A 72,089-nucleotide genomic window follows, 5' to 3' on the forward strand; every position below is an offset into this window, starting at 1 on the left:
GTCTAAAAAATTACCCTCTGCCCCCAAGTCTATCAGAGCTTCACAGTCAACGCTCTGAGCAGAAAGTCTTAAACTGACAGTGAGATGAGTGGCAGAAAAAGGGGATTTAGTCAAAATAGATCCACCCGTCAGTAACCTTTTACCTACTGGCAGGCGCTGGCTTTTACTGGACATTGGAGAGCAATGTGGCCAGCGGCTCCACAATATAAGCACAGTCCTCTCTCTCTCCTTCTCTGCTTCTCCCTTTGCGATAGGCGAGATCTGCCCATCTGCATCGGCTCAGGACCTGAAAAAGAGTCTGCAGTCTCCACCGCAGGAAAAGATACGTTAGACTGAGCAGTAACCGGCCAACCTCGCTGTGTTCGTGGTCCCCGTCGTCGTAGTCGCGAGTCCACCAGAATGGCTAGGTCGATGAGTTTATCCACCCCCGTGGGTAAATCCAAGGCATAAATCTCGTCCTTGATGTGCTCAGAGAGTCCGTGTAAGAACATGTCCCATTGAGCCTCCGAATTCCAGCCACACTCCGCAGCCAAGGTGCGGAACTCAATGGAATAGTCCGTGACTGGACGATCTCCTTGACGCAACTCCGCGAGAATGCGCGCTGCATCTCTACCGGAGGCTGCGCGATCAAAGACCTTTCTGAGCTCGTGTGAAAAACTATCAAACGAGTCACAACAAGGAAGTCGCTGTTCCCACACAGTAGTTCCCCAAGTCGCGGCTCTCCCCGATAAAAGTGTGATAACAAAAGCCACCTTAGATTCCTCAGTGGGGAAAGAAGAGGGTTGAAGAGAGATGTGTAGTGAACACTTCAGCCAGAAAGGAGCGACATAATTGAGGCTCACCAGAATAAAACGCTGGAGGAGGAAGACGTGGTTCACTGGCTCGAATGGTCTGCGCGACCGAGGCAGGTGGAGGAGTAGTTGCTTGACCTCGCACTGAAGTCGACTCGGTTCTCAGCTGTTGCAACTGAGCAGTTAACTCGGAGACCTGGGTTACCAGCGCCTGTATAGCGCGACCCGTGGCTACCGCCTGTTCCTCCTGTTGTTGCATACGAGCCTCACTCCTAGACAGAATCTCTGTCAATTCGGTCACACTTGCTGGATTCATTCCGGGTCGGTTCGTTCTGTCACAATGATGAGTCACAAATCCAAGTGCAAGTGAACAGTTTATTAAGGACTGACAGCACAGGGAAATACTACAACGGCCGCGAGCAGGCGGGCACTCTAGAAGTGACAGTCTCGAGAAAAGGTAAGCAGGCTGGAATATAGCGCGAACACAGGTCAGCGTCAGGAACCAAACTCTTAGAGGAGTCCTCAGTAGACTGGAGGTAAAGGGGAAATCGGGTTGCACCCGTAAGGAACTAGGACACAAGACTGGGTAACAAAGCACAAACATGAATAACGAACCGACACCATGCATGACAATTACCAGCTAGATAAAGTTAGCTAACAAGCAGTAGTGATTAGTAGCAGCTGACGGCAGTGGAGTAATCAGCTGGTGCTAAGCAACAAACGAGCACTACACACACACCCACACACCTATAAACACACCAACAGATGACGGAATGAACACATGGATCGATGAACCGTGACAAAAACAAACTTATGCTGATATTCACTACCCATGTGAGACATCATGTAAAATCTTTTTAATCATATGACTGGTGCTTACAGGAATTCATTGTGTCTGAATCTGTGTGAATTGTGACTGATTTCTTTTGATTTTCCCATGATGTCAAGCAAAGAGGCACTGAGTTTGAAGGTAGGCCTTAAAATACATCCATAGATACACCTCCAAATCAGTACACCTCCTATCAGAAGCTAATTGGCTAATTGTCTAAAGGCTTGACATTATTTTCTGGAATTTTCCAAGCTGCTTAAAGGCACAGTTAACTTAGTGTATGTAAAGTTCTGACCCACTGGAATTGTGATATAGTCAATTAAAAGTGAAACGATCTGTCTGTAAACAATTGATGGAATAATTAATCATGTCATGCACAAAGTAGATGTCCTATATGACTTGCCAAAACTATAGTTTGCTAATATGAAATCTGTGGAGTGGTTAAAAATGATGTGTTTTAATGACTTCAACCTTAGTGTATGTAAACTTCTGACTTCAACTGTGTATTCTATTTGAAATCAACTTGCCATAATCCAAGTTTTCCATAAAGAAAATATTCTGACATTGTCATCTATATAATTATTAGCAGCTGCAGTGAAGGACTATTCATGAGTAAGATCTGACGATTCATAAACCTTTATGAGTTCAACACACCCAAACACTGCTGTAATCATATCAAGCCCATGTGTTTAATTCAGACAATCCCTGAATGCTGTCTATTCATCTGTCTGTCTAAAGGGCACACACTGTACACATACGACAGTCCAGACCATTCTGTTTTCCTCTCTCAATGTTGACTCAAGGCACTCAACGGTTGAAGTAACGTGTTCAATGAGTAAAACACTGACGGGGTGGGGAACATGAGAGAAAGGAAAAAAAAGGTGCTTTAAAGCCATCAGGTGTACTTATTCACATGTAACTAGAGTTTGTTTGTAATTTGATGAAGCAACTCATTCAGTTGCTTAAAAATAAATCCAACAATGACCTGAATGATTGTGGAGCTTCACTGATAAACCCTCAGACTGAATCTGACTGTTGAAGAGATTTAATAACAGCCATCAATGTCATAAATACTGCAAAACACCCTTTAGAGAAAGAATGATTAGATGAGTCTTTCCATAAATCTGTGTAATCATGTATGTGCTTTATAAAGTACAGGAGTTTGAGTATGTAATGAAGTACGTGATGCAGGGGTCACAATATCACGATTAAGATATATATCACAATATAGTTATTGTTTTAAAAAACACATAAAACTTTGTTTATATATTAAATAACCATATTGTAATGCCTATTTTTGACAAATCCATTGACAAGATTGAGAGAAGCGGGCTGAGTAGCGTAAGTGTCTGCAGAGATATCGTGCGTGAAAATCACGTGAAACACAGCTCTGTTTGTACCTGTTTCTTCAATTCTCTCAGTCTCAAGCCACTCCGCCTTCCTCCTCCATTTTTCTGACAGAATGTGTACCGCGTATGTATAGCTATGTATTTGCTAATACATAGATGAAGTTAATACAATTTAATGAAAAGTTTGGTACTTCTCATTTCTGAAATTATGCATCCTCGTTTCCTTGCTCCACCATCTAAGGAAACAAGGAAAGGAAACGAGGACATGGGATTCAAAGCAAGACAGAATTAAAAAATGAAATGTCCTGCTCACTCAAGCGTGACTTCAGAGTCTCATCTCTGCGCTGCTGCATTACATCGACTTGCTTGCTGTTATGTTGTTGAAACTTTATTGATATATTCATAATAAAACCTAATAATGCAAGATGCACAGTTAAAGTATGTGACAAATATGGTTTATTTAAACCGCAAATGTGAAACACAAAGTGTTGTGTCAGATGTTGGCCCATTACCCCCATGTGAATGAGGAGAATTTAAAAGTGCGTCAGGTGCTTTGACCAATAACTGTTGCACATAGGATGCTCCGGTGTTTCCTCGCTCAAGCATCCTCAGTGAGCTTCCTCCGTCCTCGGTCTTCACCTCCTCATGGTGCATTTAGCAAATGTATACATCCTTAATGATGCCAGACTTTGATTGGTTTCTTAGTCACAGACTCGAGGACGGAGGAGCGAGAAAACATGGAAGCACAATTTAGGAAATGAGAAGCACATATAGTGTATGTTTACTGTATCATCATGATTTTATGACGATGGTTTAACTTGTATTGTAGCCTACATTTATTTTTTACACAACTTTTTTGTCAGGGAAGTACATTATTAACTAATTAAAACTCAAAATGTATTAATATATTCTCATACTGTATACCAGGGGTATTCAATTGAAGTCCCAATAGGGCCGGTCTTGATATATCTGTCCTACCAAATAGCCTTTCTAACAAATGACAATGTGTAAGAAATGCACAATTTTTGGAATAGTTACTGGCAGCAATAGTACTAAAAAAGTATCATAAATACTAGACAAGAATGACGATTTTGGGGGCCCAAAGACAACCAAAGTAGTGGCCTATGGCCAGGGGATAGAGGCAACTTGTGCGGTGCACAAAAGTCTGAAGACTGTTCAGTGATAGAGAAAAACATTAAAGGATATAGTGCTGAAAGATCAATGCTATCTACACCCTGGAGTGCTTGCGGTGTACACAGCTCTGTTGTTTTTTTGCTCTGCTATCCTAAAGTGTAGAAACAGTGAGATGGGGCAACCGTTTTCATGTTGTCTCGCAGTCAGGATGGAACAAATCCAGTGTCCATACCAGGGGCGTGTCTAGGGGGAGGCTGGGGGAGGCAGTGCCTCCCCTAGGATAAGCTCTGTCTCCCCTGAGAATTTGAGAAATAATCTGTCCATCTGTTGTTTTGAGTGTAGCCCCGAATGTATTTTGAATAGTTGACTGACAAATATGAAACCGGACAAAAGCCTATGTAAACCCCTGAAATCATAAGTTGCCTTATTTCATTGTGCTTTGGCTTTGCACATACTGCATACAGCCTGTAAAAATAGACATAGGCATAATCTAGCCTACAGAATAAGTTCCTTTGCTGTCGGTAGCCTATGGGCGACTTCGTTTCTTCCTCTCTGTTGAATATGCAGCAGGTAGAGGAGGAGCTTGCACAGTCGTTGACATCAACTAACGTTACTTAGTGGCGAGTTAATGGCAATTAGCAGGAAAGACAGCAAAAATTAAGCAAATGAGGCTTTGGGGATTTGTCCGAAAGAAGTCAGTGGGTAAGAATTCACATTTGTTTTTGTCCTTAAAGTCTTAAGATCATCATCTAGCAGGCTTTCACCCACAGTTTAGATTGACGCAGCTTGGTAGCTCCGAGTTAACGCAGTCACTTCTCACGCCGGAGACCGCGGTTCGAGCACCGTTCGAAGTGTACTTTTCTTGTTTATCAGGTGTTGTTTTCGCTAAGGATAACCAATAAGCATTAACATAAAATGTATGTGTGACTTGTTTTGTGATATTAGTTTGTAGGAAATATACACCTTGATTTGATTAAATGGTTTTGTAGAGTGTAGCAAAGATGAGCAACAGACTGAGGAGCTGCAGCAGCTGTGCCAGAATCAGGCATGGAAACTGGTAACAATTAATAAGTCACTTTACTTTAGAGAAAGTTAAAAGTGAAACATTGTTTATCTCAATGATCCTAATGAAAGGATTTTGACAGATGAATTATTCTCATAGAGATGATGAGAATTATATACAGTTCGATGCCATAGTGTGTCAATGAACTTAGACTAAATTCATTCATGTATTGCTTTAACTTAGGATCTTATACATCATTTGACTATTTATGTCAAAAAATATAAATTATTTATAGTCAATATTTTTTTTTACCTCACTTTACTCACTATAATATAACTCTTTTGTGATGACTTTATGTTAATGTACATGAAAATTCAAGAATCATGATAGATCTAAGGGCAATCCCACTGATCTGCTCTTCCCAATACATTTTCTTCAATGGTATTGGTCCACAATTTGACATATGTAGCACTTGATGAATTAGTTGTGTGAAGCTGATTTGCAATACGTTATGTGCTGTATCTGTTCTTTTGCATCACAGATGATTCAGGGCAGGCCCGCCGACAGGGGGGGACAAACGGGTCTGTTGTCCCGGGCCCAGGGTAGGGGGGGGGGCCCAGAACTGGGCCCTCATTAAATTATGGAATAATTGTTAAAAAATAAATAAAATAGGCATATTTGTGGAAAAAATATCTAATATTTAAGTTACATGAAAGCTTTTTATTTGTTTTCTTCCTAATTGTCCTTGAAATAGTGGTCAAGAACCCCCACCACCCCCAAAACAAAAATGGTTTGGCCACTGATCAAAATTTGATGTTGTCATTTGATTTGAAGTTCAGTAGGCTAACGTTACGATCAAAATGTCCGGTCAGCACAAGTCTGGTGCTCAGAAAAGAAAAGAAAAGAGAAGAAGGGAAGAAGAAAATAGAGGCCTTCGAGATGTCCTAAACAAATATTTTAAAAAAGGTGGTGACGGAGAAGCTGGAACTAACGTTAGTAAAGTCAACGTAGAGCAAGGTAAGAAACAGCGCAGCCAACGTTTATGAGTGTTGTCAAAGACCCGGTACCAAGTCGGTACTAATTTTGTTTTAAACGTCACGTCACGGTACCAGGTTTTCTCAAACCCGGTACTTGATGCGCGTGCATGCCCGAAGCGCGTGCAGTTGCGTCCTCTTCATAAAAGTGCTGAGACATTGCGACCGGCGGTGCTGCTGATGTGGTGGCTGTAAATCCACTTGTTGATAAGAAAGGAGGAAAGAGACACATATGGAAATATTTTGGATATTAGCTCATAATAGCGACGCGGCGCGCTCGTTTTACAGGCGCGCAAGTTCATTGTTGCATAGCAACGACAGACGCCACGGGAGAGCACGCGCTTGTGGAAAGGAGAAAGCGGTGCGAACTGCGCTCTCCATGATGACGAGGAAGTATTAGCAAAGAATTCATTGATTTCTAGCCCTTGCATTAGCTTTACTACTAGATATATTTATGGAGATGAGAAATAAAAAGCCGGCTGAAATGCGTCACTGTTGGCATCGGTGAACAGATAATGGGCCAGATCCGAGTCTATTTTTGCTGCGCTGCTCATGCTTAATTAAAAGTGAAAGCACACTTTTGATGGACAAAAAATAAATATGATTTCACACAAAAAGTGCCCAAAATGCACAGATTTTGCATGTCTAGTATGTTTTAACAAGAACTGCAGTAGGCTATGTCAGAAAAAAAATGAAAACATTTATAGAAAATGTACCCATTTAAACGTGTTTTTATTATTCAATTTGGGTAAAAGTATATGGTGTTTTATAAAAAAAAAAAAAAAAAATGGAAGTCTGCTGTAAAGTGGTTAGAACAACGGAATCGGCTAAAATCAGAATTGGCCTAGAAAATTGTAATTGGTGCATCTCTAGTATAAGAGCCTGACACAACACGTTATCTTTGACAGAAACAGTTGAGTTTGGTAGCTCCGTCAGAGAGGATGAGACAGAGAGGAGAGAGATCCAGCTGCAGTCAGGTGACAGAGAGAGTGATGCGTTATCTTTGACAGAAACAGTTGAGTTTGGTAGCTCCGTCAGAGAGGAAGAACAGAGGAGGGGAGAGGAACAGGAGAGGAATAGCAGAGGAGGGGAACAGGAGAGGAAGAGCAGAGGAGGGGAGAAGAACAAGAGAGGAAGAGCAGAGGAGGGGAACAGGAGAGGAAGAGCAGAGGAGGAGAACAGGAGAGGAAGAGCAGAGGAGGGGAGAAGAACAAGAGAGGAAGAGCAGAGGAGGGGAACAGGAGATTAAGAGCAGAGGAGGGGAACAGGAGAGGAAGAGCAGAGGAGGGGAGAAGAACAAGAGAGGAAGAGCAGAGGAGGGGAACAGGAGATTAAGAGCAGAGGAGGGGAACAGGAGAGGAAGAGCAGAGGAGGGGAGAAGAACAAGAGAGGAAGAGCAGAGGAGGGGAACAGGAGAGGAAGAGCAGAGGGAGGAGAACAGGAGAGGAAGAGCAGAGGAGGGGAGAAGAACAAGAGAGGAAGAGCAGAGGAGGGGAACAGGAGAGGAAGAGCAGAGGAGGAGAACAGGAGAGGAAGAGCAGAGGAGGGGAGAAGAACAAGAGAGGAAGAGCAGAGGAGGGGAACAGGAGATTAAGAGCAGAGGAGGGGAACAGGAGAGGAAGAGCAGAGGAGGGGAGAAGAACAAGAGAGGAAGAGCAGAGGAGGGGAACAGGAGAGGAAGAGCAGAGGAGGAGAACAGGAGAGGAAGAGCAGAGGAGGGGAGAAGAACAAGAGAGGAAGAGCAGAGGAGGGGAACAGGAGAGGAAGAGCAGAGGAGGGGAACAGGAGAGGAAGAGCAGAGGAGGGGAGAAGAACAAGAGAGGAAGAGGAGAGGAAGGGAACAGGAGAGGAAGAGCAGAGGAGGGGAACAGGAGAGGAAGAGCAGAGGAGGGGAACAGGAGAGGAAGGGCAGAGGAGTTGAACAGGAGAGGAAGAGCAGAGGAGAGGAAGAGCGGAGGAGGGGAACAGGAGAGGAAGAGCAAGGGAAAAGGAGAGATCTGGGCATGGGGGGGCCCATCTAAGATTATCTTGTCCCGGGCCCAGGCAAGACTGTCAGCTGGCCTGATTCAGGGAGGAGAGAGGATGTTGAGGATAGTTCTAGAGTGGAAGATTTAGGAACTGTAGAAACAGGCCCAGCCAGAGCAAAACTCAAAGAATACCCTCTCACCAGCTTTGGACTACAGGGAAGTGGTTGCTAGTGTGACAATAAAATTGTCTGGGCTAAGCCCCGGATGTCCTTCAATGCTGGAAACACCTCTGCATCTGATGATAAATTACAATTTAAAAGTGGATTGTTTTGTGCATATTTTTCCATCGCTAGCAGATGAATGAGGTCTGACACAACAAAAATCCAGTTTAAGCCCTATAGTCTAATAGGGGCCCTGTGCCTATCTCTGGGTTCCTGGCTTAGAAAAAGATATGCACTAAAACAGATTGTGTGTAGTATAGCTTAATTTTGCGGCGATTTTTTCAATTGTTTATGTTGCCCCCCCAAACAAGCCAAATGCCCCCCCAAACATGATATCCTGGTAACCCCTCTGGTCCATACCCGGATCCTGGTCCGCTAATTAGTGATCGCTGCTGTATACTGTTTTCATATAATACTTATATAATATTTCGTCAATAAATATCCTTTTTAGCTAGTCTGGGAATGTTTTACTTTGTAACCATGTCCGGTTCACTTACTCCAATGTTTACCTCTCATGCCATCACCAAAAGACAGATCTGTTTCATACGTGCTACTGATTTCACCACGCTACAGTGGAAAAAGAAAGCATTACCATGCCAACTGGCCCAGATTGTCACGGAACGGTTTTGCAATGAGAACTGTTCGGTCTGATGGTGGAAAAGGGGGTATTGTTATACTTACATTGCGCTTTTCTGAAACTACACTCAAAGCGCTTTACACAGTGATCAGGGGACGCTCCTCAACCTCCAGCAGTGTGCAGCATCCACCTGGATGATGTGACAGCAGCCATAGTGCGTCAGTACACTCACCAGCTATTGGTGGAGAGAGTAGAGTGATACAGCCAATTAATGGATGGGCATTATTAGGAGGCTATGATTGAGAAGGGCCAATGGGGGGAATTTGGCCAGGTCAACGGGGTTACACCTCTACTCATTATGAGAAGTGCTCTAGGATTTTTAATGACCACAGAGAGTCAGGACCCCGCTTTAACGTCTCATCTGAAGGACGGTGCCTTTTTACAGTATAGTGTCCCTATCTCTATCCTGGGGCATTAGGACCCACACAGACTGTAGGGTGAGCACCCCCTGCTGGCCTCACTAAATATAGTTTTATTAACAAGGTTCGGTAGGAGCAAGTTCATTTGTGTTGGGTCACTCAAGCAAACAGAGGAAAGTTTTTAAAGCATCACAGAGTCACAGGGTGAACTCACTATGAATGAACAGACCCTTGGCTAAGCCCCACCTTAAAACCAATAAAAACAGGATAAGATCAAATTGACCTAGTACAATTTATAATGCAATTAATTAAAAGCTAGGGAAAATAAATACGTTTTTAAGGCCCCCTGGAAAGAGAATAGAGACGGAGATGATTTTATGACCAATGGAAGCTCATTCCAAAGTCTAGAGTTCCCCGTCTGTCGCTCTCTCGACGTTGTGTCGAAGAAGCGACACTAGGGGTCTCTATTGAGCGCCGAATATGCCTCTGATCTATGAAAAAAGGCAGACAGTAATTGCATACCCCGCCCCCGGACATATGGGTATAAAGGCGAGGAAATTCTATGAGTTCATTCAGAAATTTTCTTCAGAGCCGATGGTTGTGCATGCTGTTTGCTACGAGTCACACCAGTTCCTGTATTCCTCTGACCCTCTGCATGCTGTTGGATTGACGGCTCATTACAGCGGCTATTTCTCCTTCTTTGCACGGCAGTGCAATTTGCCCCTGGGCGCTTCGGCAGCGCAGAAAACAAACTCTAAAGAGTTATTTAAAAGAGTGATTTCTCTAAAAGAGTACATTTTCACTAAAAGAGCAATGCACAGCGGCGTTGAAACTCCTTTTCAGGACGTGTCTTTTTAAAGATGCCTTTCCGCCCATGTGTAGTTCCTGGATGCGGTAGAGTGCTCTCCGCTTCAGACGGCCACAGCCGTTGTCTCGTGTGTCTGGGCAGCGATCACACTGAGGCTGCGTTTGTGGATGGTTCATACTCTCACTGCGAGGGCATGACCATGGCAACGCTGCGGTCGTGGCTCGCTTTCAATAGAAAGCAAGCCACTCCAGCCGCCCCTGCATTGCTCCTTCTTCCCTTGGGATTGAGGACGATGCGGCTGATGCTGGAGGCGATCTGGGGATGGCAGTGGGTGCAGCTCCGGCAGTTACGCCCCCTCGGACCACCCGCCCCCCAGCACGCTCGTTGACTCCCGTCCGTGCTCGAGGCAACAGCGGCTCGCCTTACAGCCAGCCTGCCTATCCTCTAGAGCTCGAGGTGGATGAGCTCGCCACTGCATTGGAGAGCGCGGTATCTGACGCGGATGACTCCCCTGGGCTGCCGCCTTCTGGCCAGCATGCCCAGGCTGAGGCTGACTCTCAGATGACCGACATGCTTTCCCGGGCCACCGCCAGCGTTGTCTTGGACTGGAACCCTCCGTCCTCCCCAGAGCCATCGCGGTCGGATGACTGGTTCCTGGGGTCTGGGTGCCGCTCACAGCCACGCCCCGGTCCCGTTTTTCCCGGAGGTGCATGATGTGCTGACGTCATATTGGAGAGCACCCCTCTCCACTCGTCACAATGCCACTCGCTCCGCTCTGACTACCCTTGACGGCGGAGCGGCCCACAGGTACACAGAGATTCCCCCGGTGGATAGGGCTGTTGCACTCCACCTGTGTCCCGGAAACCCTACCACCTGGAGGGGTCGCCCTGTGCTCCCTTCCAAGGCCTGTAGGACAACATCCTTGCTGACCGCGAAGGCCTACTGTGCCGCTGGACATACCGCATCTGCCCTGCATGCCATGGCCCTCCTGCAAGTCCACCAGGCCAAGGCGCTCAAAGAGCTGCACGTTGGTAGCCCTGATCCCGATGTGCTGCAGGAACTGCGCTCAGTGACCGAGCTCACCCCTATAGCCACGAAGGTCACAGCGCAGTCACTCGGGCAGGCGATGGCCACGCTCGTGGTCCAGGAACGTCATCTGTGGCTGAACTTGGTCGAGATGCGTGAGACCGACAAGACTCGCTTTCTCGATGCTCCAGTCTCCCAGTTCAGCCTCTTCGGTGACACCATCGAGGACTTCGCTCAGCAGTTCTCCGCGGTGAAGAAACAGATGGAGGCAATCTCTCACATCCAGCCCCGCCGCAAGTCTGCCGCCATGGGCCATGCCCCGCCTGCTCACCGAGGGCATCCCCCTGCGAAGAAACACCAGGCTGCTCTGCCTCAACCTGGGCCCAGCTCTCAGCCCACGCGTTGAGCATCCCGCAGAAAGCAGACGCCCCCCCGTCTCACGGACCCCCTCGAGGACCCGGAAGACGTTCGACTCAGAGACCGAGATGTTAGCTCCGGAGATGGTAAGACCACTCCGTCCCCCAGTTGAGGAGAATCTTTTGTTGAATTCATTTCATTTGCCGCCCCCCCTAGACGGGGCTGCGTTACCCAAATTCTCAATAATAGAGCTATTTCCTTTGTCTCTGGGTCACCTGGCCTGCAAATGCCATTCTCTGCCACCAGATCTCAACAGTCCCGGCATGCTGGACGCTGACCCCCCGCCTTCAGCCCCATGACTGTTCCCCGGCCAGCCAGTTCCGACGAGTTCAGAGGACGCCTACACCGAACCTCCTCCTCAGTTGCTAACCCACCCCCTGCCGTGTGTGGAGCGAGGTAAGTGCTTTGAGTCTTTTCTCAGCACTAGAGCCTCGGGACGCACCCTTGCCTCCCGACGCCATACTACCTGCTCCACCCCGCTGCGAAGCCCTGCCGGGTACGTCAAAAATTCCTGTCCCTTTGGTGCCCCTAGCATGGAGATTGGATGCGTGGCTTTCACTTCACAACCCGTCACGCTGGCTGGCCCGGACCATCCGACTCGGTTACGCAGTTCAGTTTTCCAGGCCCCCACCCCCCTTTGCGGGCGTCCGCTTTACTGCAGTACACGGCGAACATGCCAAACCCCTGCGTGCGGAAATCGCTACTTTTTTACTCAAAGACGCGATAGAGCCTGTCCCTCCAACCGAAATGAAGAAGGGTTTCTACAGCCCTTACTTCATTGTACCCAAGAAAGGCGTCAGCTTACGATCGATCTTGAACTTGCGAGTTTTGAACCGGGCTTTGCCCAAACTCTCGTTCAAAATGCTCACGCAAAAACACATCTTAACTTGCGTCCGGCATCTAGATTTGTTTGCAGCGGTAGACCTGAAGGACGCGTACTTCCACATCTCAATTCTGCCTCGACACCAACCCTTTCTACGGTTCGCGTTCGACGGCCAGGCATATCAGTACAAAGTCCTCCCCTTCTGCATGTCTCTGTCCCCTCGCGTCTTCCTGAAAGTCACAGAGGGTCTAAATTTTGGTCTAAGCACCTGATGCGCATATATATTCTCCTCGCTTCACATCAGATGCAACAGTTTTAATTTATGTTTCACATTTGCAGTTTAAATAAAACATAATTGAAGTACATAATTGTACTTCAACAGAGCATCTTGAATTATTAGGTATTATAATGAAAATAAAAATGAATTTCAACAACACAACGGCAAGCGTTCCGAGGTACTGCAGGCACTTGGAAGTGAAGCGTGAGTGAGCAGGACATTTCATTTCATAAATTCGTCTTGCTTTGATTCCTCTTTCTTTGTTTCCTTAGAGGGAGACGTAAGGGAGCAAGGAAACAAAAGGACAATTTACCTAATGAGAAGCACCCAAATAGTCCAGTCTCTCACAGCGGTCATAGGGCACATGTGCCAACCATCTGTGTATGTATGCTCACAATGTCAAATGGAGTATTCTTTCAAGGGCTGTGCATTCAACAATACGCTTACACAAAGCGTTTGCATCAAAACTAAAGTATATATTAGGCTTCATGCAGCCATCATGAGAGTGTGAATGGGACACACTTCTGATACACTTGTCTATCCATTACTGTGAGAAACTGAGACTGTCTCAATCACGGCTCAGTGTGTCTCACTGGTGACCTGTGGACACTTTCCCAAGTGGATCTGGTTTCTGCTGGCAGAGGAATCATGTTACTCTCGATCTTATTCATTGAAAGAATCACAGGGTGTGTGTGTTCAGGGTTTGCCTTCATTGTATGTGAGAAAATGTCCCCACAATGATAGTAAAAGATGAAATCCTTCACATTGCGTGGAGCAGCCAGCGGTCCCCACGAGGAATAAACGGCTTCATTAAATAATGTCTTGTTAATAATTATGCAGAAATGTTTGTGTGAGAATACAATAAAAATATAATTAGCTCAGTATAAAACAATAGAAATAAATGCCGGTGAAATTTGTTTCTATTTATGAATCTCGAAGAAGTGATACTGCTGTTTACTTACCAGAGCCAAAATTGTATTTTTCTTTCAATAAATGCATGTCTTTTAAGTAACATGGCTTTCTTTGCCAAAGTCAAGCAGATATGAAAGGGGAGAGCAGGAAAAACTAGTTTGCTCATTCATTCAGACAGGTCAGTTATTTGTACACGTGTCAGTAGTAAGTATAATATATGTTGTGACAAAAATGATTTATGGCCTATGATTTATGACCTAATTGGTGTACATTTGACCTTTTGATTCCTGTCCCCCCTTCCCCTCCCCTCCCTCTGGCAGTTGTACAGACGTAATGACGTGTTTGGTCAGCTGTTCTGATATCTCAGCGCTGTAGCCGAGACCATCTGTGTATTTAAAAGAGTAGAAAAATGATTAAGCTTTAATGATGTGCAATATTTAATGGAAAACTGAGATGACAAAATAATGTATGGTATAAGACTTATTTTCTCTCAACTCAGACTAAAAAATAGTGATTGATTAAACATTTCATTGATGTAATCATGGAGATGTTTTTTCAAAAACATAATAAAGTGATGTGTGTGGGTCATTTTATTTTTTTATTATAATTGTAAGACATAAAAAGTAGTATTACGTTTAAAATGTGTTTAAATGATGTGTCTTTAATAGGGTGTAATACTTGGTGAAAAAACTGGGGGTGTTAAGATTCTTTTACTTTTTGACAAAGAGAAGAAAATGTGTTTTTAAACATTAGGTTATCTAACACATCTCTAGCATTGTCACTTTAAAGATGCTGAACAAAAACTTTACCATAAAATGTATTTAAAATTTTTATTTCAACAATGATCATTTGTAACACAAATAATCTTAAATTTTTCTGTTCAAAGTACTTTCACGAGCTCCTCCAACGATAATGGTGTAAGAAAGATGATGTTTAACATTAACCTAGCAAATAGGATACGTTTTATATTTATATATTATACACAATATATCATTTTAACTATAGCTTTAATACAAAAATCTTACATTTCTCAGTTTAAAGTCCTTTCACGAGTTCATCCAAAATGACAATGGCATAAGAGAAGTTGACAAGCACCCTCCGGTGGGTGGAGTTTAACCCCGAGGTTAAGATTATTTCACAGCATCTTAGGAAGCATGAATGTTTTTAAAGTATTATTTAAACATTTAGCTGTAGCGCTAACAAAATGTCTTTAACGAAACAATGAAAATGTGTTTTAAACAAAATGTATCAAGTGTTACTAGTTACGTCCCCCCCCAGTGATGTGGGGAACTAGATGAACTATGACATCTTTTGGGGCATTGGGGGAGGCTACGTGCAGACTGATGCACCTGCATCTGCAGTTCATGTAACACAGTTCAGCTGTTGTGGCGTTTTTGTATAGGGACCCCTGGTGTCACTACATCGACACTATGTCGAGTGAGGAATGTCTCGGTTACTGTCATAACCTCCATTCCCTGATGGAGGGAACGAGACGTTGTGTCCTTCTTGCCACACGCTGTAGTACTTTGTCTCGGCTACTCAGCACAAAACCTGAATGGTTTGTGGTTGCAGGCAGCTCCTTTTATACGCATATATCCAGGGGAGTGACACGCAAATTCCACTCGCCAATTCTCATTGGCCTTTGGTGTTTGGGGCTCCCAAGAATAACTCCTAGTGTCACTACATCGACATAATGTCTCGTTCCCTCCATCAGTGAACGGAGGCTGCTACAGTAACCGAAACATTTCAATTAGAGGTGATTGGTGAAATTTACACAAGCCATCACTAGAGAGAAGTTCTTTAATAAACTTGGTTTTATTCACTTTTATACAACAGGTCTGTTGAATGCTTGATTCTGAATAGTTGACTGGTGTTCTAAGGTGTACACTAGGTGTTTTCCAGAAAACATACATCTATGAAGTTGTTCCAGGTTACTACTTAATACTATATAGGATTGCTTCCTAAGATGTTTTATGTGGAGTTTATTTTGGAACAAACCGCTTTCCTATTCAGTGGAATGGTGCTGCGGTCCCAGTTAATGATCAACTAAATTGCAACCTTACAGCATATAAAAAATAGTAGATTATGGTGAGACCATGATAAAATAGAAAACATTGAAAATGATTGGTTTATGTGTTAAATGTAAATGAATGTCTGTATAAACTTTAATGCTCTCTGTATATAATGAGTTTGCTTTATCGTATTTTGGGAATGTCATAACACCAAGTATTAGATGTGATTAGGCTGTGTTCATTGTTGCAAAAGATATTTGTAAAAGGACAATGTTTGTCTGAATTTTATTTCACATTGTTCTTGATCAATATTAAAAACGTTGCTGAACCTCTCAGTTTTTAAACTGTACTATTGTGTTACCTTCATATTAGAGAGGTAGGACAATGTGACGTAAGGTTTGTAAAAAATAAATAAATAAATAAGCAGATGATTGTAACACTGATCCCTCTTATACTTTGTGGGTTCTTGTATTTTATTTTAATGTCCCAGTTTTCATAATTCATAAATGTTATGAATAATTTTTGTTTAATTTAATATAAATATGCCTTTGGTGGTGTTATGCATTTTATTGAATTAAACAATAAACATTTAAGATCAATAGATCACTTAACATTGTGTTTTTTTGTGAGAAATATGGAGCAAATTTAGGATTATTGAAACAATGTTCCCTCTTGTGATTTGCAGTAAACACTTGCTCTCATTCAGGGTTGATCTTGTGGTGTGGTTTGACATCTGCTACAACACTAGTGTGGCCAGTGGGGCAAGAGAGCTGTGGTAGTTAAATTGAATGACGAAATATTTATAAATGTAGCCAACTACGGAACCTTGTGACTCACCCAAGGAATTAAACCTTACTTGAAACTAGGAGAAAATATTTTTATAAAAAAATACCCCTTGATCGGGGACACAGGTTTGTTGTACCCAGTGAAGGATGAGACCATACATTGCCCAGAAATGTGTATTTTATTTTATAAAACAAAAAGAAACAATCTGGAGTCACTTTATAAAAAAATATCATATACCGTTTACATACCACATAGGACAAAATCAATACTTTATTTCTGTAACGTGATAGCGATCACCTCAAACTGAGAAACGGGACCAAAATATCCAGCAACCAGCTCCCCCACAGCTCCTAGACACATAGTAAAATTAGACAAGCAACGTTAGCAATGAAAATAAAATACGTCAGTGCCAAAGCACTGAAGTGAATCCAGAAAATTACTTGGGCCACCATGGATCAAAAGCAATTCTCAAAACCCAAATTAAAAAATTATTTACACTTAACACTGAAGTTCCCACAAGAACTGTACCCATGAACAAGAGGAAAAGAATTATAAATGCAAATAAACAAAATAAAGAAATTACTAAAAGATGACAAACAAATAATGGCAATAGATGAAATGTATAGGCAGGCAGGACAGGCAAACAGGAGCAAGATGATGATGATGTGAGAACCCAAGCGCAGTTTTATGTATAAATTGCTGGTATCCAAACACGTGAATCGGAGTGGTGGTGGCATAGTGGGCTAAATCACATAACTGGTAATCAGAAGGTTACTAGTTCAATCCCCACTGCCACCACCATTGTGTCCTTGAGCAAGGCACTTAACTCCAGATTGCTCCGGGGGAAATGTCCCTGTAATAAGTGCACTGTAAGTCGCTTTAGATAAAAGCATCTGCCAAATGCATAAATGCATAAATGTAAATGAATCTAAAACAAAACAAACATAAACGACTTGACAGAGAAGTGCCTCCAGGAAGGGAGCCGGGTCCGGCGGTTTGGGGGTTGAACACAGGGCAGGGACAGGAGGCCTGGAAGGCAGCCACAGGACAGGGACAGGGTCAGAGGGCGGAGCCGTGGAATTCTCAGGGATTGGCCATGACAGGGGAACGGCCTTAGTGGCTGTGAGAACAGGCAGTGGAAGGGTAACAGTCTCCATCGTCGTGAGCACAGACAGTAATGAGACAATGACCTCCATGGTAGTGGACACAGGCAGTAACAGGGGAATGGCCTCCGTGGCCATGAACACTGGCAGTGACCGCGGAACGACCTCCGCGGTCGTGAACACTGCTGTGGAAGGCTCCTAGAGCGGAGCCATGGCAGGCTCTAAGGGCGGAGCCATGGCAGGCTCAGGAGTCATGGTTACTTGACAAGACAGGGCCGACGTGGTGACATGGCAAGTCGGGGCCACTTGACTAGGCATGGCAGACATGGCAACATGGTATAACGAGGTAGGAATGGCAGGCGTGGCAACATGGCATGATGAGGCAGACGTGGTTGCTGAGGCTTGCAATGGACAAGGCCTGTGGACTGTGGCAGGCGTGGATGCTGGCTCGGTGGTGGAACGGTACCCTCAACGGCGGAACGGCCCACGGATTCTGGCTCGGCGGTGGAACAGTACCCTCGACGGCGGAATGGCCCACGGATACACAGCGATTTCTCAGGTGGATAGGGCTGTTGCGCTCCACCTGTGTCCCGAAAACCCTACCACATGGCGGGGTCGCCCTGTACTCCCCTCCAAGGCCTGTAGGACAACGTCGTCACTGACAGCCAAAGCCTATAGCGCCGCCGGACACGTCGCTTCTGCCCTGCATGGCCCTCCTGCAAGTCCACCAGGCCAAGGCACTCAAAGATCTGAATGGAGGTAGCCCTGATCCCAATGTGCTGCAGGAACTGCGCTCAGCGATGACCTTGTCCTCAGAGCCACGAAGGTCACAGCGCAGTCACTCGTGCAGGCGATGGCCACACTCGTGGTCCAGGAACGTCATCTTCAACATGTCTCTGTCCCCTTGCGTCTTCATGAAAGTCGCCCAGGCAGACGCGCTGGCACACAACTGGCCCTCGGGGCTGCACAAATATGCATTTCCCCAGTGAGCCTTCTTGCACAGGTGCTGTGCAAGGTCAGGGAGGACAAGGAACAAGTCACCCTAGTGGCTCCATACTGGCCCACCCAGGCCTGGTTCTCGGACCTCGTACTCCTCGCAATAGCCGCTCCCTGGTGAATTCCCCTAAGGAAAGACCGTCTTTCTCAGGGACGGGGCACGCTCTAGCATCCGCACCCAGACCTCTGGAACCTGCACGTCTGGCCCCTGGACGGATCACGGAAGATCTAGCTGGTCTACCACCTGCCGTTGTAGACATGATCAGCCAAGCCAGAGCCCCCTCTACCAGGCAACTTTACGCCCTGAAGTGGCGCTTGTTCGCAAATTGGAGTTCTTCACGGGCTGAAGACCCACAGAGGTGCGCAGTTAGGTCAGTGCTCCTATTCCTGCAGGAGAGGTTGGAGGGGAGGCTGTCCCCGTCCACCTTGAAGGCGTATGTTGCTGCAATCGCGGCCCACCACGACGCAGTAGACGGCAAGTCTTTGGGTAAGCACGACTTAATCATCAGGTTCCTTAGAGGCGTCCAGAGGTTAAATACTTCCCGGCCAAGCTTGTTCCCCTCCTGGGATCTCTCAGTGGTCCTTACGGGCTTTCAGAGACCTCCCTTCGACCCGCTAGAATCAGTTGGACTCAGGGCCCTCTCTCTAAAGACTGCCCTGCTTATTGCGCTCGCCTTCATCAAGAGGGTTGGGGACCTGCAAGCATTATCTGTTAGCGACACTTGCCTGGAGTGCAGTCTGGCAGACACACATGTGATCCTAAGACCACGACCGGGCTACGTGCCCAAGGTTCCTACCACGCCCTTCAGAGACCAGGTAGTGAACCTACAAGCGCTGCCCTGGGAGGAGGCAGACCCAGCCCCTTCATTGCTGTGTCCGGTACATGCTTTGCGTACCTACTTGGACCGCACATAGAGCTTTAGACGTTCTGAGCAGCTCTTTGTCTGCTTTGGTGGACAGCAGAAAGGGAACACTGTCTCCAAACAGAGGCTTTCCCACTGGGTGGTGGACACCATTTCATTGGCCTATCACACCCAGGCCATGCCCCCTTTCCTTGCGCGTCTGAGCACACTCAACAAGGTGTGTTGAGTCCTCGTGGGCACTGGCCAGTGGCACCTCCCTGGCAGACATATGTAGAGCAGCGGGTTGGGCAACACCTAATACCTTTGCGAGATTTTACAATCTCAGGGTTGAGTCAGTATCGTCCCGTGTTTTCTGAGGAAGAACTCAGTAACACGCTGACGGACTGGCTGGGTGGATCGCTTGCACCTAGCGCCCTTTCCCTCGGTCAAGGTAAAACTGTGCACTTTCTCTCCCAGGAGATTCCATATATTCGGATCCCTGGACGACTCCTCCCTAGCCCTATGGGTCCATAATTCGGCAGAGGAATTCACTGACCCAATCCACTACGGGTACTCAAATCTACCCTGTACTGGAATAGGTGCTCGACAGGTCGGGACTCCTGCGTGGACTCCTCCTGTGTGTATTATGCGGTACGGTCCCCTTGCGAGTGGACCCGCGTCTCCCTTAGGCAGTTCCAGGTGCCCTCCAGTCGCCGTGCTGTAGCAACTCCCCCCTCCTTGAGGCTGGATCTACCACCATGCCATTTTTTCCACATGTGACCTGAGTGGCCCATGTGATGAATTTCGACACTTTACCTCCCCGTTCCTGGGCAGGTGTGGTCTCCACAGGGTCTTTTCCCAACTGGGTAAGACCCCCTTCCCACGATGCGTGTAAGGTCCCCAGCCGTTTGGCTCTATGCGAGAAACATAGAGATAAAAGAGGCCCGGCTAGGCTCGGCCCGTTCCCAGGTCCCCTGCTTAGGGTAACCAAATGATTCCGACAACTTTTTATGGGTCATTGGGGAAGAGTATGTGCAGTCTGACACAACTGGTCGCCTGTGCACATAAAAAACCTGCCCGCTCTTGTGTCATCAGTACACGTACATGGCTCAGCGCATGGCGTGATTTGAATTGGACCCCTAGTGTTGCTTCTTCGACACAACGTCGAAGTGAGCGACAGACAGGGAACGTCTAGGTTACCCTAAATAACTATAATATTATTATTAATATATTTAACACTCTGTGTAGTTTAAATGACTGGAAAAAATGGAATGGAATAATTAATAATTATTTTCCAAAATATGCTGAAGTCACAAATTTAAATGATGGTACAATTTACACAATACAGAAAAAATATTATAAAAATACTCCAGGCTTTAGTTACAATAATTGGTTTAAAGACTTAATTGTAAATAATAAATAAATCAGTAATGCATTGTGTTGAACAGAAGAATGCACAATTGTAAGATTCAAAACCATTTTTGAACATTCTTTGTATTGAGTTTAGGAAGGTTTGGTTCATAATAAAAAAAAAAGATAAATAATACTGTTAAGTTAATTATTAAGCCTATAAAAGTAAAGGATAATACCATGTCTGACAACAGCAAGCAGACAGCTGGTAAGCGGACAGCTGATTATGCACAATAGATTGCATATTTGAAGAAGAACATATACTGAACCAATAAAACACAGTAAAATGCAGAACGGTTTTGTAACATTGGTGTCTAGGAGTAGAAGTGGAAGAGAGGAGACGCAGGAGTGGAATCTTTAAAATGAGAGTAATCACTGGAGCGGAACAAATGCTTGATCAAACACTAAATCTTAACATCAAAAAGGAAGCACATTGTAACACTTCAATAAACTCAACGTAATACTTCAAGGACTGACAAATGATGAACAAAACTAGAGGGTATATATACACATGGAAACTAATGAGTGAATGGAAGGCAGGTGAGGATGAAGATGAACAGATGGAAGTGATTAGGGCAGTGAATTCTGGGAAATGTAGTGCAGGAGAAAACTTTAAAATAAGAGTCCTTGAAGAAGATTAGGGAAACAGACTTACAAGTAGAGCCTACTTTTTTAAGTGTATCCTCCAAATATTCCACAATATCCATAATATATCATTGTGGGGGCGAAGGAGTGGCTGAGCGTTTGTCTGGGGAGAGAGGAAGCGGTAAGCGTTTTCACCTGAGATGAATTGTTGCTAATTGTGATTTCTATGTTCACGGTGAGAGGTGGAGAGATAAAAGGCTGTGTGTGTGTGTGTGTGTGTGTGTGTGTGTGTGTGTGTGTGTGTGTGTGTGTGTGTGTGTGTGTGTGTGTGTGTGTGTGTGTGTGTTTTTGTGATTTACGAGGACAATTTTGTAAGTTACAAATTAGTAATTACAAGGGTATTATGCTATAAATGTGATTTATGAGGACATTTCTAGTGTCCCCATAATTCAAATCACTAAACAATGTTTTATTGAAAAAGTAAAAATGCAGAAGGTTTTCTGTGAGGGTTAGGTTTAGGGGTTGTGTTAGGTTTAGAGGATAGAATCTATAGTTTGTACAGTATAAAAGTCATTATGTCTATGGAAAGTCCTCATAATGATAGGTAGACCAACATGTGTGTGTGTGTGTGTGTGTGTGTGTGTGTGTGTGTGTGTGTGTGTGTGTGTGTGTGTGTGTGTGTGTGTGTGTGTGTGTGTGTTAGAAAGCATATTATGTTATGTTTAAGTTCCTTTGTGTCATTAATGTTTATGTTGATTGTTCACCCGGTTCTTGCCCATCCTGAACCCGTTACACTGGTGCCGTAACCCGGGATTTAGAGGAAGAGGATACATTCCCATGGAGTCGTCACCACTGGAAGTCTTCCAGTCTCTCGCCAGCATCCACCAAGGCCAACACCAGGCCGTCATTGATCTCAGAAGAGAGCAGCAGCAGAAGCGCTTTGAGGTGCTCCTTCAGGCCCAGGAAGAAAATTGACAGGTGCTGAAATTTGACCAAGTGACTGTGATTGAGGGTCAACGTCTTCAACCGGGCATCGCACTCTCGTATCCATACTTTTCAACTATAAAAGATTGGCTATATACAGTGACACAGGACATACGCACGTGATAAAACACAACCTAGTTGTTGGTACCAAAGAGCCGTCGGGAAATGATATTCCAAGTGGCTCATCATAATCTGATGGCAGGTCACTTGGGACAGGGGAAAACACAAAGCCGCCTCATGGCCCATTTTTATTGGCCGGGCATTCACAGGGGTGGGGGTAAGCGGCATGCTGTGAATGTCAGCTGGTGAATCTGCCGGCCACCCCAAAAGTGCTGTTGCAGCCTCTTCCATTGATTGAGTTTCCTTTTGAGTAAATTGGCATGGAACTCGTCAGCCCACTAGAACAGGCCACATGTGGACATTACTTTGTGCTAGTCCGAGTGGATTATGCAACGCGATATGCAGAAGCAGTGCCGCTGTGCAACATCTCAGCATGTAGTGTTGTTGAGGCACTCTTCAAAATTATCTCCCGAGTGGGGATTCTGAAAGAAATCCTCACTGATCAGGGCATGACATTTATGTCACATGCAAGCTGTACGAATTATTGGGTACTAAATAGATTCGGACAAGCGTGTACCATCCACAAACGGATGGCTTGATCGAATGATTTAATGAAACCTTAAAGAATATGATTTGTATCAATTAGATTGATCTTGTTTTAGAAACAGCACTGCATAAGATATTTAGGTTTTTCAGGTCTTACTGTACTGGCAGAGTTTTTATAGTCAAAACAAGTGAAAAAATTAATACAAAGTATTTAGAATACATTACTGACCTTGAGTAATCTAATGCAATATGTTACAAATTACATTTTACATCATGTATTCTATAATCTGTAGTGGAATACATTTCAAAAGTAATCCTCCCAACCCTGGCCCTACATCTTTTGATATAGTAGTCAAAAACTATACCTGACATGAGAACTGATTGCAAACAGAAATTGAAGTAAGATCCAGCGTGTGTCTGACACCTAGTGAACATTATCTGTAAAAACACAAACTTGTTTTGTACACGCCTCTCAAACACAGAACCAGGAAACTGTGTCAACTGATCATTTCAAGGAAACAGAAACTAAAGTGCTGTGGTACGTGTCTCTCTGTCTCTGAGTACATGCAGTAAAATGGCAGAAGCCAGTATTTCAGTGGCTCATGAGCAGTTCTGCTGTCCTATCTGTCTGGATCTACTGAAGGATCCAGTGACCATTCCCTGTGGACACAGTTACTGTATGAACTGTATTACAGACTGCTGGAATCAGGATGATGAGAAGGAAGTATACAGCTGCCCTCAGTGCAGACACACCTTCACTACAAAACCTGCTTTAGGTAAAAACACCATTGTGGCTGAAATGGTGGAGAAACTGAAGAAGACAAAACTCCAAACTGCTGTTCCTGCTCACTGTTACACTGAAGCTGGAGATGTGGCGTGTGACGCCTGTACTGGAACAAAACACAAAGCTGTAATGTCCTGTCTGGAGTGTCTGAACTCTTACTGTCAAAATCACCTTGAACAACATGAGAATCTCTTCCAAGGTAAGAGACACAATCTGATGGATGCGACAGGACGATTCCAGGAGATGATCTGCCGTCAACACAATAAACTTCTGGAGGTTTTCTGTCGTACTGATCAGAAGTGTATCTGCATGTTGTGCATGATGGATGATCACAAAAACCATGACACTGTTCCAGTTGCAGCCGAGAGGACTCCGAAGCAGGTATGAATTTAAATTACATTTGCTTTAAGTAGGTGTAAAGCGTCACATTACATTCTCTCTACCAAGTTAAAATATACACAACTGCAATTAGTTTAAATCTCTGTAGTCACTATAGGCATTTCTCTCACTCGATAGTATGGAGTAACACGAGTTAGTGATAGACTGGTTTCCCTTGGCGTAAGCCCTGTCCTACGGTTCAGCGTCAGGATTCTCGCTCAAAGTATTAGATCCTGCTGGAAGGCGATGACAGCAGGGGAAAGGAGCTAACCCCTTTTAGATGGGACCTAAACTGGTGGTGTTGAGGTGGCGGTGTGTGAAAGCAATGCAGAGTAACGAAAAATGAAAGACAGCTGTGGTACCTTATAAGGCATAGGCTAGATCATGATTGGATGAGATTCCAGAATTGAATGAATGGATGATGTAAGGCTCACCACGAGTCCTCTGCGAGAATGATCGCTTAAGCTTCCATTTCTACTGCAGGTTGCCCCATATTATTGGCAGATCACATGTGCTTCATTGTCTGCGCTCACATTGGTAGTTTCAGGTTAATCTCTGCTCAGATTTGACATATCTCCCTCTCACAGGGACATTATACGACTTCAAGTTGCTTTTATAGTTGTAAATATTTGTCAGTTTAAATGCCTACCTTTTTTATTTGTGTTTTTGTCCTTCTCACCAACATCTGCAATGAGCGACATTTCGTTGGTTACTTGGTTTCTATTTCTGCCACATAGAGCACAACAGTCTGGATCTGGATTTTTCCATTGGGGAATTACATTAAATTAGAGCTCATAGCAGGTCTGTCTTTAAAATGTTCTAAGGTAGTTAAATCCCTTATTAAAGATGCTCAGCTTTCCCTTATTAAGGTGTTTTGCTCCGATTCAATATGGATTGTGAAATGTGCAATATGTTAATAATGATTTGTGTCATTCAATTCTAATATATAAATGAAGTTTGTTTGATCAACAGAGTCACTTGGAGGAGACACAGAAAAAATCCCAACAGAGAATCCAGGAGAGCGAGAAAAAGATGGAGGAGGTGAGAAGAGCTGTGAAGTCTCATAAGGTGAGTTTTGAGAAGAGGAAAAGAGAAGTTTGAGACTCACAGACTGTGTGAGGTGTCAGTAAGAGCTGATTGTAATGTGTGTGTAACAGCGCTCAGCACAGACAGCAGTGGAGGACAGTGAGAGGATCTTTACTGAACTGATGAGCTCCATTGAGAGAAGACGCTCTGAGGTGACACAGCTGATCAGAGATCAGGAAAAGGCTGCAGCGAGTCGAGCTGAAGGACTCTTGGAGCGACTGGAGCAGGAGATTACTGATCTGAGGAGGAGAGACACTGAGCTGGAGCAGCTTTCACATACACATGATCAAATCCAGTTCTTGCAGGTAACACATCTCATCATTACTATTCATCACACTGAAGCTGAATGCTTGGCATCTGCTTGCAGTCGAATGCAAGCCTGTCAAAGTATACTTTATGTGACTGTGCTCGCATGCACATGTAGTTAGCCCTACGACTGTTATGAGATAGTGGACTATTTCTCCTCAGGAGTGTATACAAATAAATATGTCTTTATATTCCTTCAGATTCACTTGACACAAATCCAGGTCTCTCCTGTCTTCCTCACACACATATTTTTCACTTGCATATCCGCTGTTGTTGTTTCCACATTCATCTCTTTTCAAACTGTGTTAGATTTCTTAGTGACTGGACTGGATTTTCACTTGGCAGATGCTAAAACCGGTGAAAAAATTCCTACAGACTTGCATTTAAGAAGTGACCTGAGTCATATCTAGATACCAGAATATCATAGAGATTTGGACTATTTTTTATAATATTATTTTAGTATTACAACCACCTAGCAAAGCTCTAGCAACCATCCAAAACACTTAAAGCAATCTAGCAAAGTTTGACATGTGCAAGTACCACTCATTATTCACCTTGCATACTTTCTTCAGGAAAAATCTAATGTAATTTAATTTACATTTATTTCTTGTGCATTCCAATTTTTGTTCTTGGCACATTCTTAAGATATTTAAGAAGTACATGATGCAAATGGCGAATATTAGAACAGCTGTTTAAAAATTATGCTAGAGATGATTAGACCTCAAAAGCACTTGATGATGTCATGACAATGATTGCTTGTACAGAACAGATATTGTGAAAGGGATAACTAGTGTGAAGCTTGAGCAACGAGGCAGACGAGGAGATGCGGATCCAAACGCAGTTTAAACTTTATTTAATTAACAAAACAGATAAACACAAAGGAACAACCCACAATGGGGAAATCAAACATAAAAAACTGCTAACTAAACACGACGTAAACAAACAGAGGACTCGGGAAGGAAACACACACCAGGCTGACATCAAACAACGATAGACAAGGACTGAACAAAGAAACAGGGTATAAATACATAAACATGGGAAAAAGGGGCCAATGAACGAACAGAACTCAAACAAGATAACAAGGTGATTAACAGAAGCAAAAGGCAAACTAATGAGGGCAGGTGAAAACAATGACAGAAAACACGAACGCTAACAAGGGGACTATGGAGTTACATAAGGGACTAAAGTGAAAACTAAGAATTGCAAAAGTGACAAAAATGGCAAACAAAAGGGCAACAGTGAAACAAGACAGGGTATACATAACAGAGCCCCCCCTCAAAGGATCGGCTTCCAGACGATCCTAGAAGACAAAAAACAAAAGACAAAAACCCACAAAAACAACATGAGGGCACCAGGGGCAAATAGACAGTCCAAGTGGGCACATGGGCAGACAGACAGACCAGGGGGGCACAATGGGCAGGCAGGAAGTCCGGGGGGCACAGAGGGCAAGACAGGCAGGTCATGGAGGTGCAAGGGGCAGACAGGAAGTCCGGGGGGGAAATGAGACAGTCCACGAGGGCACAAATGGAGATGAGACAGTCCACGGGGCCCATTAGGCAGTCCCTGGGGGCACAAAGGGACAGGGTTGGGGGGCCAGGGAGGTATCGACCGGGCAGGGACAGGTTTCGATGGTCTGGGAGCTGGCCACCAGGCAAGGGTAGGTGCAGGAGGCCTGGGAGCTGGCCACAGGGCAAGGACAGGTTTGGGGGACCTAGGAGGAGGCCACTGGACAGGGACTGGGTCAGGAGGCCAGGGGGGAGGCCTCAGGACGGGAACAGGGTCAGGAGGCCTGGGTGGAGGCCACAGGACAGGGACTGGGTCAGGGGGCCTGGGAAGAGGCCACGGGACTGGGACTGGGTCAGGAGGTCTGGGAAGAGGCCACAGGACAGGGACTGGGTCAGGGGGCCTGGGAAGAGGCCACAGGACGGGAACAGGGTCAGAAGCCCTGGGAGGAGGCCACAGGACAGGGACTGGGTCAGGAGGCCTGGGAGGAGGCCACAGGATAGAGGCCGGCTTTGGTGGCCTGGGAGGTGGTCGTGGGCCAAGGGCCGGTTCAGGGGACCTGGGAGGTGACCACAGGACAGAGGCCGGTTTTGGTGGCCTAGGAGATGGAGTGGCCACAGGGGAGGCCGGCGGAGCCGCGTGAGGCGGAGCCAAGGAGGACCTCTGAGGCGGAGCCGAGGGAGGTGATGGCTCAGAAGGCCCAGAAGGCGGAGCTGAGGGAGGCTCAGGAGGTGGAGCTGAAGGAGGCTCAGGAGGCGGAGCCGAGGGAGGCGGCGCCGTGGGAGGCTTTAGGAACGGAGACCAGGAAGGCTCTGGAGTCTCTGGGGGCAGAGACGTAGGAGGCTCTGAGGGCGGAGCCGCCGAAGGCTTGAGTGGCTCGAGAGGCGGAGCTGCAGGAGGCCCGGGAGGTAGAGCCATAGGAGGCTCGGGAGGCTCTGAGGGCGGAGCCGTCGAAGGCTTGAGTGGCTCGAGAGGCGGAGCCGCAGGAGGCTCTGAGGGCGGTGCCGTCGAAGGCTTGAGTGGCTCAAGAGGCGGAGCCGCAGGAGGCTCGGGAGGCTCTGAGGGCGGAGCCATCAAAGGCTTGAGTGGCTCGAGAGGCGGAGCCATAGGAGGCTCTGGAAGCGGAGCCGTAGGAGGCTCTGGGGGCGGAGCCGCAGGAGGCCCCGGAGGCGGAGCCGCAGGAGGCTCGAGAGGCTCTGGGGGCGGAGCCGTAGGAGGCTCAAGAGGCTCTGGGGGCGGAGCCGTAGGAGACTCGGGGGGCGGAACCCTGGAAGGCTCGAGAGGCGGAGCCCTGGGTGGCTCGAGAGGCCTGGAAGGCGGAGCCCTGGAAGGCTCGAGAGGTTCGAGAGGCGGAGCCCTGGGAGAATCGAGAGGCTTGAGAGGCGGAGCCCCAGGAGGCTCGGGAGGAGGAGCTCTGGAAAGCTCGGGAGGCTTGAGAGACGGAGCCCTGGAAGACTCGAGAGACTTGAGAGGCGGAGCCCTGGGAGGCTCGAGAGGCTTGAGGGGCGGAGCCCTGGCAGGCTCGAGAGGCCCGAGAGGCGGAGCCCTGGCAGGCTCGAGAGGCGGAGCTCTGGGAAGCTTGGAGGGCGGAGCTCTGGGAAGCTCGGGAGGCTTGAGAGACGGAGCCCTGGAAGACTCAAGAGACTTGAGAGGCAGAGCCCTGGAAGGCTCGAGAGGCTTGACAGGCGGAGCCCTGGAAGGCTCGAGAGGCTTGAGAGGTGGAGCCCTGGGAAGCTCAGGGGGCGGAGCTCTGGAAAGCTCGGGAGGCGGAGCTCTGGAAAGCTCAGGAAGCTCGGAAGGCGGGGCTCTGGAAAGCCCAGGAGGCGGAGCTCTGGAAAGCTCAGAAGGCGGAGCTCTGGAAAGCTCGGGAAACTCGGAAGGCGGAGCTCTGGAAAGCTCGGAAACTCGAAGGCGGAGCTCTGGAAAGCTCGGGAAACTCGGAAGGCGGAGCTCTGGAAAGCTCGGGAAACTCGGAAGGCGGAGCTCTGGAAAGCTCGGGAGGAGGAGCCCTGGAAGACTCGAGAGACTTGAGAGACTTGGGAGGCGGAGCCCTGGTAGGCTCGGGAGGCGGAGCCCCAGGAGGCTCGGGAGGAGCTCTGGAAAGCTCGGGAGGCTTGAGAGACGGAGCCCTGGAAGACTCGAGAGACTTGAGAGGCGGAGCCCTGGGAGGCTCGAGAGGCTTGAGGGGCGGAGCCCTGGCAGGCTCGAGAGGCCCGAGAGGCGGAGCCCTGGCAGGCTCGAGAGGCGGAGCACTGGGAAGCTCGGAGGGCGGAGCTCTGGGAAGCTCGGGAGGCTTGAGAGACGGAGCCCTGGAAGACTCAAGAGACTTGAGAGGCGGAGCCCTGGAAGGCTCGAGAGGCTTGAGAGGCGGAGCCCTGGAAGGCTCGAGAGGCTTGAGAGGTGGAGCCCTGGGAAGCTCGTGGGGCGGAGCTCTGGAAAGCTCGGGAGGCGGAGCTCTGGAAAGCTCAGGAAGCTCGGAAGGCGGGGCTCTGGAAAGCCCAGGAGGCGGAGCTCTGGAAAGCTCAGAAGGCGGAGCTCTGGAAAGCTCGGGAAACTCGGAAGGTGGAGCTCTGGAAAGCTCTGGAACTCGGAAGGCGGAGCTCTGGAAAGCTCGGGAAACTCGGAAGGCGGAGCTCTGGAAAGCTCGGGAAACTCGGAAGGCGGAGCTCTGGAAAGCTCGGGAAACTCGGAAGGCGGAGCTCTGGAAAGCTCGGGAGGAGGAGCCCTGGAAGACTCAAGAGACTTGAGAGACTTGGGAGGCGGAGCCCTGGTAGGCTCGGGAGGCGGAGCCCTGGAAGGCTCGGGAGGCGCTGGCTCTAGGACGGGCATGACCACTGGCGCTGGCTCTTGGACGGTCCTGGCTACAGGCGCTGGCTCAGGGACGGTCGAGGCTACAGGCGCTGGCTCAGGGACGGTCGAGGCTACAGGCGCTGGCTCAGGGACGGTCGAGGCTACAGGCGCTGGCTCAGGGACGGTCGAGGCTACAGGCGCTGGCATACTGACGTTTGAGGCTATTGGCACTGGCTCACTGACGTCTGAGGCTACAGGCTCTGGCTGGGTTACCGTGGTATGTGCCGGCTTGGGTTCGCCGGGCGCTGAGAGCAGAGCCAAGGGGGGTTTAGGGCATGGGGCTGCGGCAGGCGGAGGCTGGAGTGCAGAGACCACTCCCTTTCTCCTCTTCCTCCGGGCTGATGCGACTGGCGAAGCTGGGATGCTGTTCCTGGTCAGCGTGGCTTCAGGCTCGCTGGCCGTGGTTGACGAGGGCTCAGGCTCGCTGACCGTGGTTGACGAGGGCTCAGGCTCGCTGACGGTAGAGGCCGTAGGCGCTGGTTCGCTCACTGTGACACGCGTGGCCGCTGGCTCGCAGACCGGGGCAGGCTTGGGCTCTGGCTCGCAGACCGGGGCAGGCGTGGGCTCTGGCTCGCAGACCGGGGCAGGCGTGGGCCAGGAGGCGGAAGCCTGTCTTTTCCTCCTCCTCCGGGCAGACGAAGTGGACTGTGCAGGTTCAAGAGAAGCCACTGGCGTGGGGGGTTGCTCGCTGACAGGTGAGGCTGGTGTGACAGGGAGCGGTGAGCTGCACGCTAGTAGGGTCGTCTCCAGGTAGTCGCGGAGAGTGCAGCCGGGCGTTGCCTGTGGCACCCGCTCCCTCAGCGAGGGATTTAAGCTGTCCTTAAAAAAAACACCAATGCGGAGTCCGGGAAGTCCGTAAAGGTCGCCAGGAGGAGAAAGTAGAGAGCGTGGTCTACCAAAGGCTGGTCTTCTTGCCGCAAGTTGAGCAGCCGGCATTTGGCCCGTATAGCTGCTGGATCCATGTGTGGTCTATCGTTCTGTAAAGCTTGAGCAACGAGGCAGACGAGGAGATGCGGATCCAAACGCAGTTTAAACTTTATTTAATTAACAAAACAGATAAACACAAAGGAACAACCCACAATGGGGAAATCAAACATAAAAAACTGCTAACTAAACACGATGTAAACAAACAGAGGACTCGGGAAGGAAACACACACCAGGCTGACATCAAACAATGATAGACAAGGACTGAACAAAGAAACGGTATAAATACATAAACATGGGAAAAAGGGGCCAATGAACGAACAGAACTCAAACAAGATAACAAGGTGATTAACAGAAGCAAAAGGCAAACTAATGAGGGCAGGTGAAAACAATGACAGAAAACACGAACGCTAACAAGGGGACTATGGAGTTACATAAGGGACTAAAGTGAAAACTAAGAATTGCAAAAGTGACAAAAATGGCAAACAAAAGGGCAACAGTGAAACAAGACAGGGTATACATAACAACTAGGGTCATAACACATATAGGTACTGTAATTTAATATAATCTTCACAGTAAACATATAATTGTAGGTGATTTAAGGTTTTTGTATTTTAAATTTGTATTTCTTTAGAGTTGGCAGTCTTTCTCTAAACCTTCTGGATTTTCAGTCTTACCCAACATCACTGTCAGTTCTCTCCTGTCTTTTGATGAGGTGATCAAATCTGTCTCTCAACTGAAACAACAACTGGAGGATTTCTGCACAGAACACATTGACAAGATATCTGACAGAGGTAAAGTATCAGATATTCAGATATTTCAGTGATGAATCAATAACATCAACTTGCATAATATAACTTCATGGAAGAATCTCAAAGTTGTTTAAAAATTAAATGGAATGTTACAGTAATTTTTCTGATATTTACTATTCCCATAGTCACATACATTGAGATTATTCCCACCAATGAACCCAAAACCAGGATGGAACTCTTACAATGTAAGTCATAATGAAAAAACACACATACAACACAACTTAGTCACATAAAATATCTTAATTTCTGAACATTAGAGACATTAAAACCAGTAAAAAATTGAGCAGTAACTAAATAATTATAAAAACATTAAAAACGCTGGCTACCACCCCTGTGGTTCGCTATCCCAGGGCTTGCTGAGTGACTCTAGCCAGGTCTCCTAAGCAATAACATTGGCTCGGTTGCTAGGGAGGGTAGAGTTGCTATAATGTGGTTTGTTCTCGGTGGGGCATGTGGTGAGTTGAGCATGGATACTGCGGTGGATGGCATGAGGCCTCCACATGCGCTATGTCTCTGTTGCAATGCACTCAACAAGCCACGTGATGAGATGTGTGGGCTGACGGTCCCAGATGCGGAGGCAACTGGGACTTAAAAGCACATTGATAATTGGGCTTTCAATATTGGGAGAATAAGGGGGGGGCGGGGGGGATATTTAAATAATAATTAAAAAACGCATCAAGGGCTCTCCCGTTCGAATCGTAATGAGGGCCCCCGTTTAAACGCAGGATTGGCTTGCTTCCCAAAGCCCCTCTCCTACAGAGTTTGCCCATTCACTGCACGGGCCCATCCTATCTAACAAATTGCATCTGGAGGAGGGCCTAATGTCAGGGCCAGATGGCTTGGATTCACTCCTCTGCCCGGGACGATCCTGCCTGACCACGGCGACGGCCTCCATGTTCGGGCATAGCAGATCCCTCCAGTGCAATAACAGGTCCCGCAAGAGCTCATTTCCATGTGGCCGTAACCGCCACTGTCCCTTCAGTGCCTATTTCCACTCTCTGTTTTCTACCTCCACCTCCCAGTTTCCTATCCCCCAAGTGGACCCTCCCATGAGGCTGCCTCTGCTAGCGGCTCTGCTCATTCTATCATCTTTGGCACCTCTGCCCATCTCACACAAGGCTATTTTTGTCATAGTTTCATGTTCGTCTTTCTGTGGGGGGGAATAAGAGGCATCGTAGTAAATTTTATCTCTTCCCAAACATACCACTTCGTACTTCAAGGCTTTACACAATTGGCTTAGTAGGTGCATGTCTTGATCCTGACATAGAAAACGGCACCATAGGCCTGTTCTGAAGCATCAGAAAAGTGATGGAGCTGGATTGCTGACAAACAACTTGGAGTTGATGGTCTAAGACTTTGTATGGTCAGCACTGATAGCAGAGGTAAGTCAGCCAGCCATCTGTGCCACTGTGCTGCTAAGTCTTCAGGTACCTCCTCATCCCAATCAAACTTCAGACGGCACAACAAGCTAGTTCCTGAAGCTGTGTCCATCCCAGAGCAGGCATTTGAAGCCTTGTCTGTCCCAGAGCCAGCATTGCAAGCCTCGTCCATCCCAGAGCTAGTGTCTCAAGGCCACAGAAGCTGTTCCCCTGTCACTGCCAGCACTCCTGACCATGGCGACTTCGCTCTCTGAGTCTTCCACAGCTCCGCCCTATGAGTCTTCCACGGCTCCGCCCTATGAGTCTTCCACGGCTCCACCTTCTGAGTCTTCCACAGCTCTGCCCACTCCTCCTCCAGTGGTCCCAGCCGCTCTCCCAGAGACTCCTTCAGTAGTTCGGTCCGCACACCCAGAGACTCCTCCAGTGACTCCGCCTGCTCCTTCTCCAGCAGCTCCGTCCGCTCCACCTCTGGCTCCTCCTGAGTCTCAAATCCCTGCTACTCCAGTGGCTCGGGCTCCTCCTGAAACGCAAACCTCTGCTCCTCCTGCGGCTCTGCCTGCTCCTCCTCCTGAATCTCAAATCCCTGATCCTCCAGCAGCTCCGCCCACTCCTTCTCCAATGGCTCTGCCCGTTCATTCTCCAGTGGCTCCTCCTGCTCTGCCTCCAACTCCTCCTCCTGGAACACAAATTCCTCTACCCTTTAAGCAAGCAGTTCTTAAACTGTTCCAGTAGAGTCATGATTTTTAGGCTGTTAAAATCTTCATCCTTCTATAAAACACACCACCTTTTAAACACACATGCCTACTCACAGACAAACTCTACATAATTCTAATTCATAAGAGGCTCTGAGGTAGAGAGCACAACAGTTTAGGTGCAACTACACTGAAGGATCACCCACCAAAAGTGGATAGTCAAAATATAGTGATAGACAAATATTTGGATATCAGAAGAATGAAGAGTGTGTGCTGATGTGCATGGATACAGCAGATCACATAAATAACAAGGTGCCTGATCATTGAGAGCTTTGTGATGAGGTTGAGATTCATTTTAAACTTAATGCGGCATGAGACAGACAGCCAGTAAAGACTAAACAAGATGGAGTAATGTGTGCAGAATGCTTGGTGTTAGTGAGAACTCTAGCTGCAGAGTTTTGGATGTATTGTAATCGGGCAATAGTTTTAGCTGGTAGGCCAGTAAAGACGCAGTTACAGTAGTCGAGATGTAATAATATGAAAGCATGAACTAGTGATTTTGCATCCTTCAAACTGAGAATGGGGCGAAGTCGTGCAATGTGACTGTGGCGTGGGGACTTGGTCTGCGGGAGAGAGAGAGCGGTAAGCTTGTCACCTGGTTCATAATTAACTCTAACACCTGTCTCATGTTATAGTGATGAGGAGGGAGACATAAAAGGCATGCCGAGTGTCCAAAGAGAGAGAGAGTGAGAGAGAGAGAGAGAGAGAGAGAGTGACCTACAAGCACAAAAAGCCAATAGTGCTTTCCTTTGATTATTACTTACTTTCATTACGACGGTTACCATCGATTGTGTGTGTGTGAAGCTAAAAATTAAAAGACTGACCTTGAACCTGCTTCGCTGTTTCCTGACTCCTCCATTGCCCCAAACGAAGAGCTTTTTACAGTGATGTAGATGGAAGAACGCAGTTTTAGTGATGGTTCTGATGTGGGCTTCAAAAGTAAGAGATGGATCGAAAGTGATTCCCATATTCTTAATGGTTTTAGAGGGTTTGGTCAGATTTCCATCAATATTGACATAAATGTCAATATTTCTTATAAGTGTTTGTGGCCCAGAAATCATGATCTCAGTTTTGTCAGAATTGAATTTGAGGAAATTACTGTTCAACCAAAATGTTATATCATTGATACAGGTTAATGAGCTGATGGCATGTGTTTCATCAAAACGTGAAATTATGAACAGTAGTGGACCCAGTACAGAACCCTGGGGGAAACCCTGAGTGAGAGGAGCAGTAGATGATTTGTTTTTCTTAATAGAGATGAAATATTGTCTGTTAGTGAGGTAGGAAGAAAACCAGATCATTACTACCCTTCAAGTGAGCAGTATCAGTGCTGTGGAGTAGGGGAAGATAGAGATTGTTCTGCAAGATGCAATTGTAACTGGGAGGCTACAACTTTTTCCAGAAGTTTAGATATAAAAGGCATGTTAGAAATAGGAAGATACGGCTGCAATTTTAAGATCAGTTGAAACAATGACAGATGCAAGAGATGTGTTTATCATATGCCAAATTGGTGCTGAAATGACTGACTCACATTGTTTAAGAAGGGAGGTTGGGACAGGGTCCAACTGACAAGATGATGAGTGACTGATCAGTGACTGAGGATTCCTATAAGTTTGTGATCTGAGATGCCAATTTGTGTACCAGTTGTAGAAACATTATTAAGACCTGATGTACAAACTAAGTCAAGTATATCACCATGGGTATGTGTAGAAAAATTCATATGCTGTGTTAAATTGAAGCATTCAAGAACATTCATGAGTTCAGTTGTATCTGAACAGTCAGTATCAACATGGATATTTAAATCACCAAGCATTATAACATGGGGAGACGTAGCACAGGCAAGAGTGAGGCAAGAGTGAGTATTTCACAAAGAGAGAATAAGTGACGTTGATACTTTGGAGGTCGTAAATCAATAACACAATGAGAGGAATTTCACCAACAATCTTGAGAGCCAGATATTCAAAAGATGTGACATTATGAAATTCAGTCAAAACCGCTCTTATACCATCTCGATAACAACAGATAGTCCGCCCTCTTTTCCATGATGTCAGGGTTTAGACAAATATTTGCATCCGTGGGGAGTAATCAAATTTAGTTGTAGAAAGTCATTAGGTGTTTGCCAGGTTTCAGTTAGCAGTTGCATGTCCAGTTTTTTATCAGTGATGAGCTCGTTGAGAATTGACACTTTGTCCGTTAGAGAGTGACAGTTCATAGTGCCAAATCCTCACGAACAAACCCTAAGTGTTTTGATGTGGAGTAGTGATCATCTTTAGTTAAATGCCTCTATGAAAGTGAGTTTGAGCATCTTGTTTCATCAAAACTGAGCATCAGTTTTACAGCACTGTCTTTTTGTCCACATTGATGGAAGTGCTGTGGGTGATGAGCGATAGTTAGATTTGAGATTCCGTGGTGAGCGATGGATATTCCACGGCCGCCGAAGGATTCCTAGTTCACGTCAGAGTTCATATTTCTCAGAGTCTAAATGCGGATGGCACTTTAAGACTCTAAGCCGTGATATCAGTAGTACGATTTTTTTATGGCATGAATGCCAAGGACAAAAGCAAAGAAGATATAAAACGCTTTAAAACATGAAATTCAAGACATGTTCAAATACGAGATATAGAGCAAAAACAGTCACGAGATACCAGCTACAGCAGCATCAATCAACCATACCGCTGTAGCCAGACCGTGCCTAGTCTACACCTAACAGTTTATCGAGAGGAAGGCAACCCAACCGTTCTAAGAACTGTCGACACAGGTGAAAAAGAGAGTGGAGACTCACTCAATACCCATGCCAAGAGAGGTGAATAACAGACAAAAAGAGCTAGCGACATACCCGTGAAATGGAGTGTGAGCTGTCCAGACTCCAATGGCAGGTACATGCTGTTTTTCTCTGGTGAGCATAAAGAAAGGCATAGAATCCAATTCCAAACATGTTATAAATCCAGAAGCCAACAGGATTTAACTTTATGCACAGACTAATAAATGAAAAGAAAAACAAACTGAAACAAATACACAAACAAATAGTCCAAATCTGAAGCGGCAGCCAAATGCGCACGGTGTTCTCACACCGGAAGCAGAAATCAGTGTACTGTGTTAAGGAAAGCGACCCATTATATTAACTCCCACTCTTTCCGTAGGGCACCCTTTTGGGAACTGCTGCTGGTAGCATGGGACTGGCCGGGCAGTAAAACCATCACATTACTGACAATAATGTTCAACATCTCTCCTCATTAGACCTCAGTAAAGCTCTGTCTGACATGCTTGAGTGTTTTTGAAACTCCAAAATATCCAGATCCCCATTCTAACACCAGTGAAGTGGTTCCAAGAAGCACACAGGACTTACAGAAACAGTTTATTACTTGGGCAACTGTAATTTCAATGCCCATACCATACAATTCACATGAAAGATGTATTCACAACAGAACCTGTGCTCAGAATTACTGCACAAACTCCCCACTGCCCATATCCTGGGCAGAACAGAGTGAGACTTTCCCTTGCCTTTTCGTTGAACGTCCTTTTCAGGACGCGTCTTTTTAAAGATGGGTTTCCGCCTCTGTGTAGTTTCTGGATGCGGTTTCTGGATCCGTCCTCCTGCGGCTTTCAAGAAAGAAAGAAAAGCGGTGCTCCGCCTCAACAAACATGGGCTTAGCTCTCAGCCCTGGCGTCAAGCTCCCCGCGGAAGATGGACGCCCGCTCATCTCACGGACCCCCTCGAGGACCCGGAAGGCTCCCAGGCGCTCCTGAGATGACCGACCCAGAGACCGAGACGTTAGCTCCGGAGCTGGTAAGACCACTCCGTTCCCCGGTGGGGGACGGGAGGAGAATCTTTTGTTGAATTAATTTAATTTGCCGCTCCCCCTAACGGGGGCTATGGTACTCACATTCTCAATAATAGAGCTATTTCCTTTTTTGTCTCTGGGTCACCTGGCCCGCAAATGCTGTTCTCACGGCACTTTTCCGCCAGGCCTCAACAGTCCCGGCATGCTGGACGCGGCCACAGTCCGCCTTCAGCCCCACGACTGTCCCCCGGCCGGCCGGATCTGACGAGTCTAGAGGACGCCTACAACCGGACCTCCTCTTCCAGTCACGAACCCGCCCCCTGCCGGGCGCGGAGCAAGGTAAGTGCTTCGAGTTTGTTCTCAGCACCAAAGCCTCGGGACGCACCCTTGCCTCCCGACGCCACACTACCTGCTTCGCTCCGCTGTGAAGCCCCCGCCGGGTACGTCCAAAATACTCGTCCCCTTGGTACCCCCAGCACGGAGTTTGGAGGCATGGCTTTCACTGCCCAACCGTCACGCTGGCTGTACCGGACCATTCGACTCGGTTACGCAATTCAGTTTGCCAGGCCCCGCCCCCCTCTTCGCGGGCGTCCGTTTCCGCAGTAGACGGCGAACATGCCAGATCCCTGCGCAAAGATGTGATAGGGCCTGTCCCCCCAACCGAAATGGAGAAGGGTCTCTACAGCCCTTACTTCGTTGTACCCAAGAAAGGCGGCGGCTTACGACCAATCTTGGACTTGCGAGTTTTTTCAACCGAGCACTGCTCGGTTGAACTCCCGTTCAAAATGCCCATGCAAAAGTGTATCTTAACATGCGTCCGGCACCTAGATTGGTTCGCAGTGGTAGACCTGAAGGACGCGTACTTCCACGTCTCAATTCTGCCGCAACACCAACCCTTCCTATGGTTCGCGTTCGACGGGCAGGCGTTTCAGTACAAAGTCCTCCCCTTCGGCATGTCTCTGTCCCCTCGCGTCTTCACGGAAGTCGCAGAGGCAGCCCTTGCCCCACTCCGAGAAGCTGGCATCCGCATACTCAACTACCTCGACGACCTCATACGGGCCCACTCCCGAGAGTTACTATGCGCTCACAGAGACCAGGTGCTCAAACACCTCAGCCGTTTTGGGCTTCAGGTCAACCGAGAAAAGAGCAAGCTCACTCCGGTTCAGAGCATCTCCTTTCTCGGCATGGAGTTAGACTCAGTCTCAATGTCTGCACGTCTCACCAACGAGCGTGCACAGTCGGTACTGAAATGCCTCGCAAAGTTCAAGCCAGGCACAACGGCCCCTCTAAAAACTCTTCCAGAGGCTCCTGGGGCATATAGCATCCTCCGCCGCAGTCACGCCGCTGGGGTCGATGCATATGAGACCGCTTCAGCACTGGCTTCAGACTCGAGTCCCGAGACGAGCATGGCGCCATGGCACGCACCGTGTGATAATCACCCTGCATGCCGCCAAACAGGTCACTGCGTGCCACTCACATCCCCACAGTAGCGGACACACTGTCACGACAACGCTTGCCCAGTGGAGAGTGGAGGCTTTACCCCCAGTCGGTCCAGCTGAATTAGGAACGATTCGGCAAGGCCCAGATAGACCTGCTTGCCTCCCGAGAGACCTCCCACTGCCCGCTCTGGTATGGCCAAACAGAGGCTCCCCTCGGGGCAGACACGCTGGCACACAGCTGGCCCACGGGGCTGCGCAAGTACGCATTCCCCCAGTGAGCCTTATTGCACGGGTGCTGTGCAAGGTCAGGGAGGACGAGGAGCAAGTCACACTAGTGGCTCCATACTGGCCCACCGGGCCTGGTTCTCGGACCTCGTACTCCTCGCAACAGCCCCTCCCTGGCAAATTCCCCTGAGGAAGGACCTTCAGGGGCAGGGCATGCTCTGGCATCTGCATCCAGACCTCTGGAAACTCCACGTCTGGTCCCTGGACGGGACGCGGAAGATCTAGCTGGCCTACCACCTACTGTCGTAGACACGATTAAATCCCTCCCGGCCAAGCCTGTTCCCCTCCTGGGACCTCTCGGTAGTCCTCATGGGCCTCCAGAGACCTCCCTTCGAGCCGCTAGAATCAGTTGGACTCAGGGCCCTCTCTCTTAAAACTGCCCTGCTGATCGCGCTCGCCTCCATCAAGAGGGTCAGGGACCTGCAAGCGTTCTCTGTCAGCGACACTTGCCTGGAGTTCGGTCCGGCAGACACTCTGTGATCCTAAGACCGCGACCGGGCTACGTGCCCAAGGTTCCTACCACTCCCTTTAGAGACCAGGTAGTGAACCTGCAAGCGCTGCCCCGGGAGGAGGCAGACCCAGCCCCGTCATTGCTGTGTCCGGTACGTGCTTTGCGTACCTATTTGGACCGCACGCAGAGCTTTAGATGTTCTGAGCAGCTCTTTGTATGCTTTGGGGGACAGCGGAAAGGAAACGCTGTCTCCAAACAGAGGCTTTCCCACTGGGTAGTAGATGCCATTTCATTGGCTTATCACACTCAGGCCGTGCCCCCCCGCTAGTGTTGCGTCCTCGTGGGCACTGGCCAGGGGTACCTCCCTGGCAGACATTTGTAGGGCAGCGGGTTGGGCGACACCCAACACCTTTACGAGATACTATAATCTCAGGGTTGAGTCAGTTTCATCCCGTGTTTTCTCAGGTCCGAGCCAGTAGAACTCGGTAACACGCTGATGGGCTGACCGGGTGAATCGCTTGCATATACGCCCTTTCCCTCGCTGAGGTAAAACTGTGCGTCTTATTTCCCAAGAGATTCCACTCAACTCGAATCCCTGGTCGATTCCTCCCTAGCCCTCGTGGGTCCGCAGTTCGGCGGAGGAACTTGCCGACCCAATCCACTGCGGGTACTCAAATCTACCCTGTACTGGAATAGGTGCTCCACAGGGTGAGGACTCCTATGCGGACTCCCCCTGTGTGTATTTTCCGTGATACGGTCCCCTTACGAGCGGACCCCCCCCCCACTGAGGCTGGATCTACCACCGCGCCACTTCCACGTGTCGCCTAAAAACACATGTGATGTATTCACCACCTTACCTCCCCAGCTGGGTAGGGGTGGTCTCCGCAGGGTCTTTTCCCTCTGAAAGAATAGGAAATTGGGTAAGACCCCCTTCCCTCAGTGCGTGTAAGGGCCCCGGCTGTCTATTGCTCTATGCGAGAAACATAGAGAGAAAAGAGGCCCAGCCAGGCTTGGCCCGTTCCCAGGTTGGCAAGCGTCGCCTTGTTCCCCTGTCAGGGTAACCAAAAGGATTCTGACGACTTTTGTGGGGCATTGGGGAAGGGTATGTGCAGTCTGATACAGCTGGTCGTCTGGCACGTAAAAACACCTGCCCGCTCCTGTGTCGGACCACGTACACGGCTCAGCGCATGGCGTAATTTCAATTGGACCCCTAGTGTCGCTTCTCCGTCGCAACGTGGAGAGAGCGACAGAAGGGGAACGTCTAGGTTACGAATGTAACCTCCGTTCCCCGATGGAGGGAACGAGACGTTGTGTCCTTCCCGGCCACGTCGCTGAGCCGAGCCGCTGTAGTGGCCGAACCATTTCCGGCTCCTCAGAAAAATCCTGAATGAACTCTAGTATTTGCCTCGCCTTTGTACCCGTATGTCCGGGGTATGCAAATACTAGCTGCCAACTTCTCATTGGCCTTTTTTCATATATCAGAGGTATATTCGGTGCTCAAGAGAGACCCCTAGTGTCGCTTCTCCGACACAGCGTCTCGTTCCCTCCATCGGGGAACGGAGGTTACATTCGTAACCTAGACGTTTAGTGTGAGAAAATTGCTTATTTTCCTTTTATGTGTTATATTCTATCCAATTTTACAACTTTGTTGCCATGATGACATAACACTGTAAATCCTTAAAACGACAGTAAAAATTATGATACAAACAATGTTACGGCTCAAATAATACACTAATTGTAATAGAAGAATTAATGTAACAGCTTTTATAAAATTATAAGCCTCACATTTCTGCTTCTAAACCCTTCAAAAATTGGCCCCATTCACTTCCATTGTAAGTGCTTCTCCATAAACATAAGCTTTTTTTTTAAGAAAAGAAAATTAGTATTCCGTTAAGCTGAAATGTGTTTCTGTGAAATTTCTGTGCCACAAATATTTGTAGCATATTTTTATAAAATCACTTTTTGATCAGGCTAATTGATAGAAAAGATCTAATTTTCCATATCTGACTTAAATAGTTAACATGCTTAATATCATTTTTTGTTTTACAATATGATTGTCATAATCAGCCAGCTTTCCACGTTCAACAAGTGTTTATGTATTTTTTTTTCTGCTTCATCAATTTCTTGTGGCCAGGGATTGGAAGCCCAATGTGTCCTTCGTCACTCATCACAAAATTTCCTTTATCGCTTTTCACAAGGATCTGTGTATTTTAAAAAGAGTCTTGAGACACATTGAAGACCATATCAATATAATTATGTCTTTCATGAGAAGTCTTAATGGATTGCCAGCTGTAAATGGAAATGTGCTTGGTCTTTTAAAAACTCCATGTTGTGGCCAGCCTTCAATTTTGTAAAGCAGAAAAGACACTTATTGGTCTGGATAATCAGGATCATGATCCGAGGGTACATGCAAAGTCTGGAGACAGCGTCACCTATGGGTCAAAAATGTAAAAATTGAACACTATGTCCTAAAATCATTGGGTTGGTGTATGTGGATTCTGTGAATCATGAGAGTTTCAACTATACCAAGTTTCCTCATATCAGTTCTATTGCCTCTCCGTCATATTGAATTTTATAAAAAAGTGATGTATCTTTTAAAAACATTGTCAGATTTCAAAGCAAATCGGCATGCATCATTGATATCATGCCCTGATGACACTTAAGCAGTTTCGAGAAACCACCACCTATAGTCCAAAAGATAACCCACACTTGTGTGCTGACTCTTACCTCAGGAAATCTCTTTGCCTTTCAATGGTAACGATATTGACTGTAGTGGTTGGATGTACATCAGAAAGTCATGCATTAGAAATGTGTGTAATTCTGTAGATTTTTGAATTGTGCTTACTGATGGAAGCGAGGCTTTTCCCTATCAAATGTTGAATGCATCTTTGTTGAAAAAGTTGATCATTATAACAGCTGTGAATATTTATATATTCAAATTTATATTTATATATTCTGACTTGCAACTATATATTCTGATTGAAATGTATATATTCTATACACTAAAAACACACATACATAAAAACAAAAGTGCAACTCTAGTTTCTTTACAGTATTATAATTACTTTGTGGTGGTGGGGGGGGGGGGTTTATATGAGTGCATAAATTGACCAACTTGTTAACATTTTTTTTTATCTCCATCAGATTTTCATCAGCTGATAGTGGATCCAAATACAGTGAATAAACACCTCCGTCTGTCTGAAGGAAACAGAGTGATTACTTACACTGACACAATCCAGCAGTATCCTGATCATCCAGATAGATTTAATCATTGGCGTCAGATGTTGTGTAGAGAAAGTGTTTGTGGACGCTGTTACTGGGAGATCGAGTGGAGTGGGAGTGATGGTGTGGGTATATCAGTGTCATATAAGAGCATCAGCAGGAAGGGAGATGGTTATGAGTGCGTGTTTGGATGTAATAATCAGTCCTGGAGTTTGTCCTGTTCTCCCTCCAGGTACTCATTTGGTCACAATAATAAAGGGACTAAACTCCCTGAAGCCACCAGCTACAGTAGAATAGGAGTGTATGTTGATCACAGAGCAGGAATCCTGTCCTTCTACAATGTCTCTGACACACTGACCCTCATCCACAGAGTCCACACCACATTCACTCAATCTCTATATCCTGCGTTTGGAGTTGGAAAGAGATCATCAGTGAAACTGTATGATGTAAGAATATGATACAGAGATTCTACAAAAGGCTGTGACTACACAGTATGTGTCCATCTGACCAGATGCGATGTATTCAAATAAAAACAATGTGTGCAATGTGAAAATTATCAGTCATTCTTCTAACTGTATCCTCAATATCTTTAAGTCCCTAGAATGTATGGCTACGAATAAAGGCATCATTAGAAATAAATATTCACATTGTTTAACACTCTAGTCTTGGCAACCCATTATATGTTCCCTAAAAAGTCCTTTGTGATACATATGTGCAGTAATTTATTTATTATTCATTCATCCATAACATCATAGTCAGTGAGTAGAAAATGTTTTTTTTTTACTGTAGATACTCAAACTTTAAGCTTATTAGTTTGAGTAATATTGTTAATTGTTTAGGGTTTTATGAGTTCTATGAGCCCTCTGTAGGTATAAACTAAAGGTTTATAAAGGTGTTTTCCGCCCATGGCAGCTGGGTGTGCAAGAGCAGACAGTCATTTGACCTTGCTCATGGTGCTGCAATACTTCATGCTGCCAGAGAACAACTTCTTTGTTTGTTTTATTTTGTGAAAGTAAATAAATGCTGGCAACATAAAAATTTTCATCTGTCTCTGTATTTTTTTTATATATTTTTTTTTACATTTGTCAGGAGAATTGCACCAACAACTCTCATTGTGGTCTTAAATCAAGGGACTTAAGTTATGAGACTTTGGATATACTTTTTCTTTTAACCAGTACATGAATGTTGCTTGTGAGATTGTATGGTTTAAGCCCAGATATGTCTGGGTAAATGCCAAGATAGTCTCTGGGACATCAACTATTGTTTATATCAGACTGTATGATATACAGGTTCATCATGAACCTGTCACAGACTGGGATGCTTTTTTACTTTTTTAACTCAAGCTGCTGAGTTCATGGTATTTGTGATGCATTGAAAAAAAACAAATAAATGAATGCAACTCTGTCTGCATGCAGCTGTAGCACTCCCTGATGCTATAGACAGAAGTTCTTTTACCGTATTGAGCACATACACACACGTGTTTGTTTCACTATATTAGTGAGGACATTTCATAGAATTCCATTGATTTCATAGCAAACTAAATATATATTCGATCCCCTAACCCTACCACTAAACCTAACTGTTGTCACCTGAGATGAATATCTGGTAATTGCCGTTTCTTAGTTCGCAGTAAGAGACGGGGGAAATAAAAGGGGCCAGAGGGGGGGAGAGCTCAGCTGAAGCTTTGAGTGTGTTGGCTGCTGCTAGTCCCACTATATATAGCATTAGAGTGTTTTTGTGTGAAGAATAAATTTACCTTTGAGTTGGATTTGCCGTCTCCCGCTTCCTCATTCCTCAAAGTCGTTACACTAACCCTCACAGAAACCTGTGGACATCAGTAGATTAAAAGCTAACATGATTAGGCTGATTTTAGCCTTTTTTTCTAGTGAGGACCACCTAAAATGTCCTCACTATTGGGTTTTAAACAAGTTTCAGTATATTAGGGAGGACATTTTCAAAAATGTAGCACTCACAAGTATAGCCAAACCTGTACACACACACACACACACACACACACACACACACACACACACACACACACGCACGCACATGCACAGGCACAATCATCAGTTAATCAACATGCTTGAATGGAACTATAGGGAGACTAATGTATAACATAGATTAACAAAATGGCTGGCATGACTGCCAATGTGGCTTTAGGGTTGCCAAGTGTTCTGTTTAATATAGAATCATCCCGTTGTAACGATCCAACGTATCGTACACAAAATAAAGAGAGGCTCAGATCTTTTATGAGGGAGTATGGGTGAGAATAAGGAAAACCATAAACAAAGAAGTGAATGTTAAGCCAATTATATTTTTATAATTACAATATATGCAGTGAACCAGACTTTGAAACATATATAAAGTTTATACTCCGTCTGTAACAACTAGTAGAGGCTCTGGCCCTATACCCCAACAGTCTTTGAGTGGCCAAATGTGAAGTCCAATGCCCAGTGGTGTACAATCCCAAGTACAATGATCCAATGTGCAATAGACCCAACTGTGTTGTTTAAGTCCCAGAAAGGTAATTACTTCCTAAGTTATAGAGTACTCCACAATTATTAGACCAAACGATGATCATCAACCAGCACCAGTCCCTCATGTGTGCCATGCTGCTTCCTTATATATCATTGTAACAGGTTCGAGCAAGAAGGGAGCGGGACAGCAGTCCAGGTACTATTGCTTTTTATTAAAGCACAGCTTCACAAATAAAGACATGGGCTTTCCAGCCACACAAATCAAGGCCAGGATAGTTTACTAGGACACGCAATCTCTGGTTTCTCGTCGTTCTCTCTCTCTCTCACTGGCATTCTCGGCGGCTTTTCAAGCCTGTCTCCGTCATCACTGAAACGAGACATGGGTGTTATGTATCATTAAATCACCAGGTGATCTCCCCAGCGACAGACACATGACCATGTCCCGCTCCACATACCAACATCGCCCGACTCAGGCCCGGGCAACATCTTGCCTGCCAATCCCCCCTCCATTCCTGGAGAGGAAATCAGCCACAACCATCTGTGGCCCCGGCCTGTGGACCACCTTAAATTTGAATGGCTGAAGTGCCAAGTACCAACGAGTGATCCTTCATGGTATCCTTCATGCAGTGGAGCCACTAAAGCGGGGCGTGATCAGAGTGGAGGATGAAGGTCCGCCCCAGCAGGTAGTAGTGGATGGTTAGGACCACCCACTTGATGGCAAGGCACTCTTTCTCGATGGTGCTGTACTTAGTCTCTCTCAGAGAGCTTATCACTAATGTACAGCATGGGGCGCTCCACACCCTCCACCTCCTGCGAGAGCACGGCCCCCAACCCCCTCTCTGATGTATCCATCTGTAAAATAAAGGGGAGAGAGAAGTTAGGAGCATGTAAAAGCGGCCCACCACAGAGTGCAGATTTAACTATCCTGAAATAGGACCGACCCATCACTCTTAGGTACAAGAACAACCGGGCTTGCCCAATCGACCAAACGTCCGCAAAATGTTCTTGCAACCTAGCCTCTGGCCTCAGAAGACTCCCTCCAGGAATTTCTTCAGGATGGCCCAGGGCAGGAATGCCGGAGGATTCCACTTTGCATCACTATGATGCTGAGCAGATGCAGACAGCCCCGGCTCTGCCTCCCCAGCCATCGCATCACACATAACACACCAAGTTTTTGGTTTGCAGGACCAATCCACACACAATGCTTTTAACAATGTTTTAAACCCTGGCCAATTGGTTCCCAGAATCAGTGGATGGGTGAGCAGCCTCTACTCTATGCTTTACTCCCCGAAATTGGATAATGGTGGTCACTACTGAATATTCGTGAACGTCCCCATGCACACACCTTGCCAACACCTTGTGATCTGTACCTAAAGCCTGTCATAAACCAAGCCGTGGTGGATCGAAGTTTGGTTGCAACCCAAATCCACCAGGGCTTGGTATGTACGCCCCTTAATCCTTAACGGTATACGATACGTCCCAGCTCAGTTGGGGGCTGCCTGTGGTGTGTTGGGAACCCGGATCCACGTACCGACTTCCATTACCGGACACCGATCCTGGGCGTGTCCCGGTTCCCCACAACTCCAACAGACCAGCCCAGGCTCACCGGCTGCAGCCGTGGTGGCGGAGACATCACCCTGGGAAGGACGACGGAGAGGAGTTTCCGGGGGGCGGGAACAGGATGGGAGGGTGGAGAGGGAGGAGTAGAAGGGGAAATAACAGGGAGAAAGAGAGAGAGACTTGGACTGCTCACCGGCTGCTGGGTAGGCTGCCATGTGGGCTTTGGCCAGCTGGACGGCGTCATCCACCAATGTGAGGTGATGGCACTGGACCCATTCCATAGTTTTCCTGGGCAGTCGAAAGGTTAGCTGATCAAGCACCATTAGCTCTATAATGTTCTCCACACCACACTTTTCCCCGGCTAGCACCCATTTTGCACAAACGGGTGGCCCACTTCACTCAGCGTAAGGGAGCGGAACCACTGATGATGTTGTTCAGGGTGGCAGCCCACCTGTTGCAGGACTGCGATCTTCAGTTTTCCGTAGTCCAGGTGGTCCTCAGCTGGCAGTTGTTGTGCCGTGAGTTGTGCCTCCCTGGAGAGCAGCGGTAACAAGTGGAGGGCCCACGTAGAGCCTGTTGATCCTCGGCCTGGACCTGGAGGAGCTCCTGGAAACGTCTCTCCTGGGCGAGCAGGGCTTGATGATGGGTTTCCTGGATGCTAGTCAGGGCACGGAAGACTTTGTCCAGTGGTGAGGTGTCCATGGCAGCCAGTCGTCCTTCTTTTCCTGGTTTTCGGCACCAGTGTAACAGGTTCGAGCAAGAAGGGAGCGGGACAGCAGTCCAGGTACTATAGCTTTTTATTAAAGCACAGCTTCACAAATAAAGACACAGGCTTTCCAGCCACACAAATCAAGACCAGGCTTTTCAGCTAAATCGATAGTTAAATAGGACACGCAATCTCTCTCTTTCTCACTGCCATTCTCGGCGGCTTTTCAAGCCCATCTCCGTCGTCACTGTAATGAGACACAGGTGTTCCCTATCAAAAAGCTACACTTTGATGCTGCGCTGATTTAGCGCTTTGGGAACGTCTTTAGGAGTGACCAGCTGTGAATATGTGTGCAACACGTCAATGAAATTGACAAAATTTATAGCCTCTGCTGGTGACATCATCAGGATGCGCTGGTAAAGGGGCTATAAATAGATGCGCCACAGGTGCATCGTCAGATCTTTTGTCTTCAGATCATTCTGTGTGTGTTGTGCATCTTGACTGTCAGAACTTTCTACTTTCCTCTGTTAGGGGTTAGAATTGTTAGGCAGTGCGCAGAAACCTTTCTCATTCTCTTCTCTCTTTAAAAAAAAAGAAGAAGATAAAGAAAAAGAATGACTGATAAACAAAGCACAGTTTTGTTTTGTGTGTTTGGGGGAAGAGCATGCTGCTCTTGCATTGGGGTGGGGCGGGTGCGAGCATTACGATCTGTTCTCAGTCAAAATGCTTCGCACTCATCTTGCTTACTTCCGAGAGACAGCACCCACTCTTACATCGTGGGGCTCTCGTATGGATCTGGCTGAGGAGCGAGAGATGGGTCCATCCCTGTTGCTCGCTCTCTCCCCAGATCCAGCTGGTCCCTCCCATGATCCTGAAGCGTGCTCCAGTGCCTCTTCAGTTCATGAGGGGGACCATGAATCTCTTAAGTCTGCGGACTTCGAGCTACCCACCTCTGAGCATTCTGCGCATGATAATAAAGCGACAGAGGAATTACTCAAGGTGGTAACTCGTGTGGTGGCCAGGCTTCAATTAGACTGGCCACGTGAACAAGAGACCCCCAAGCACTCCAAACTGAAGGACAGATTTCTGTTTGGTGGCCAAGGGAAGGGAACGCCTCATCAGTCCCTTCCCTTCTTTGATGACCTCCATGACAAGCTTTCTCTTTCATGGAGGAAACCTTATACTTCCCGTGTCTTCGTGCCCTCAACGTCGACATATTCGACTATCGTGGGTGCTGAGGCATGGGGGTATTCAATGATGCCACCGGTAGAAGAGACACTTGCGGGTTATCTCTCGCCTGGCATCATCGCTAAAAAGACCTACTCTCCCTACAAAGCCATGCAGGACCACATCTACGCTTGTGGGGAAGGCTTATTAGGCAGCAGGTCAGGCTGGTGCTGCCCTGCACACTATGGCAGTTTTATAGGCGTATCAGGCTGACCTGTTGAAGGACCTGAGTGCGGGCACCACGGTCGACGAAGAGGCTTTCTCAGAGCTTCGCCGAGTCACAGATCTGTCTCTCTGTGCGACCAAGCAGATGGCTCGTGCCATTGGCCGGTCTATGGCTGCCTTGGTCAGCACTGAGAGACACTTATGGCTCAACCTTTCGGGTATTAGAGATAAGGTAAAGTTTTCCTCCTCGATGCCCCAGTTATCACCAGGTTCCAGGAGGCAAAGAGTCATGAGGAAGCCTTCGGGCAATTCCTTTCTCACGCACTCAGGGTGAGGGGCCGTCGGCCACCCAGCCCTGCCCCGGTCCATCTAGACAGGAGGCTCAAAAACAAAGCGTGGTTTTCCACCCAGCCTCGTGGTGGTAGCCCCCTCAGGTCGGGGTGCGTGAAGCATTAATCTGTACCTTCCCGATACCCCCACTAAACCTCTCCATTCCCACCGCCTCTGGTGTTTTGGGAGATAGAGGTTTCCAGCAAAATGTTGGGTGTTCCATTGCTTTCTGCCTTAGACCAGGACGCAAAATACTCGACATCACCTCAACAGGAGTCAGGTTACTACAGCAGATACTTCCTGGTTCCCAAGAAGGGTGGGGGGTTGCATCCGATTTTAGACCTTCGAGGCTTGAATTGCTCAGTCAGGGCGTTCAAGTTCAAGATGCTAACTGTCAAGACGGTCGGTGTCTCAAATTCAACATCACGATTGGTTGGTCACGATCGATCTCATGGACGCATATTTCCATATAGAAATTCTGCCACAACACAGGAAGTTCCTGAGGTTCATTTTGGGGACGAAGCTTTCCAATATCTGGTTCTTCCATTTGGCCTAGCCCTATCACCCCACACATTCATGAAGTGCATGGATGCAGGACTGGCTCCTTTGCGACTCCAGAGCATCCGCATTCTGAATTATATAGACAACTGGCTGATACTAGCACAGTCACAAGAACTGGCTTTTCAGCACAGGGATATCGTCTTAGCTCATCTGGTTTCTCTGGGTCTGAGACTCAATGTCAACAAGAGTGTTCTCTCTCCTACTCAGGAAATTACCTATCTGGGGGTTGTATGGAATTCGATCATGACATGGAACAATTTCTCCCGCACGAATCGTGTCCATTCAGAACACCCTGAGCAAAGTCAGGCTAGGTCAAGTTTGCACTGTTCGTCAGTATCAATGAATATTAGGTCTCATGGCATCTGCGTCTTCGGTGATCCCTTTGGGCCTTCTGCACATGAGACCGTTTCAGTTGTGGCTCAAAGCCAGGGGATTTCATCCAAGGGCCAGTCCCCTAAGGCAGATAAGGGTTACACTTCGTACCCTTTCTATGTGGTTCAGACCCCGGTTCCTCACATTGGGTCCCACTCTAGGTGGATCTTGCCGTCACAAATTGCTAACGACAGACGCCTCCCTGACGGGCTGGGGTGCGGTCTTAAGTGGTTGTCCAGCTCAAGGGGTATGGGAGGGTCATCAGCTCGATTGGCACATCAACTGCCTCGAGTTGATGCCGGTATTTCTGGCTCTGAAATACTTCCTCCAGTATTTGAGAAGCTGCCATGTCCTGGTGCGGGTGGACAACACAGCAGTAGTCTCGTACATAAACCACCAAGGAGGTTTACGTTCACGCCAGCTCAACAGACTGGCATGGCAGATTCTCCTTTGGGCCCAGGGCAAGCTCCTGTCAATCAGAGCAGTTTATATCCCTGGATGCCTGAATGTGGGAGCAGATTTACTGTCCAGACAGAAAATACCGACGGGGGAGTGGAAACTCCACCCCGAGGTAGTGGAACAAATCTGGTTGAGATTTTACAGAGCAGAAGTGGACCTATTCGCCTCCCAACAGACAGCGCAATGTCCCCTCTACTTCTCTCTGAGTCACCCAGCCCCCCTGGGTCTGGACGCGATGGCACATACATGGCCCAGAATGCGCCTGTATGTGTTTCCTCCGGTTTCTCTGCTCCCGGGAGTCTTGGCCAGTGTTCGCCAGCAAGGGTCTTGCCTCTTACTGATAGCATCATGTTAGCCGAACAGAGTATGGTTCTCGGAGATAATGTCTCTCCTCGACGGCTCACCTTGGGCAATTCCGGACAGCAATTCAGCTTCACAATAATCCTTTTACAGTCTCACAATAACACTTTTATAGCTTCACAATAATTGTTCAGGCCCCAGACTCTCTCTCTCGACTGCTGGTGGCATGGGTCATTTTATCCGCTCTCCCAGTGCTCACTGGAATTAGAGACAGGTGTTAGACATAATTTAGCTCAGGTGTAAGTGCCCTTACCACTTCTCTCTCTCCGGATGGGTACTTGACCACGCCCCTGCTGCCACAGCATCTATTTATAGCCCCTTTACCGGCACATCCAGATGATGTCACCGGCGGAGGCTATAAATTTGGTCAATTTCATTGACGTGTTGCACACATATTCACAGCTGGTCACTCCTAAAGACGTTCCCAAAGCGCTAAATCAGCGCAGCATCTCGTTCCCCTTTTATCAGGGAACAGGGGTTACAAGTAACCCAAGATGTTATGTATCATTAAATCACCAGGTGATGGCCCTTATTGATTCCTCTCTCCCCAGCGACAGTCACATGACAACGTCCCGCTCCACTATCATAGCTTGTATCAAACACTTCCTACACCCTGTTAGGTGACCTTGACTGACAGTAAGTTCAACAGTTCCCCCAGACATCACAAACACATTTAAAAGGAGTTAAAGTAGACTAAATAGGAAACAAGTAAAACAATATACTGTATATGCTAGTGCATATGTATAGTGTTAAATATTAAACATGCCCCATATGTGGCTTTGCTACACTGCATTTAAGGAAACAAAATTGTATTTTGTATTAAAGGTGTCATGTCACGAGGAATCAAATTTTCCTTGATATTTTGACATATAAGAGGTCATTCTACTATAAAAACACTGTAAATTTCAGAACTCAAAACTTAATACCCAATTCAGTAATAGCATTTGATTAAACTGTTGTGGAAAATTTATATTTTACTTTCTTTCTTTTTACTTTCTTAAGACATTATGTGGATTTTCTTTCGATTCAATCATGTGTTTCTCTCCTCTGGTATTTTCCTTTTCACCTGGCAGGAACAAAGACACACACAGTAAAACAGATGGTCAGGAAAAAGCCTTTTAACTCCTTAATATGAGTACGGGAAAGACAGAGGGATTATTTAGCCATAAATAAAGCCTTTTGTTGAGTTTCACGGGTGTGAAACTCAGTAAAGCCCAGAGGGGGCCACTGTCTTCAGGAAAAGATAGCGTTTATATAGCCTTTTGATGACCTCACAGATATAAGGACAGTAAAACCCAGGCGGCTTAGAAGAGCCATTTGTATTTCTAAAACCAGCTAAATCTGGTTTTACTGGGATGAGTGGAAAATTACGGAACAAGGGACTTTGAGGACAGGGGTGTATAAATAGGCCATGTGTTTTCTGTGTGAGTGAGGTTTTTGTTCCTATTGCGAGGTAGCTGTCGTGATATTTTTGTGAACAAACCTCTTTTAAAAGAATAAACTATCTTTTCAAATATAATTTGGATCCTGATGTCTCTTATCCTGTGATGCTATTTGTTTAATTATTGTTTTTTGCCACAACAATTGGTGTCAGAAGTTGGGATCTCACGGCAGTTTCTTCTGGTCCTGAAGACAGCGGATTTGACGACTGATCATCCCAGCAGCACTAGGCTTCTGGTCTTACCTCGAAAATTGAGAGAGAAGAGCCAAACTGCTCTCAGGGCCAGGAGTGACTCGACTGAGATCAGAAAGAACCCGGTGGCAGTAAAAGCATCTCGGTAGGAGACAGTAAAATTATTTTATTTTGGGTGGTGTAATTTGATATGACTGTGAGTGAACCATAGTGGCTGGAACTATCTCTTTGGTATGGGCAGAGAAGGTTTTTCGAGGGGGAAATTGTAACCTGAGGAAGTCAAGTCAATTTTATGCCGAAAAAACTAGCTGGTAAAAAGTGGACGGAAGAGCCACTAGCTCGTAAAAAGTTTGAGTAAACCGTAATTACAGAGCATATTTGCTACCCTTGCCGATTTGAGGTGACAAAATCGGATCTGTTGAAGACATATGACAGATTATTAGATGCGCGTCGAAGGAAAATCCAGGAGAGATAGATATCAGCCAATATGGGGTCATCTAACAGTAAACTAGATAATTTTTACACACCAGTTTTCCGTCAAATGAAAAAGAATTACGGACATAAATGTATGCTGGATATAGAAAAGTTGATCAAATATCATGATTTTCCTGAAGGAGGAACACTGAGCAAAATAAGACTGAATGTTGTGAAAAAGTCAGTAAAAAAAGCAGTGAAAAGCAACAAAGTTGTTGCGGTTGTTTTCGTCATGTGTGTAAAGAATGTGAGCAGACTATAGATTGTTGAATTTAGGAAGCCGACAGAAGAGAACAAAAGCAAATGATGAATGAATTAAGCAAAGGAATGAATGAGGATGTGTGTAAAAAAAAAAAAAAACCGGCTCCACCAGAGCATAATGCTACTAATAAACCGTGTGTTTGTGTTTTCCAAAATGTAACCGAGATTGTCTCGGCACCGCCGGCATATAACCATCACTACCCCATGGCGGAGCTGAAAGCCCTGAAACTGGACCACAATCTCGACTGCTCTCCGATCCGAAGACCAGCACAAGTAGCAGCACGATATGCACAAGCGCAAGAATTTCCACGAGCACCATCACCGCCAGTACAACAGGTGGCGGTAGAATCCTCACCGCCCGCTGCCATAGGCAGCAAAGAAGAAAGGGAGGAGGACGAAGAACAGGAAGTTTTCGGGGACACGTCTGAAATGGTTCCCAGCACAACGGATTCAGAAAGACCAAGCACCAGCAGGCCGAGAGTGACAAGATCAAAGACGACTAAAAGTGGAAAGCTCAGCGTCACAACTTTGAAAGTTACCGCTCCGAAAGGCACAGTTCCGAACATAACAGCCCCGATGGTTGAAGTTGTGGGACCGGATGGGCCAATGCTGGTCTTTAGAGCTTGGACAGTGGCTGATATGAGAGACGCGATGACGCATCTGCCGGACCCGCAGGACGCGGGCGACAGATTTGCGAAAGAACTGTTTTTACTGTGCCAAGAGTTCAGCCCAACTTCACAAGAACTGAGACGGATGCTGGGTGTGAAAATGGGTCCAGCAAATTGGCATAAGGTGAGCAGAAAACTAGTGAACACAGACGTCAGACGAGTACACCCAGACTGGGAACATGCGAGCAACGATCCGTACAAAAAGGAGGTGGAAAATTTCGTTAACGCAGTAAAGGCAGCATTCTCTCCGCGTGTGGACACTGAAAAGATTACATGCTGCACCCAGGAAAAGGATGAGTCTGTTAGCAACTATTACTACAGACTTTTTGAAACATTTGGAAAACACAGCGGCTTGATGGAGCCGGAGGACAGAGGGAATCAACCAAGTACGTGGGAAAGCCTTCTGCTAAGTTATTTTCTAAAAGGACTGAGACCAGAAATTTCAAGAGGAATGAAGGCAAGTTACATAGAGTGGAAGAACGGGCGCTTAACTTCAGCCCTGATGCACGCTATACACGCCGAAGATCAACTGCAGGAAAAGAAGGACCGAAAACCACTCACAATGGCAGTTGTGCAACGTGAAACAAACAAGCCTGAAACTCAACAAAAGGCGAGAGGAAGGAAATGGCGGTGCTATGTGTGCGCTACAAACGACCATACGGTCAGAGACTGTACCTTATGCAGAGTGTGCAAGAGAGACGGGCATTGGAGCAGTGCGTGCCCGAATCTAAAGTCGGATTGAAACGAGAGGAACGGAGAGGGTCTGGTTCGGGGCGATCAGTGGCTGACCACAAGACAGGGAAGTGACCATTTATTACTAACACGCAAACACAACACACACATAAACACATACACTGATTTACATTCTGCTATCTGCAATGAAGAATCTGATTGCAAATCTTTGTGTTTTGAGCAATATTGTGAATGATGAAATCTTGAGCAGTGTTTCCAATGAATGTTTGAAAATGTACAAAAGCACAGGGTTTTCTCAAATGCCAAAATACCCAATGATAGTCGAGGGAGTAATAATTAACTTTCTGGTCGATTCGGGAGCTTCAATTAGCACTTTACGACCATGTGACTTGCCATGTGTGCCGAAAATGACAGGAAAAGTGTATGAAAGCACTTCAGCTTCGGGCCATATGATCTCTGAACAATTCACCGAGCCCTTAGAGTGTGAGACGGAGGGAGGTCGAACTCTGAAACACGAGTTTCTCTGGTCGGCCAATTGTCCCGCGCCTCTAATGGCCAGAGATTTAATGTGTGAATTAAATTTGATCCTCTGCGCTGATTTCTCCGGAATCAGCATTGAGGAAGCGCCACAAATTACATGCTCTAAATTTGAGCCACAGTGGGCTTATGAATGGCAGATAAAAGATGTTGATTGGACAGAGATGATTTTGAAATTGGCTAAAGATTGTATAACACCAGTCAACACAGAGTTTATGACGCCTGATAGAATGCATTGTACGTCACATGCATAGGCGGAAATCGCGGGGGGGTTGGGGGTGTCAGGACTAAAATATCCCCCCCTAAAATATCATTAAAATATGTGTATTGTAAATAATATAATGATATATTCTTAAAATAACTGTTTAAGAAATAAAATAATACAAATGCAAACGGGGCAACAACAAAAAAAACCTTGGTGTCCCCTTCAAAAATTGCTCTTGAGAATTGTTGTTTATTGTCCCCCCCAACATTTTGATGAAATTTTCATCCCTGGTCACATGTCGTAAACGAGCGTGATTCACACTATGAAGAAACCTGGTTTAGTGGAGTGAAGAATGAAAGTGTGAAATTTGACAAGATTTTCTGGACAGAAAATGTGTGTGCGTTGTATGCGTGTTTGAATGAAAAACAATTGCAGTGTTGTTTAATGGCAGGACACAGTGTTCCTCATTTATCTTTGTCCAAGAGCACGAATAAGCAGTGGGCAGAATTGGGGCTTTTTGTGAATGACTGTTTGCAGGCTACAGACTGGGTTAAAATTGATACACATAGCGCAGAGCAAAAGTGTTGGAGCATTTAAATCAAACTGTGATTTTAATGTGCAGGTTTTGAGAACTGTAACTGCTATTGTGAACAATGATGTGACAAAACAGGGGGTGGGGGATATTTCTGCGTCAGAAATTGATATTTCTCTGGCAGAAATACCTTCAAAATTGTGGGCAAAACACAAGTACGATGTGGGTTTGATAAAGGGATGCGAGCCGGTTGTAGTCTCCCCAAAATCTGATTACAAACCGTGTCAGGCGCAATATCCCCTCAAACGTGAGGCATTGCAGGGCATAATGCCAGTATTTGATTCTCTGTTGAAGGAGGGAATAATTATACCATGCAATGATTCACCAGTACGCACACCAATTTTCCCTGTAAAAAAGATCAGAGATAAGGGTCAGCCAACAGTGGCGATTTGTGCAGGATTTACAGGCTGTAAATTCAGCTGTCATTGCCAGGGCAGCACGAGTGCCAAACCCTTATACTATTTTGTCACAAATTCCGCAAGATGCAACGTATTTCACTGTGGTGGATTTGGCTAATGCTTTCTTTAGCGTCCCAGTGGAAGAGAAAAGCCAGTTTTGGTTAGCGTTTGATTTCAATAATAGAGGCTATACATTTACGAGATTGTGTCAGGGATACTGTGAATCCCCAACTATTTATAACAAGGCCCTTCGGAGAAGTATTGAGCCTCTGACTTTGACGGCTGGAACGGCTTTATTACAATATATTGATGATTTATTAATTTGTGCCAAAGATAAAACCACCTGCATTTCTGACACTGTGACTCTCCTGAAGCATTTGGAGCAGGAGGGGCACAAAGTCAGTCTTTCAAAGCTGCAGTTTGTGAAACAGGAAGTGACATTCCTGGGGCATGTTATCAAACCTAATAGCAAAGCACTGTCTGAGAAACGGGTGCAGGCCATAAAAAGGTGCCAAAACCAGTTACAAAGAAACAAATGCTGTCATTCTTGGGGATGTGCGCTTACTGCCGTACGTTCATTCCTAATTATGCAATTTTTGAACAGCCCTTGCGAGCCCTAACGACAGGGAAAGGGCTGAGGTCATGTGACAGACTTGTTTGGACAAGTGGGGCTGAGGAAGTGTTTGATAACATGAAAGTGCAATTGGCTATGGCTCCAACGTTGGGCTTTCCTGTCATAAACCGCCGTTTCTACAGATGGTTGATGAAAAGAATAATTTTATGACTTCTGTTCTCTTGCAGACTCATTGTGACAGACTGCGACCTGTGGCATATTTTTCAACGAAACTCGATGCTGTAGCTGCAGGACTTCCGCATTGCCTCAGGGCAGTGGCAGCAGCTGAGCTGGCTGTGATGGCCTCCAGAGAGTTTGTGGGATATTCTGATTTAACTTTAATGGTTCCACATGCAGTCTCCATGAAAAATCAGTTCTGACAACGGAACACATTTTGTCAATGAGGCAATAAAGCAGATGGGTCAGTTCTTAGGAATTGATATGAGAACACATTGTGCCTATCGAGCCTCCAGCGGAGGCGCTGTGGAGCGTGAGAACCAAACGGTAAAGAACAAATTGGCAAAGTGTTGTGAGGAAACCGGACTCTCATAGATGAAAGCACTTCCAACTGTGTTAATGTACATAAGCAGAGAACGTCACATTTGTCTACAGCCCGATGGCTGAGGTATCATACAATTTTGTTGGACATGCCAAACATAACTGTGAAAAGATGCACAACTTTGAATCCTGCCACCCTCCTGCCCACACAGGAGGATGGCGAGGAACATCATTGTTGTCTGTCAGCGCTCGAACAGGTGTGCACACCACGTCCAGACCTTTTAGACGTACCGTTGGATAATTGTGACAATGTCCTGTTTGTTGATGTGTCTGCATCAAAAGATCAACAAACGGCACAGAATAAAGTTGGTTATGCAGTAACGACTGAATTTGAAACTCTGATGTCTGGCAAATTACCATCACATTATTCTGCACAGGCAGCTGAACTGGTTGCACTGACTGAAGCATGTAAACTGCATGACTTTGGTGCTTTGTGGAAGCACAGAAAGTTTTTGAAATCATATGGGCGCCCGATACTAAACGCGTCTCTAGTATCGGACCTCCTCGAGGCCATTCTGTTGCCAGACAAAATTGCGATTTGTAAGTGCGCAGCGTATACTAACGATAAAGGTTTCATTTCAACAGGAAACGGCAGAGCTGATATGGCTGCAAAAGCAGCGGCAGCGGATCAGACTAAAGATACTAGTAAAAGCGCCACTTGCGCACAAGTTGACATTAACTTAGACATTTCTCCTTGTTTACAGAGCATGCAGTCTTTTTCCACAGGAGCTGAGAAAAACACCTGGAAGGTGTCAGGCTGCAGCCTTGTAGATGGAGTGTGGACATCAGTTGATGGAACGCCCTGTTTACCCAAACATTTCTTTCAACATTATGCTAAATTGACGCATGGTTTAGATCATGTGTCAAAAGGGGGAATGATTGCACAAATGAAAAAATTGTGGTTTACCAAGGGCTTCACAATATTCGCTGAGAATTTTTGCAAAAGATGTGTTATTTGTAATACACACAATGTGGCACGAGGCGTTAAAACACAGCTGGTATCCCAGCCAGCCCCAGAAGGGCCGTTCAAGTACTTAATGATGGATTTAATTGAATTAACCCCTTGTGGGAAGCAGAAATATTGCCTGGTAATGGTTGACATGTGGTCCAAATGGGTCGAGGCTTTCCCAACCTCGAAATAAGATGCGGCAGCAGTAGCCAAGGCTCTGCTGACCGAGATTGTTCCGAGATGGGGAATTCCAAGAAAAATCAGTTCTGACAACGGAACACATTTTGTCAATGAGGCAATAAAGCAGATGGGTCAGTTCTTAGGAATTGATATGAGAACACATTGTGCCTATCGAGCCACAGCGGAGGCGCTGTGGAGCGTGAGAAACAAACGGTAAAGAACAAATTGGCAAAGTGTTGTGAGGAAACCGGACTCTCATGGGTGAAAGCACTCCCAACTGTGTTAATGTACATGAGAATGAGAAAGAGAGTTAAAAACAAATTTGAGCCCATTCGAAATTCTCTTTGGTAGACCACCATTCATGGGAATAGAGCGGGGAAAACGCAGGCTTCCATCAAGGGATGTGTGTGAAAATGAGATGTTGAATTACTGCAAAGAAATGTCGTGTCTGTTATCCAACATGTCTGTGCAGGTCAAAGCTGCCCAGGGAACAGTTGCTGAGACGTTCCTGCATAAGATCAGGCCGGGGGATTACGTGGTAATTCGTGACCTGAGAAGGAAGAACTGGAGGGTGAAACGTTGGCGAGGACCATACCAAGTCTTGCTGACAACACACACGGTGGTGAAGGTCGGAGAGAGAACTACATGGGTGCACGCCAACCACTGCAGGAGAGTTCCGCCCATATCAGAAGGGCAACAGGAGGAGGAGCCTCAGCAACAACAACAACAAGTTCAACAACAAGTTCCAAGATCGAGCCCAAACACCAGGTGCAAGAGCAAGGTCACTCAGGAGGAGTGATAAGGCCGGTGTGCAGAATAAAGCTATTTGTGCAGCCACAACCAGAGACATTGATCATTGCAAAGAGCTGCAATCACTAGACAAGATGGATCGTTCGAGACCGTGGTACACATTCAGACTGCCAGAAATGTGTGGACTTTGTAAGACTACATTCATTTTAACTTTGATATTGATAAATTTGTGTTCCACTGAGGGCTTGAAAGTGTGGTCTGCGGAAAAACACACCAACTGGACTGAAACCTCCGTGCTGAACAGCACCATCAGACAACGTGGTAAAAGAGACACATTTACGGAAGTGGAGCCGGTGAGAGGACTGTACGGAAGCACCATCACAATAGAGGAGGGATCAAGTGTGACTTTCAAGTGCAACCCATTCCAAGAGAACTGTCTCGGATGCGATGGACACACCAAGGAGTACGCACCTTTCTACATCTGCGAAAGCCCATGTAAGTGGGCCAACGTAAAAGCATATGCTTATAACTACAAGTCGGGATACGACGAAAGATTTCAGGTGTACGCTGAAGACAGATTAAGTAACAACAGGTACGGAATGAGAGTGGAATTGAAACATGCAACACGTACTGACCAAGGCAGGTATTACTGTGCCCTGGACTTGACTGGGACTGACTGGTATGAGACAATAGACATTATGATAGTCAAGGTAGCCAGACCATGGACAGCAATGAAGAGAACACCTTTCTTGTCACCTATGTCACCTGAGGTCGAACAAGCTACTGAAGATGAACTGGCCTGGATGGGGAACGGAGACACAAGCAAAGGTCAAATAAATCCTGAAGTGCAGAAAGCCATGATGAAATGCCAGGGGAACAAAGCCTGCGTGCTGGCAATGCTGCAGAAAGAGGAACTGGAGATCAAAACGAGCTGCTGGATGTGTCTGCAAATATCTCATGCCTGGAAAGCTGTCCCTCTAACGGCAGCAACAGTCAACGAAACTAAGTGTCTTATTCCTCAACAAATGACTGATGTGCTAAAAACTGTTGTGGACCTGGAGGAAGGAAGGACACCAACGAAACAGCCTGCTGACAACTGCGAACACATACAGCAATACAACAACACTAACATAACAATTCCACCCTTGAGGGTAACGTATGCCCAGGGTGACGTTTGCGTCTGTTTCAACAGACCAAAACTGTTAAGGACTGGATGGTTCGACTGCAGGATCAAAATCAACATACAAGACAGAACAATGAACAATTGTACAGCGGTCATCAACAACAAAGAAATCAACTTCACATGCCCATTCAACAAACCAAACGAAAGTTCACCAGCTGTGGTGTGGGTGTGTGGTGACAGAGCTTATCACCGGTTGCCAAAAAAGGACTGGTCAGGTTGCTGTTATCTAGCTTTGATGAATGTGGGGTCTTCTGTGTATTTGCCAAACAAAGTAGGTAAGAGGGAGAGACGAGATATTAAGATTCTGCCTGGGGCTTTGCCAAATCATTATGAGGGGTACGTACTAACTGATCCGTGGACAACACCGGGAGCAAATATAGGTTGGTACATTTTCTTAGGGGTGGGTACAGCAGTAACGATTAACAAGATTAATGGGTTAGCAAGTCAAGTCAAGTCAAGTGGTTTTTATTGTCGTTTCAACCATATACAGTTAGTACAGTACACAGCAAAACGAGACAACGTTCCTCCAGGACCATGGTGCTACATAAAAACAACAAAGGACCAACATAGGACCACATGAAACTACACAACGAAATAAAATACCTATATAAACTACCTATATATACCTATATAAAGTGCACGTGCAAACATGTGCAAAAAGTACAGGACAGTACAACAAATTACTGACAATGAACAGGACAATAGACAGTGCAGCGCCGACCAGTACTCAGTAGTGCAAAAAGATGACAGTTTCTAAAAATGTAAACATAACATACTATGAGATAATGTTCTATGCACATAGCAGTTACTGAGGTAGCCGCCATCTTGGTAATCCAAGATGGCGGCGCGGTAGCACGCAGCGGCCACTCCGGATCCACAACGGTGCTATTTTTGTTAAAAAAGCCCGACTTTTGCAACACATGGACATCGGAGCAACCAGTGTTCGTGTCTACCATCGCCAGACACTACTCAAATATAAGAATCATGCAAAAACCAAGCTGCATGATGACCTGCAGGAGGCGCTACGCGTACTCGGCTTGCTGCGGAGACCAGGCCTCCAGCCCTCGGCGTCGCCTGATGCCGGTGGCCGGGAGAGGACGTCGTAAGCGGTGTGCGAGAAAGCGGAAGCGCGGAAAGAGGGCGGGGTCCATGCTAGGCTAAAACAAACCCTAGCCGGCCGGCTCTCCCGTCTATCCTGCTCTCAAATGTTTGCTCCCTGGACAATAAACTGGACTATATCCGACTCCAGCAGGCTACGCAGCGTGAGTTTAGAGACTGCTGCGTCTTTGTTTTCACGGAGACGTGGCTCAGTGACAGAGTTCGGATGCCGCCATTCAGCTAGACGGACTCGCCTCGCTTCGTGCCGACAGAAATACAGCTCTCTCGCGGTAAGACACGCGGTGGTGGCTTGTGTGTTTACATCAACACGGAATGGTGCAAGAACTCTATGCTAGTCTCTAGTTACTGTTCATCGCTGTTGGAGCTTGTGACTGTTAGATGCAGACCTTTTTATCTACCACGGGAATTCACCACTGTTTGCATAACCGGGTTTACATTCCCCAGCGCTAACGCTAAGGAAGCTCTGTGAACTGTATGGGGCTATGAGCGAACTGCAGAACGCTCACCCCGACGGACTGTTTATTGTCGCCGGAGATTTCAACCATGCAAATCTCAAGACAGTGCTCCCTAAATTCCATCAGTATGTGGACTTTGCAACGAGAGGGCTGAACAGCTTGATCTTGTTTACACAAACATCCCAGGCGTGCCGGGCGGAGCCCCGCCCCACCTCGACTACTCAGACCACATCTCTGTTATGTTAATTCCAGCATACAGACCGGCTAGTCAGGCGCACAAAACCGCTTCAGAAGCAGGTGAAAACCTGGCCAGCAGGAGCCATCTCTGCTCTTCAGGACTGTTTTGAGTGTACTGACTGGCACATGTTCAGGGAGGCTGCAACATATGGCGATTCTACCAACTTGGAGGAATACACAGCATCAGTGACCAGCTACATCAGCAAGTGCATTGATGATGTCACTTTCTCAAGACCATCACCACACGCTCCAACCAGAAGCCGTGGATGACTGCGGAGGTGCGCACGCTGCTGAGGTCCGAGACTCCGCCTTCAGAGCAGGCGATAAGGCAGCCCTAAGAACAGCTAGGGCCAAACTGTCACGGGCAATCAGAGAGGCAAAGCGCCGCACGCCCAGAGAATCCACAGTCACTTCCAGGACAGCTGTGACACGCGGCGCATGTGGCAGGGCATCCAGGCCATCACCAACTACAGGGCAACATCAGTTGCCTGTGACAAAGATGCCTCCCTTCCAGATGCGCTGAACGACTTCTACGCTCGGTTTGAAGTGCAGAACGACGTGATGGCGAGGAAGTCCACCCCTCCTCCCAACGACCAGGTGCTCTGTCTTACCACGGCAGATGTGAGGAAAACTCTACGTAGAGTCAACCCACGGAAGGCTGCTGGACCAGACAACATTCCTGGCAGAGTGCTCAGAGGATGTGCAGACCAGCTAGCAGATGTTCTTACCGACATCTTCAACATCTCTCTGAGCAGCGCCGTTGTTCCAACGTGCTTCAAGGCCACCACCATCATCCCCATGCCAAAGAAGTCTTCAGTGTCCTGCCTCAATGACTACCGTCCCGTCGCACTTACACCCATCATCATGAAGTGCTTCGAGAGGCTCGTCATGAGGCAGATTAAGACCCAGCTGCCCCCCTCACTAGACCCACTGCAGTTTGCGTGATCGTTCAAACCGTTCAACGGACGATGCCATCACCACAACCCTCCATCTGGCCCTCACCCTCCTAGACAATAAGGACTCATACGTTCGAATGCTGTTCATAGATTTCAGCTCAGCATTCAACACAATCATTCCCCAGCACCTGATTGGAAAGCTGAACCTGCTGGGCCTGGACACCTCCCTCTGCAACTGGATCCTGGACTTCCTGACTGGGAGACCTCAGTCAGTCCGGATCGGGAACAGCATCTCCACCACCACCACACTGAGCACTGGGGCCCCCAGGGCTGTGTGCTCAGTCCACTGCTGTTCACTCTGCTGACTCACGACTGTGCAGCAATGCACAGCTCGAATCACATCATCAAGTTCGCCGATGACACGACCGTGGTGGGTCTCATCAGCAAGAACAACGAGTCAGCATACAGAGAGGAGGTGCAGCGCTGACGAACTGGTGTAGAGCCAACAACCTGTCCCTGAATGTCGACAAAACAAAAGAGATGGTTGTTGACTTTAGGAGAGCACAAGGTGAACACACTCCGCTGAACATCGACGGCTCCTCTGTGGAGATCGTCAAGAGCACCAAATTTCTTGGTGTTCACCAGGCGGAGAACCTCACCTGGTCCCTCAACACCAGCTCTATCACCAAGAAAGCCCAGCAGCGTCTCTACTTTCTTCGAAGGCTGAGGAAAGCACATCTCCCAACCCCCATCCTCACTACATTCTATAGAGGGACTATTGAGAGCATCCTGAGCAGCTGCATCACTGCCTGGTTTGGGACTTGCACCGTTTCGGACCGCAAAGCCCTGCAGAGGATAGTGAGGACAGCTGAGAAGATCATTGGGGTCTCTCTTCCCTCCATCAAAGACATTTACAAAAAACACTGTATCCGCAAAGCAACCAGCATTGTGGACGACCCCACACACCCCTCACACAAACTCTTTACCCTCCTCCCGTCTGGCAAGAGGTACCGAAGCATTTGGGCCCTCACGGCCAGACTGTGTAACAGCTTCTTCCCCCAAGCCATCAGACTCCTCAATACTCAGAGACTGGTCTGACACACACGTGTCCTGAGTTGCACTTTAATAACTGTCACTTTATAACTGTCTGCTACCTCAATAACTGCTATGTGCATAGAACATTATCTCATAGTATGTTATGTTATTCATATGTTATGTCAACATATTTGTGGCAGGGTGGAGGGCGGGGCCGGGTCGTGATCCTGCGCGCCCGGTCCCGTATTAGGCTAATTATCTGTCCCTGAGGTTTAAAGGCCGACAGCAGAGGGCTGTGCGAGAGAGAGAGATCGTTAGCGGACATGTCCGCCATGTGTGTTTGTTTATGTGTACTGTTAAGTTTTTCATTAAAATATTATTTATGTTGAAAAGCCGGTTCTCGCCTCCTCCTTGCCCCATCCTTGAGCTGTTTTACAATATTCTCCTCAATACAACTGCTATATATATATATATACACATATATATTTCATATACTCCCACTTATTGTATTGTATTGTATATTCTGTTCTATATTCTGCATTGTATATAATTATTGTGTTGTGTAAGTATGTGTACATCTGATTTGTAAATTGTTTTGTGTAAGTATGTGTACATTTGATATGTAAATTGTTTTGTGTAAGTATGTTGTTTATTGTAATTGGTATATGTCTCGTCACTGTCATGACTGCTATGTTGCTCGGAACTGCACACAAGAATTTCACCTACTGTTGCACTTGTGTACATGGTAGTGTGACAATAAAGTGATTTGATTTGATTTGATTTGATTTGTTTACATTTTTAGAAACTGTCATCTTTTTGCACTACTGAGTACTGGTCGGCGCTGCACTGTCTATTGTCCTGTTCATTGTCAGTAATTTGTTGTACTGTCCCGTACTTTTTGCACATGTTTGCACGTGCACTTTATATAGGTAGTTTATATAGGTATTTTATTTCGTTGTGTAGTCTCATGTGGTCCTATGTTGGTCCTTTGTTGTTTTTATGTAGCACCATGGTCCTGGAGGAACGTTGTCTCGTTTTGCTGTGTACTGTACTAACTGTATATGGTTGAAACGACAATAAAAACCACTTGACTTGACTTGACTTGACTTATAAAGTGACAGTTATTAAAGTGCAACTCAGGACACGTGTGTGTCAAACCAGTCTCTGAGTATTGAGGAGTCTGATGGCTTGGGGGAAGAAGCTGTTACACAGTCTGGCCGTGAGGGCCCGAATGCTTCGGTACCTCTTGCCAGACGGGAGGAGGGTAAAGAGTTTGTGTGAGGGGTGTGTGGGGTCGTCCACAATGCTGGTTGCTTTGCGGATACAGTGTTTTTTGTAAATGTCTTTGATGGAGGGAAGAGAGACCCCAATGATCTTCTCAGCTGTCCTCACTATCCTCTGCAGGGCTTTGCGGTCCGAAACGGTGCAAGTCCCAAACCAGGCAGTGATGCAGCTGCTCAGGATGTTCTCAATAGTCCCTCTATAGAATGTAGTGAGGATGGGGGTTGGGAGATGTGCTTTCCTCAGCCTTCGAAGAAAGTAGAGACGCTGTTGGGCTTTCTTGGTGATAGAGCTGGTGTTGAGGGACCAGGTGAGGTTCTCCGCCAGGTGAACACCAAGGAATTTGGTGCTCTTGACGATCTCCACAGAGGAGCCATCGATGTTCAGCGGAGTGTGTTCACCTTGTGCTCTCCTAAAGTCAACAACCATCTCTTTTGTTTTGTCGACATTCAGGGACAGGTTGTTGGCTCTACACCAGTCCGTCAGCCGCTGCACCTCCTCTCTGTATGCTGACTCGTTGTTCTTGCTGATGAGACCCACCACGGTCGTGTCATCGGCGAACTTGATGATGTGATTCGAGCTGTGCATTGCTGCACAGTCGCATGGACGGTATTAGCGATAGCCAATAGCACAGAAAATGCTTTGACATTGATAAGTGATGAAATGAGGCAACTGAGGGACGCAGTCATTCAGAACCTTTAGTTCTTGATACACTTACGGCAGAAAGGGGCGGAGTCTGTAAAATGCTGGGGGTGTCTTGTTGTTTTAACATTCCTTATTACAGTGATAATATAACCAACATAATTGAACACATGAGAGAGGCCGTAAAAGAACCTGAAAGGACTGACAACCAGTGGGCCGGGTGGATTATGTCTTTGTGGGGAGGATGGATGTACTGGGTAATTCAAACTGTTTTGCCAATTGTAGTGTTAGGAATTCTGATTCTGTTCTGCTTGCCATGCATTATGAGATTATTTCCAACTCAGTACAGAGATTGGTCAGGGCTGGGATGTCCATACAAGCAGTACAACTGACCGTTTATCCAATAGATGAGACACACAAATGTGATGATTATGAGAGTGACATGAGTGATTCTTTAAACTATGTCTGAGATGACTGAGGATCTGATTCGCTGCCAGGAAAAGCGATAACAATGTTCAAGTAGAGTGATCAGGTATACAAAAATCAGACATGAGGAGTATAACTGTGATGTAAAGACTTGAAATGATTGTAACCATTTATGGGTTTGATGTTGAGTAATGATTTATTCTTATTTTGTTATATTTTATTTTATTTAATATAAGGCAAGGTAAGTGCTTCGAGTCTGTTCTCAGCACCAGAGCCTCGGGACGCTTCACTGCCACAGCTGGGCTTGCTCAGCTCGTCATGCACGTTCGGCGAAGGAACCGGGGGGGGTGCGGCTGTGAGCGACGCACATGCCCGCGGAACCAATTAAGCCTGGGGAAGCATAGCGGACCTCCATGCTTCTGGAGACCCGAAGGTGGCGGCCCAGGCGAGTTATCCGCATCCGACGCCGCTGTTACGCTCTCCGATGCAGCGGTGATGTCATCATCCAATGCCGGGGAGCTCGAGGGACCGGACGGTAGGCCGTTAAGCAGACCGCACTAATCCCGAGCTCGGGGGAAGCAGGCAAGCCTGCCGGGGAGGCGGGAGGTTTCTAGGGGATTTACCCGGCGAAAGCCTCCCGTTATTCTCCCCAGATCGCCCGCGGTGCTCCCCAGATTCGCCCGCGGTGCCTGCCTCAATCCCGTAGGAAGGAGGCGAGGCGCGGGGGGCAGCTGAAATGGCTCTCTCTCACTACAAGAGAAAGCAGAGATCGCAACGCTGCCGCGGTTATGTTCTCACACTGAAAACATAACCCATTGGAGAGAATGCTCATCCCGAGCTCGGACGGAAACAAGCAAGCGTGCCGGGGAGGCGGGGGGTTTCGAGGGGGTTCACACGGCGAAATGGAGCCCATCGTTGTCCCCGGATCGTCTTCATCGCCTGCGGCGCCTGCCTCAATCCCGTAGGAAGGAGGCGAGGCGCGGGGGGCGGCTGAAGTGGCTTTCTCTCGCTACAAGAAAAAGCCCACGACCGCAATGCTGTCATGGCTATGTTCTCGTACTGAAAACATAGACCATTCATAAAAACGCTGCCTGCGTGTGATCGCAACCCAGGAATGCAAGGCAGTTTTTATGACCGTCCGAGGTGGGGAGAATCAATGCATCCAGAAACTACACAGGGTGAAAAAATCGTCTTTAAAAAGACGCGTCCTGAAAAGGACGTTCAACGCCGCTGTGTTTTGCTCTTTTAGAGCGAAATTACTCTTTTAGAATAACTCTTTCGAGTTGTCTGCGCTGTCGAAGCGCCCAGGGGCAAGAATGCACAGCCGTGCACGAAGGAGAAAGCCGCTGTTGTGTGCCATAAAGTCCAACAGCATGCAGAGCGTCAGAGGATTTAAACAGGAACTTGGTGTGTAACTCGCAGCAGACTGCATGCACGACCATCGGCTCTGAAGAAATTTTCTGAATGAACTCCCGTATTCGCCACGCTTAAATACCCGTATGTCCTGGGGCGGGTTATGCAAATACCGTCTGCCAACTTCTCATTGGCCTTTTTTCATAGAACAGAGGTATACAAGCCCGTAGGCAGGGGGGGTTCGGGTGGTTCGAACCCCCCACCTCACTGCCAAAGGTCCAGAATTTAAGTCATTTTTATTTATTTTTTTCATGTGATTATTGACATCATTGTTTTAATCAGTGCTTGTGACAAATATTCTGGATTGCTGTTTCAAATTAATATGATTTAATATTGTAGCTGGACATGTGTGTGTGTGTGCCGCGCGTGCAGTTCAGAGAGAGTTCTCGCAATACACTTTTCAAAGCAACGGTGAACAAGTATCGCCTCTGAATGATGGGGGGGGTTATATATATATAACTCGGGGGTTATATATATATAAAAATATATATATATATATTTATTTATTTATTTTAAAAGGATTTCTATATTTTATACACTCAATAGTCTACAATATAATAGCCATATAAACGTAGCGTAATTAATAATAAAACATAGTTCGATATTCTGTGATATTGGCTGTGCAATATCGACTTTTGTGATTGGCCAATACCGGCAGACTGGAGCCAATGGAAATGCTTCTCCTTCGGTGCGCATCTTATTCCTCTGAGAACTTCAAAGCAGACCGCTTGAGGTAAATTATCTGGAATGATTTAATTGATTTACGATGCCTAGTATGTGATTAGTATGTGAGTGTTGTGTCTTAATGTGAGTTAGTCTGAGTGTTTTTTATGCGTGTCATGTTATCCTTTATTTATTAACTGTTATGAGTTTATTTTGCACCGATTCACTGATAGTGTGAGGATGTATGAGGTCACGAGTATGTAGTTGAGTGAAGTTGAATGTACATACATCTAATGAATGAGTGTTTAGTCATTGACAAAGCTTCAAAAAAGGTGTTTTGACTGTTTTTATATCAGGCTGTACAACCAAATAGTGAGTATGGGGCGAAAAGAGCAGGAGAGACGGAAGAGAAAGCAGGCAGCAGCGTCATTGTCGCAGAATATTGAACATATGTTCAAAAAAACTGGCAAACAGGGTAAGGTTGTTATACATAAGCTTGGGAGGGTTACTTTAAAAATGTATTCCGTTACAGTTACAAATTACTTCATAAAAAAAGTATTCAGTAACGTAATCCAAGTACCGCACTATGAAAGTAATGTAACGGATTACTTTTGGATTACTTCAAGGACAGATATTATTTTAAAAAACAAAAACTTTTATTCATTAAGAATTTCACAGCCCTGAATAAATATTTATGTAAAGGACTATACAGACATCTAGTGGCTACAGTATGGTATTACAGATTATTTTGTTTTATTTTTAACTTAAATTAAATGGAAATGTTTCTTCAACAGGAAAATAGAGAATACAAATAAAAAATTTTCAAGCAAATATAATAAATAATTTTTTAGACAATGGAAATGTTTCTTCAACAGGAAAATAGAGAATGCAAATGCTTAATTAGGTTGGATGTCGAGTCCTTCGATAAAGAAAGTGTTTTCGTTGCTGGAAGGCACAGTTTGCACTGTACAACCATGTTGTTGGCATTTTCTTCTTTAAAAACAAAATAGCAGCGGAATTTCCAAGAAATGAAAGCATTTTTACCCGTGGGCAGCATCGTTTTTAGCAGCAGTGATTCAATCTGTGTCTGAGGAGATTGTTGTAGAGAGCTGTTATTTTGCGCATGCACCAGCGGGTGGCACACGTGACTTGTGTCGTGAGTCATTAATCAAGCAATGCTTAATATAGTGTTATTATGCCAAAATACAGATTTATTTAGTTTTAAATGAAACCATTGTAATCCTGAAAGTATCCCCCCTTTTTTTTTTAAAGTAACTATAATCTGATTACTACGTTTTTTGACGTAACTCTAACGAATTACAGTTACTGAATTTTTGTATCCTGATTACATAACGCCGTTACATGTATTCCGTTACTCCCCAACCCTGTACATAACCTATAACATTTGATAGCTAACAGTCATCAACCCCACTGGAGCAGAAGGTAGCTGAGGTTGTTCCTGTTATACAGTGAATTTTCTATATAAGGTCTATAAACCACAAAATGATAAAAACACCAAAGTATTTTTAATTTATGTTAGAGGCTAGGCTAAACTGCTTCTAATCATACATATAAATCATGTGAGACTAATATTATTTATATAATTAATATAATTAACTAATATTTATTATATATATTAAAATATATATATATTTTTTTTTAAATGTACCTTGTTTGTCTTCCAAAAAGTATGAAGCCAACTGTTACTGGATAACAGGAACATATAACTTTGTGGTGATTTTTTTTGTAGGGAAGTTATGGTTATCCATGCCAAATAATATACAAGTGTATTTCAGATAATGAAACAGTTGGATTCACTTTACACTACGTGACCAATGCGTATACTGTATATTTACAGATGATTCACAACAGCTCAGCGAAGGTCAAGGTGAAATGCGACAGCTCAGGGAAGGTCAAGGTGAAATGTGACAGCTCAGAGAAGGTCAAGGTGAAATGCGACAGCTCAGGGAAGGTCAAGGTGAAATGCGACAGCTCAGGGAAGGTCAAGGTGAAGTGCGACAGCTCAGAGAAGGTCAAGGTGAAATGCGACAGCTCAGGGAAGGTCAAGGTGAAATGCGACAGCTCAGGGAAGGTCAAGGTGAAATGCGACAGCTCAGAGAAGGTCAAGGTGAAGTGCGACAGCTCAGGGAAGGTCAAGGTGAAATGCGACAGCTCAGGGAAGGTCAAGACAGCTCAGGGAAGGTCAAGGTGAAATGCGACAGCTCAGGGAAGGTCAAGGTGAAATGCGACAGCTCAGAGAAGGTCAAGGTGAAGTGCGACAGCTCAGGGAAGGTCAAGGTGAAATGCGACAGCTCAGAGAAGGTCAAGGTGAAGTGCGACAGCTCAGAGAAGGTCAAGGTGAAATGCGACAGCTCAGGGAAGGTCAAGGTGAAATGCGACAGCTCAGGGAAGGTCAAGGTGAAATGCGACAGCTCAGAGAAGGTCAAAGTGAAATGCAACAGTTCAGAGAAGGTCAAGAGGACCCACACCCTGTCATGGAAGGTCAGGAGATATTTAATGATATAGGATTTTTCATTCAGGCCACAAAATCGGTTGAAGAAATCTTAGAGAGTGTGCGTAAGATGTCTGATGGCCAGAAATACCATTTACTCAGGAACCACAACAAGCCTTCTAAAAACTTCATTTTTCCAACACAATTTCTTGCTGGCTGCAATAGGGCATTCAAACTCGGGTGGTTGGAGGAATATGGCTGGTGGTTGGTGTATAGTTCCAACCTTGATGGTCTCTTCTGTGTGTGCTGTGCCCTGTTTGTCAATGCCAAAGGGAAAAAACAAATGGGAGTGTTAGTAAATGCCCCATTCACAAAATGGCACAAGAAAAGCATGGTAATAGGCAGCCATTCAACAAAAACATATCACTTGGCTGCAGTTGAAAATGCTCAGTTGTTTCTCCAGTCAGTTGAAAAACCTCAGACCCAAATCTCTGTCCTTATGGACAGTAAGAAGAAAGCCAATATCAAAGAAAACAGGCACATACTCAAGTCTGTAGCAGAGAGTGTACTATACTGTGGTCGCCAGTGCATTGCACTTAGAGGTACATCTGAGAAGCAGAATTCTGCTGGCAATCCTGGAAACTTTTTGGCCCTGATGAAACTACTTGCAAACCATGATGAGAAGCTGAAGCAGC

The 72,089-nt window shown here is 46.3% G+C and overlaps 1 protein-coding gene across 1 annotated transcript; it reads left to right on the forward strand.

Annotated features, from left to right (window-relative positions):
• Positions 1 to 23,424: 23,424 nt before the first annotated feature.
• On the forward strand, positions 23,425 to 43,887 carry LOC127631917 (tripartite motif-containing protein 16-like protein). The gene is made up of 6 exons (XM_052110324.1): positions 23,425 to 24,076; positions 25,046 to 25,141; positions 25,231 to 25,464; positions 31,377 to 31,536; positions 31,680 to 31,739; positions 42,787 to 43,887. The coding sequence occupies exons 1-6, from the start codon at positions 23,486 to 23,488 to the stop codon at positions 43,320 to 43,322; spliced, it is 1,677 nt and encodes a 558-aa protein (XP_051966284.1). The 5' UTR covers positions 23,425 to 23,485; the 3' UTR covers positions 43,323 to 43,887.
• Positions 43,888 to 72,089: the final 28,202 nt, after the last annotated feature.

The sequence above is a fragment of the Xyrauchen texanus genome, chromosome 38 (assembly GCF_025860055.1).
Source record: "Xyrauchen texanus isolate HMW12.3.18 chromosome 38, RBS_HiC_50CHRs, whole genome shotgun sequence".
Classification (NCBI taxonomy): Eukaryota; Metazoa; Chordata; class Actinopteri; order Cypriniformes; family Catostomidae; genus Xyrauchen; species Xyrauchen texanus.

Bases quoted from the DNA above. Each gene is read 5' to 3' on its own strand.
- LOC127631917 (XM_052110324.1), top strand. From the start codon at position 23,486: ATGGCAGAAGCCAGTATTTCAGTGGCTCATGAGCAGTTCTGCTGTCCT. The intron at 25,465-31,376 runs GTAACACATCTC...GTATTTCTTTAG, and splicing joins ATCAAATCCAGTTCTTGCAG to AGTTGGCAGTCTTTCTCTAA. The intron at 31,537-31,679 runs GTAAAGTATCAG...CTATTCCCATAG, and splicing joins TGACAAGATATCTGACAGAG to TCACATACATTGAGATTATT.